The sequence below is a fragment of the Gossypium hirsutum genome, chromosome A08 (genome assembly GCF_007990345.1).
Source record: "Gossypium hirsutum isolate 1008001.06 chromosome A08, Gossypium_hirsutum_v2.1, whole genome shotgun sequence".
Taxonomy (NCBI): Eukaryota; Viridiplantae; Streptophyta; class Magnoliopsida; order Malvales; family Malvaceae; genus Gossypium; species Gossypium hirsutum.
This window is the reverse complement of record NC_053431.1, coordinates 100,444,200-100,516,288: the sequence shown is the minus strand read 5'-3', so window position 1 is coordinate 100,516,288 and position 72,089 is coordinate 100,444,200. Positions and strand designations below refer to the sequence as shown.

The 72,089-nt window shown below is 33.6% G+C and overlaps 1 protein-coding gene across 36 annotated transcripts; it reads left to right on the top strand.

Annotated features, from left to right (window-relative positions):
* The first annotated feature begins 52,211 nt into the window (after positions 1–52,211).
* LOC107920713 (uncharacterized) lies at positions 52,212–64,139 on the top strand. 36 transcript variants are annotated; one of them, XR_005899496.1, is made up of 9 exons: positions 52,213–52,518; positions 53,277–54,080; positions 54,168–54,222; positions 54,336–54,367; positions 54,567–54,635; positions 54,725–54,768; positions 54,840–55,048; positions 58,809–58,861; positions 59,644–59,812. XR_005899496.1 is itself a non-coding variant. In XM_041074470.1 (6 exons), exons 1-4 carry the CDS (start codon positions 54,234–54,236, stop codon positions 55,004–55,006), a joined length of 414 nt encoding a protein of 137 aa, XP_040930404.1. In that variant the 5' UTR covers positions 54,230–54,233; the 3' UTR covers positions 55,007–55,048; positions 58,809–58,861; positions 63,959–64,139. The 36 variants fall into 36 exon arrangements, 2 of the variants coding, with proteins under 2 accessions (XP_040930404.1, XP_016706030.1); XR_005899500.1 differs by having other exon boundaries at positions 54,824–55,048; XR_005899508.1 differs by lacking the exon at positions 54,336–54,367 and having other exon boundaries at positions 52,214–52,518; positions 53,277–53,439; positions 53,695–53,790; positions 54,026–54,080; positions 54,725–55,048.
* The last annotated feature ends 7,950 nt before the right edge of the window (positions 64,140–72,089 follow it).

Genomic DNA, 72,089 nt, shown 5'->3' with positions numbered 1-72,089 from the left:
GGAACTTATATATCAGAAAATTATTAACAACCCTTTACAATATCTAATAAAGATACATGCATATACGACATTACATGGAAAGATATAATGTCTTGTTCCAATATGAACCAGTTTACTCTTCTGGTCAAGTATTGTGACAGAACACGCAGTTATTGAAGTCTCGTAGAAGCTTACCGCAACAATGAAATTAGTTCAAAACAATAAATGCGAAGGGCCCAAATTGATTAAACTACTAAACCAACATCATCTATTATAAAATTTACAAGTGGAAGGAAGGTTGAGTGCTGAGCATTAACAACAGAAAGCATTAACAATAGAAATATGCATTCCCTGGGTTTCTATTAAAATAAACAACAGAAACTGTCGAAAGAGGAGAGACATTTACCGATTGACTGCAACAGTAGAGACCGACGACGACGACGCAGCAGAGGGTTAGTCGAGGGCGATGAAGCAGTGGTAGGGTCAGATTCTTCACCAGCGGGCCGGTTGGGATTTAGACTTAAGGAAAATTTAGGGATTTGGGGGGAATAGCCTGAATTGGGGAAATTTTGCTAAGGGAAAAAATAAGAAGTATAAGGGGAGTGAATTGGAGTTAAACGAATGAAACCAAAATGAAACAGTTTTGGATATCAAGAAATTGACATTTGTGGCGTTTATAAAGAAGCACCAGTAACTCAGTTTCTTTGTGGTGTTTTTAGGATAGCGCCACTAATTCCTAAACCGTGCCACATAAAACGACGTAGTTTTCATTCGGTTTCTCATATTCTTAGTGGCGCTTATAAGATAACGCCACTAATACCTAAACCGCGCCACATAAAACGACGTAGTTTTCATTCGATTTTTCATATTATTAGTGGCGTTTATAAGATAGCGCCACTAAATCCACTACCCGCGAAATAAAACGACGACATTTCAATACAATTTCTTATACCTTTAGTGGTGTTTATGACCTAGCGCCACTAACTCCACTGTCCCTCCAAGTAGAACGACGCCATTTTCATTCTTTTAATCATATTTTTGTGGCATTTTTTAATAAGCGTCACTAACTGTGCCACTTAAAACGGCTGCGTTTTTATTCAATTTCCCATATGTAAAACCAATATGGCACCATTTTGTTTAAATTTAAATGCTTTTTGCGTCTAAAACGCCGCTAATGCCTTTGATTTAAACACAATTTTTAATAAGTATAATTAATCCCAAAACCAATACACTAAACCCTAATACCCTAAACCCTATAGACTAAACCCTAAACCAAATACACAATACCCTAAACCCTAAACCCTATAGACCAAACTCTAAACCCAATACCCAATACCTTAAACCTTATAAACTAAATTCTAAACCCAATACCCTAAACCTTGAACTTAAATTTTAAACCTTAACCCCTAAATCCATGCACCCTAAATTCGTAACCATAAACGTCAAGATTCTTATTGCTTGTTTAAACCTTAAAATCATTTGATTTTTTCTCATTTTTATCAATACTCCTAATTGTACCTTAAAACCATAATACTCTAATAGTCCCTAATCACTAAACCCACTAATAGTAAAAAAGAACATCACTATTTTTCAACTTTTTGCTAACCATAATTTAAGTGAGATAATTATTAATTTCGAAAAGATAATTTTCATAAACATAAACGTAATCTTCAAATATATGTTGGATTGATATTCCATTTGCCAAATGCATCATTTTGCCATTTCACTTTTTTTCCTTCTTTCATTATTTGTGTTTTGTTTTTTGCTTTTATATATATTAATATCTATATACACATTAATATTATATTAAAATTTATTTTTAAGATTTTAGGGTTTATGATTTAAGAGTTTAGGATTTATAGTTTAAGGTTTGAGATTTAAGGCCTATAGTTTATGGGTTTAAGGGTTAGGGGTTAGGAGTCAGGGTCAATGAGTTAGGATTTATGGGTTACGGGTCTAGTGTTTAGAGTTTTAAGGGTTTAAAGGTTTAGTGATTTAAGGTTTTAGTGCGTTAGGGTTTAGAAAAAATCATAACATTGATTTTAATTAACAGCTTGGTAACTTAAGTTATCAAATTGTAATTTTTCATAATTAAGTAACTAAAATGAAATTAACTTTCCCATAACTAAGTGAATGGTGTAGTTAATTTATATTGTTAATTTATAAATTAGTCGGTTTCAGTTATGATCAAATTAAATAAAAGCGAAATCAAAATAAAAATAAGACCTTATTTAATTTATTATAATTTGTCCTATCTAAAATAGATAGTTACCTATCCTTATCAATCTGTTACTTTTTTTATTTAGATAAAATAGATAGTTACCTAAACCACATGTAATACCCTGAAAATTTTTACAGTAAGATATTATCCTTGATATAGTAAAATAAGGAAATAAAGTGACAAAAAGGGAAATTTTGAGTTATGTCAATATTGAGAAGTATATTATGATATATTAATTCAAGAAAGGACTAAATTTTAAAAGTGAGAAAAGTTATGTTGCACAAGAGTAAATATTCAAAATTTGAGAGGTTAAAGTGTAAATACGAAAAAGTTGAAGGACCAATAGTGTAAATAATTTAAGAGTGGAATGATCTAGAAACTAAGGAAAATGGATGAATTAGGACCAAATTGAATAGATGAAGAAATATGAGGGACTAAATTACAATTTTACCAAATTAAATGATGACTCAAGGATGGAATTTTAAAAGATAATGAAGGGCAAAATGGTCAATTGGAAGAGAGAGAAATCTAGAAAGTAATAATGATGCTAGAGATATTTTGATATTTTATAATTATTTAATTAGATAAATATTATTTTATTAATATTTTAATAAGATATTTTATTATTATTTTATTAGTATATAAAGAAAGAAAGATGAGAAATTCTCATCCATATTTTCCCATGCACTAACTGAGAGAAAGAGAGGAAGAAAGAAAGTTTTGCTTTCTTTACAATTTGGTCCTTTTACCAAAAATTCACCATTTTCACCCAAAAATCAAATGAATTTCCATAGCTACCAAGAGACAAAAATGTTAAGGAGAGCATGGGGAGTTAGAATATCAAGTTGGATTCAAGAAATAGAAGCTGGAGGAGAGAGAAAATCAAGTTAAAGATTAGTATCAATAGAACAAGGTAAGTACATCAAGATTTCAATATGTTTTTAAGTTTGTTATTATTGACAAAGCATGGAAATAATGTTATAGTAGAGTTTTATTACATAAGGTCCTATGTTTTTGATATGTTAGTGAAGAGAAAATAAGAGAATGTGATGAGAAATGGTGTAGAAAAAGAAAATAAGGGTGTTATAACATGGTAATTAATAGCTTGCACAAAAACAGTTTGGACAGCAGTAGTAGACTAACTTTGAAAAATCACCATAAATTTTAGAAATCGAATTAGAAGATGAAAAAAATATGTAATTAAATATTATTGAGTATAGTTTCTCATAGAAGAAATAGTGTAAGCAATGGATTTTTAAATTTTTAGATATAATGAATTTTGTGAGACAAGGTCAGAATCAACTCGGGTTCCCCTGTTCTGACTTTGAAAACTCATAAAACATTGAATAAAAATAATTATGGGCTTAAATTTATATTTATAAAATCCTGAATGAGTCTATTTTTAATAGAAACAAACAATAACATCATTTGAATCCTGTATGAGGAGATAATTAATTTTTGGTAAAGAAGGGTCAGAACTGTCAGACAGCAGAATAGGGGTAACTTTAAAGAATAAACTGTACTTATTGGCTAAACCAAAAATTATGAAATTTTTATGGTAAAAATATATATGAGTCTAGATTCAGGGAAAATTATTGGATATTAATTTTGAGTTCTATAGATCCATATATAAATAATTTAGTGACTATGATGCAGATAAACAACTTGATTATTCATAAAAGTAAATAATAAAAATTATGGATAATGTTACTTACAAGTGTGTTATCTACATTAAGGATGTGGAATGTAGAGGAGGAGGAGGAAAAATATGTATGAATATTCATCTAGCATGGCTAATTTGCATATTTTAGGCTCAAGGACTAAATTGAATAAAAGTAAAACTTTATGGGCAATTTTGTAAACATGTCAGAAATGACCAAATTGCATGAAATGGATTATTTTATTATTTAAATTATAAAGTTGAATGAAATTATTAATTTAGTTCAAGATCGGGGGAAAACATGTTTTAGGGATTAAATTGAAAGTGTTGAAATTATGAAAAATTCTGATATTTTATAGAATTCATGGATTGTTATCAATATATATGAGAATAATAGCTGGAAATAAGGATTAAATTGCAAGAATTTTATTTTCCTGACCTTAAGGATGAAATTGTCATTAATTAAAAGTTTAGGGGCAAAATGGTAATTTTGCCTAGAGTATTAATTAAATGCATTAGAATATGAAATGAATGAAAATGATGATCAAATTTATTTATAAAGATCCGGACGACTCAAATATGAGACTTGATCGTGGAAAAGAAAAGATATCAGATTAATGAAATTATAAACACAAACAAGTAATGAGGTAAGTTCGTGTAACTTGAATTATATTCTTAAATGCTTGAGATTGTATGTTATTGATGTGAATATGATTTGAATGTTCATTGTATGAAAATTAATGAAATATTGATATATTTGATAAAATGGGAAAAATCCTGGTTGAATGAAAGGAAAATTCGATAGATCTTTAAAAAGGAATTGATGGTAAAAAAGATCTAGCCCGGACGGGTGATCCTATCCTGATATAGCCCTCTCGAAGAATACGTGTAAAATGGATTTAGCCCGGACGGGTAATCCGAATTAGGGTCTGAATTTAGCCTGGACTGGTAATTTAGATCCAAGCTCATTAGAGCAATTGACGTTGTAGGGGATTTAGCCTGGACTGGTAATCCCGACAATACTCTATTAGTTTATATTACAGGGGATTTAGCCTGGACTGGTAATCCCACTGTAAGGATGAGGTTCGCGAGAGTGTGCTCTTTGATATGAAATATGTAAGACCATGGTTGAAAGATACCATGGCAACCTGTGTGTAAGACCATGGTTGAAAGATACCATGGCAACCTGATATGAAATGTGTAAGACCATGGTTGAAAGATACCATGGCAACTGATATGAAATGTGTAAGACCATGGTTGAAAGATACCATGGCAACCTGATATGAGATGTGTAAGACCATGGTTAAAAGATACCATGGCAACGTGACATGAAAAGAATAAGACCATGGTTGAAAGATACCATGGCAACATGACAGAAAATGAGTAAGACCATAGTTGAAAGACACTATGGCATCACTTCAAAGATAAATAAAACCGTGAATGGGAGACGCTATAACATCTGTTGAACAATTGATATTCAGGTAAAATGTATCAGATGACGAATGGTTATATGAAATGGTTGTGTGAAATGTTTACAAGAATTGGTCATATGGAAATATATGTACAAAAGCGTTGTATGAAATAATTATGAAAATTGATAAACGAAATAAGTATAAGTACATGGAATATAATTTATATTACGTTTGATATAAGCTATTACCAGAATAAACATACATAAAATATATGGAAATGATGGAGCATAAAATATTGATATAATGAAATGAATGATATATGCTTGTGAAGAAACGATAAGAGCATGATATGTTTCATGACATGTACATATATGATTATCTTTGATATGTTGATACAAGGAAATTATGTAAGTTGAGACTATTATTAAACTCAAGTGCGACATGTCGAGAAAATAGATATATCAATGTTGAATTTATATGAGACATGTGCAAGTATACTAACAATGTTGTTGTTTAATGCTTATACAAGTGCCAAACTGTTGATTGAATGGTAATATATTTATTTTATATGATGCATTGAATAAGTAAGTATTTTAATTTTTTTTAAGTGATCTGCAAATGGTAGTAATGCTCTGAAACCCTGTTCTGACAGCGGATACGGGTTAAGGGTGTTACACCACAACCATTAAACCCATATCAATCCCTAAAACTTAAAATAGTTATCGAGCTTTAACGGCGTTTATCAAAAAGCGCCGCTAATACTCAATCTATTGCGGCGTTTTTCAAAAAGTGCCGCTAATAATGCCACTAAATCTCAAAGTAAAATGACGTCGTTTGGCTTAATCTTTTAGCGGCGCTTAATCAAAAATGCCGCAAAAATATTGAGTTTTAGCGGCGTTTCTGATCAAGCGCCGCTAATGCCACTAAAGCTTAATTTAAACGACGTCATTCAGATTAATATTTTAGTGGCGTTTGAGAAAAAAAGCCGCTAATACTCTATCTATTCACTTTTTAGTGGCGTTTTCTACTAAAGCACCACGAAAAACGTTGCTAAAAACCTGTTTTCTTGTAGTGTAAAATGAGATCCTGCATATGTTGCAGTAAGGATTTAGCCTGGACGGGTAATCTGAGATCTCAAGTATGAAAAGGAATCTAGCCGGGACAGGTGTTCCTTGAATGATCAAGCCTCCCAAAAAATATGAGTGCATGATGGATTTAGCCCCGACGGGTAATCCGATTAGGGTCTAAATTTAGCCTGGATTGGTAATTCATATCCGAGCTCATTAAGGGTGTTTGTTGCTATAAGAGATTTAGCCTGGACTGGCAATCCCGACATCACCTTATGAGTTCATATAATGGGGGATTTAGCCTGGATTGGTAATCCTGCCATATGATGTGAGGTTCGCGGGAGTGCATAGATGGAATAATCATTCGTATGAATTGATGGATATTGGGTACTCCATCGAGGTTTCTTAGAAACTCAACGAGATTAACATGGGATATACATATATGAATGAAATGTTGAATGATGAGCTCATCTAGTTAAATTACATAATACACGATTATATGACTAACTCATTGATTGAGTGCATGTGATAGGAAATCATTTCATAATGGATGATTTCATGAAATAAGTATGGATGTTAGCTAATTACTCGGTAAGTTTCCTTTCTGGTTATTCGAGCTTACTAAGCATGAAAATGCTTACCCCTCTCTTTTTCCCTGTCTCACAGAGCTCAAGGACTCATACGGATTGGAAGACAATTGGGGAGTGAACACACTATCAACTAAACAAGCTTTGGTATAAAGACTTAGTTTATTTTGTTCAATGGCATGTATAGTATTTTTGAGTATTTTGTTATATGTGTCATTTGATTTTCCCAGTAAAGGCATGTAAAAATATGTTTATCTCTTTGTATATGGCCATGAAAATTGGCTTAATTTAAGTAGGCTATGACTTACGATTTTATGCATGGTTTTAATTACGAAGGATGGGTTGCTATTAATTGACAATGAATCACATGAATGAGCCAATTTCAGATGGATTAAAGTAATATGGGAACCCATGACACTAAATAAGAAATAACCATTTACGTATGAAACCAATGATATGAGGTTTCCATACAACTATTTTCATTAAGATTATTTATAAGTATATAATCATGCTTCTTCTCAAACTTGGTAACCATTAGGCATAAGTAGTATAAATGGGCGACTAAAGGCTTGGAAAATAGCCTAATAAAGTCCACATGGTTGGACACACGGGCGTGTGTCTAGGCCGTGTGTGACACACGATTCCCTCCCATGGGCGTGTGCTATGGCCGTGTGTCCCCTGCACTTAAAACCTTAGCTCAAAGTTGTACACAGGTAGGCCACACGGGCGTGCGCCATGGCCATGTTAAAATGACAGTTTCGTCCACGGGCAGGTAGCACGGGCGTGTTCCATGGCCATGTTGATAAGTCAGTGTTGCCCACGGTTGAAGGGCATGGGCGTGCCCGTATTTGTCCCGCATTGCCTTCGGATATGTTATAGGTCTCGAAGGCCTATACAAGGGACGAGATGTTCATGATTGAAAAGTTTTAAATTCAAATGAAATTTTGTGACCTGAGTTACTATACTGAAAGTGTAAAGTTCCGGTAATGCCTCGAGCCCTGTCCCGGTGTTGGATACGAGTTAGGGGTGTTACACTAGAAGCCTAGTGTGTACCTCAACCCACAAGCAAAATTTTTATTTAACAAGCACATATGTAAATGTCATCACAAAATTTTACTTATAATGTACAAATATCATATCAGAATACTGTATTACTAGAAACATATATTAGATCATAAGTCATATTTACCGGCATATTTCGGATCAAAGTATCATATTTTCATAAACATATATCATATCAAAATGTCATTTTTTCAAAAGCATATATATCATATCAGAATGTCATATCAGACCAGAACAAATACAGACACAGGTCCTACCCCTATCCGCTACACACCAACTCCGTTCAACCAATCACACCAATTAGGATTACAAAAGTTCATCCATCCAATCATATCGGGTCATGGTGGTATGCCACTCAGATAAGTGCAACTGAGCTGCCAAACAAATATATTGTGGTAATTTGCCAGGATCAAATATATGTGGTCAAGCCACTACAATTGCAGTTAAGTTGCCATAACTAATATTACAGATACATCGCCAAAAGATACAGTAATACTGTCAGAATCACACTTCTTTTGGAAAATATGGACATCACATATATAATAAGAGTAATTACATGTTATTATTTACTATCATTGTAACGCCCCAATTTTCGGGAATTCTGTGAATGTTGGCATAGGTTTAATTATGTTAGTGGGCCTCTAGAAGACCCAAGCTTAAGATAGAACCCGGCAATTTTAGTTAATTTTTTTTGTTCCATAAGAAAAAGGGGGTGAATTATGAAATAAGACCTATGTGAAAATGTTTGAAAATGTTATAGGCTAAATTGAAGTGGCCAAATAAATAGGAGTGCAAAATAGGAGGATTTGCATGACAAACCTCCCATTTTACATGAAGTGGCCAGCCATCATGTTGTTGTAGACAAAATGTGCACTTGATATCCATAATTTATGGTACAAATTGATACAAATTGATAATGGGTTAGGTAAATGTTCCATGATAATGGTTAGGTAAATGTTCCATGATGGGAATTTCATGTCTTTTGTATTAAAGAATTAAATGGATGAAATAAGAAATTTTATTAAAAAAAAAGGGGTGAAAAGAACAAAGTTTTGTCCATCTTTGTTCATCATAGCCTAAAGTTAGAGAAGAGAAAGGAGAGGAGAAAGCTCTTGAATGTTTGGTCACTTGGGGAAGAAAATTGAAGGTAAGTTCATGGTAGTTTGCTTCTATCTTGATGTTCATGAGTTCTTCTTGATTCTACCTTAACTCTTGAAGCATATTTTGGTTTTTAGTTGTGCTGTGAGCATTTGGTCATGAATTAAAATGAAGGAAATGGTTGTTGTTTCATGTTCTTTTGATGAAAAATGGAAGATAGGTGAAGTTGAGCCAAACAAATGAACATGCATGTGCCTTAGATGCTAAAGGGAAAAATCGGCTAACATGTTGTGCTTTAAAATGATGAAAAGGAGATTATACTTAAGTAAAATCATAGATATGTGATGATTGATTGGTGATATACATGTTTAAATAACATGCATGCAAGTTCTGTGTGAAAGAGTGATTTGGTAATAAATCTGCTTGAGATAACAGCAGTAATGTGACTTTGGAAAATCACCATAAATTGTGACAGATGAGTTAGAAGGTGAATAAATTATGTAATTAAAGCTTAATGAGTCTAGTTTCAAATGAAATAAACGAGAACATATTTTGAATTCTGTACAATGAGAAATTTGATTTGTAATGAAGAGTGGTCAGATTAGTCAAACAGTGAAACATGGGAAACTTTAAGAAAAATCTGGTATTTATTGGCCAAACCAAAAATTCTGAAAATTTTATGGATAGAAGATATATGAGTCTATTTTCAGGGAAAATTAACGGAACTTGATTTGGAGTTTCGTAGATCCAGTTATAAATGATTTAGTGACTGTTGCTCAGGAAGACAGCTTGCAGTGAAATTATGATTATGTGGTAAACATTGACAAAAATTTGTTAATGAGTTGCTTATTGATTTCTTATAAGCTTACTATGATCTGTAGGTGTGGTTGGCCGAATATTGTAAGGGGTTAATACGTAGTTCGTATTTGAATAGTTAGATTAATGTGTTAGTAATCCAATTGTAGGCAGTTCGTGTGTGGATCTCGTCAGCATATCGTCGCAAACAGGTGTGTAACTAACACCCTCTTTCTTAGTCTGGATCGGCAAAAGTCGAAAAGCCGAAATGCCGAAAACCGGTATTTTGTAGATTTGCGAGTGTGCGAATGCTCGTGAGGTAAATTGATTAATGTTTTTGGTAAGCTGCAAAATTTGGACTGTAAAGTGCATGATTTCTGTGCCCTCGATATTTTTGGGCTTAATGGGCCAAAATTGGAATGATGGGCCAACGGGCCCAATTCGGTAAGAACCCTCGGTACGTGATTCTGTTAGTACGTGAAAAGTAGGAATATGCATGAAAAACGCTAAAATAGATAAATTACTGAAATACCTTTAAAAGTGGAAAATTTACAGTTTTACCCCTAGTAGATAAATTACCGAAATACCCCTAGGGTTAAATTGACCTAAATGCATGTTTGACTGTTGTTATTTACTGCATGCCATGTTGTTATTATCTGATGCATGGGCTTGGGATATTGACGGAGGAAGTACTGAAAGTGGCTTGTCCACGTACTGGAGGCTTTGCCTCAATTTACAGTTAACTGAGTAGCAAGGCTGCAACTGTGGAGTGTTAGGCTGGGTGGGTTGAGCTATTCCCCACATGGAGTGTAGGGCTGGTACGGGTGGAGTGTAGTGGTTGGTGGGTTGAGTAGTCTCCCCAAATAGGCTTGCATATGTTATTGATGTTGCATGTTTTTTGAAATGGGCCTATGGGCCATACTGTTATCTGAATAAGAGGCTAAGGCCCAGTTTATTGTAATCTGAAAAGGGCTCTGGTCCAGTACCACTGTTACCTGAATGGGCTTAGGCCTAATAGGCTTGAGCTGACTTGGGCTTTGAATGGGTTTTCCTTACACACTGAGTTTTCCCAAACTCACCCCTTTTATTTTTATCCACGGGAAATCCCCAACCATAGTGGGCTTGGAGCTGTGAGGGAATTCGGAGTGGCCACCCGTTCTGAAAGTTTGGTTTTCTTTTGGTGAACTGGACATCCTATTATTTACGTTGAGGTTTGGGTTTATAAATGTAATAAGGCCGCTTAATTATTTTTGATGGTTTTTAATATGTATTACTAAGATAGGTATTACTTATTTTAACTATTGAAATTGGATAGCTTTAGGGCGCGTAAAAAAAAATAGCAATTGATTTCAAAATAACACGACAACAAGCAAAGCTTCCGCAATTAAAGTATTTTCCAAAATTAATCACTTTTCCTAAAAAAGACTTAATCAAATCGGTTTCCTAGAAATATACATGACGTTAAGGTGTGGCAATGGCGGTGAGCATGTCTAGGATTGGATCCGAAGGGAGCTTGGTACTTAAGTAGTCCGATAGACTCACCTCCTCTTTTCCGGTTTCCTACCTGGTGCACAGCTTCCATTCACTTTAACCTATAATGAAATTATCTTTTAAAACACTAAGTAGGTTTTTCTGGATCAACAATATAAAATGTTTTGAACGCTTCGATATGGCATGTCGGATCTGGCCATAACGTCTGGGCCGGGTTTGGGGTGCTACAATCGTAATAGGTTAGCCCAAATTAAAAGTGTTCTAATTTGGTTAAAGTTTATTATGTAAATACTCTAGTAACTAATTTATAATTGATGATGGACTGATTAAAAATTAGGACTAATGTGCCAAAGTTATATATTAGGGTTATAGTCCCTAAATTACACAATAAGATAATTTTTCTACTATCCCATCTTTAAAAAAGAGAAAATCACCTTCTCTAAATTTCTTGTGTGTTAATTTGAAAGATCAAAACCCTAATGTCCGTAAATTTCAAGAAATCGATGAATTCAGTTACGCTTCTGCATCTAATTTTGTTCTTGATTTATTCTTGATGATTTGACATGATAGATCTTGATTTATGGTTTATTAAGTTTTATATCATATATTATTTTACGGTTCTTACAAGTGGCATTCGAGCTTTGACATGTTGAATCATTGAGAACAAATTGATTCTTTATTATTTTTGGATAGATTTGTTTTTCAAATTTTTTGGATTTGATATTTTGATTATATACTATGTTGAATCTTTGAGATTCTTTATAATTTTTTTAAGTTTTGACTCTTTAAATTTAAATTTTAGGATTTTATAAATATAAATTAATTTAATATTTGTATATGTTATTTGAAGGATGGAAGTTTATACTTTATGCTGTTTTTTATTTAGCTATGGAGGTTTATTTATTTTTTATTTTTTATTTTTTTTTGCATAAACCCATCGTAGGGGCTGCATTTAGAAAAAAAGCAATTCAATTTGAAAGGTTATATATATTATTTTGGAACATAATGGGTTTTGTAAATGTATTGTTTCGAAAGTGAATCCAGTTGGTAAATAGGTAAATGCATGCTGTCAAGATATATGCATCTATAATATTAATCTACTATTCTTTTTAAGATATCGCAGATATATATATATATATAAAATTTTGATTCATTTCATAAGTCTATATTTTGGGGTTTACTTATGTTTCAATTTCTATTTGATTATTTAGTAATTTAAATGTATTGGTTTGAGAAGAAAGTCTTTTAGTAAATAATGTGATTATTCACATTATTTTCGTTCTCACTATATCCGCTTCCAAAATACTTATGTGCATAAAAAGAATTTTCAAAAGGTATATTTGCAAGTCTTCTTGGAATTGGTTTTACGGATTAGTTACTGGAGTTATTATTATTATTTTTATTATGGACATATATTTAATTTTGTGGGTGCTTTGAAGTGAACTTCCGTTAATTATAATATATGTTTAAAGAGTTTGGTTTTATAGTATAGGTTTTAACATATTATGGTTTCAAATATTTGGTTAAATTATGATGATATGGTTTATTGTATGAATTGTGGGATATGGCAAGTATTATAATTTTATTTTTGATATTTATTGGTTTGAAAATATTTTTCAAGTATTCATGCAAATATTTGTTTAATCGTAAATACAATTTTGGATTTACATGGTATATGCAAGGTAAATTTTTCTATTTGATTTTGAGTACACGATATGCGTGAATTACTTTGGTGTTTTGTCTATGCCAAAATTATGAATACATGTACTTATTAATTATTTGGCCTTAAATTACTTCATTATTTCGGTTTAAATTTGACATATATGGTTTTAGACCAAAGAAAAAAAAAGTCAAAGATTAAGGTTTTCAGTTTTTTATTGCATTATTAAGACAATCTTATTTTGGGTTATTTCAGAATATATTAGGCAATAAAAAAATTAATTTTGACCTTTAACTGTTATGGAAATTTTAAATATGAATATTGGTATATTTATATATTTTTAACATAACTTAATTGAAGTAATAAGTCGCCAAAGTGATCTTTTTGTATAAATTATTTTGTTTTAAAATATAAAAGGTTGTGCGTATGTAACTTAAGTTATATTAACATTGATCGGCCCAAATTAATGTTAATAATATTACATGTGCAACTATAGTAATAAATATGTGACAATTATTCGGTTTTACATGTGAGCAATAAATTGGCCCAAAGGAAAATTTATGATTTGACATGTTCTTATTGTCAATGTTTGATTACTACACCAAGATATCACTTACAAGTTAACATTTTTGTCCAAAGATGAAATATTAATGGAGTGTCAGATATCTTGAGATGAGATTTACTTTTATTCAAATTATTTTAGTTTAAATTTGAAATATTTTGAAATAAATAAATTCAAAATTTGGCTTTGGGATTTAATTAAGGATGTTTAGTATTTTAAGTAGATTAGTTGAAACAAAAATGCCGCCAAAAGTGACCTATTTTGTATATATTAGTTTTGTAACACTCCATACCCAGAACCCACACCGGACCAGAGTACGAGGCATTACCTAACTCGATCTCATGCACACAAACATTTCCCTATGTCACCAAAACTTGGTCCAATTTAGAACTTTTTCAATTCCTACTTTAAACTTCTTATTATGGGCCTACGAGCCCCAAATTGACCATTGAAAACTATTCAAGATCAACCCGAGTCCTTAAACCATCTATAGAAAATTTGACTTTGAAATAGGGCACACGCCCGTGTAGAAGGGCAACACGCCCGTGTGGCTATTTCAACATGGTTGTGTTGATGGACTGTGTGGCTCACATGGCCTAAGCAAATAGGGACACGCTCGTGTCCTCCATCCGTGTGGAATTAATTCTAAATACACACCTACAGGGGTCTTCACACGGCCAGGCACACGCCCGTGTCCCTAGCCCGTGTCCTTCACATGGCCATGACACGCCTGTGTCCTAGCCTATGTGCAAAAACTTAGACATTTTGTTTCTGACGTCAGCATCCCCAAAATGTCACACGGTTAAGACACACGCCCGTGTGCTAGGCCGTGTCCATCACACGGCTGAGACGCATGGCCGTGTCTCTGCCCATGTGTTTACTACCATGCATACTGACTTGAAAATTTCATGTGCAAGGAACACACGGCCGGACCACACGCCCATAGGGTAGACCGTGTGTCACACACGGCCTAGACATACGCCCGTGTGCCTACTTGTATAGACAATTTGAGGCTATTTACCAAGCCTCTTTGCCACCCTTACTTACACAACCTACCCAGTGGCAATCAAAACCAATTCAAGGCTATCTCATGCAACCAAATCAGCCACAAGAAACAGCATTCCATTAGAGCATTTTACTCATCCATGAAAATCACATCTTTGCATATAAATCAAAATGAATATTAGCCATCATTCAAGGCTTAATACAAAATGAGGGATTTATCCCAGGCCAACACATTTGGCCAAATTAACAATAACACAAAACACAAGTCTAATTCCCTATACATGCCATATTCAAAAATATAAATCAAACTATACCGAAAGCTTCAATTGACAGTCTGATCGATATCTCTGACTTCCGTTGATCCTTGAGCTAGATAGGCGGCACTATAAGAAAATGAAAAAGAAGAAAGAGTAAGCATGAAGCTTAGTAAGTTGCACACAAATGAGTATTACCATTCATCAACAAGCTCATAATATACAATTGGGATAAGCTAGACTTACTCATCAATATTCAGTACACATCGTATAGCATAAAATATGCTCATATTCTATATATACCAAACAAGTACCTGTACCGCTCACAACACAATTATACTTTCCTTGATAACTTGAAATCATAACTTTCACCGTTGAACCGTTTGGAACACTATCAGATATTCATTAAGCCTCAAACATGGGGTAAGGTGCCGATGCCATGTCCCGGACATGGTCTTACACTGACACGTCTCGTAGCCGATGCATGTCCCAGACATGTCTTATACTAACTTACGTCTCGAGGCCGATGTATGTTCCAGACATGTCTTACACTAGCACTCGTCTCAATGCCGATGCCATGTCCCAGACATGGTTTTACATTGGCTCTCATAATGTGGCCCAAACATCATGGCATGAATATCCGATTTATTTCCTATAGTTCAATCGAGAATTCCACTATCTCTATTCTTATCACATTTTCTCATTTCCACAATCAAGCAATTTATGCTATAATAATTTAAATACAATTCAAACACATATATTATCAATGTAGTTGTATTATTTACATGCAACTTACCTCGGATTACAAAATGTGGCGACTAGTCGATTTAGTCGATTTGCTTGGCTTTCCCCCGGTTTAGGTTCGGATTCAGTATTTCTTGATCTATAATAACAAAATGTACTTATTTAGTCACTTTATCAATCTAGACACTCTACAATTCATAATTGGGCAAAATAACCAATTTGCCCTTAGACTTTTGTAAAATGACCATTTCACCCCTAAGCCCGAAAATCGATTTTTATTGAATTTCTTCGCATCTTAAGCCTAGTTGAACCCTTTTTACTCTTATAACAACTCCAAATTCCCACTATATCACATATTTATAATCTATTTTACAACTTATGCAAAATGGTCCTTTTAGGTGTTTTCATGCTAACACCCTTCACAAAAGTTGTTTATAACAAACCCAAGACTTATTTTCTTCCATAAAAACTCAGCAAACATTACAAATCCTTTCATGGAAAAACCCTACACTCTTAATCATTTTGCAAAATAGTACCCTCATTTGAAAGCTCATGCTTCAAGGTCTCAAAAATGCAAAAATCATCAACAAAGGGTAGGAAAATCACTTACTTGTGAGTCAAATAAGTAGCTGAAATTTCAAGCTCCCTGTTATAGCCCAATTTTGTCCCATTTACAACTTAAACCTGAATGGCCCATTTACATTTTACAAAACCCATTTACATTTGAAAACCAATTAAAACAAAATCCAAAACTAATTACCCTTAACCCGTAACCCATCACACTTAAACCCATAACCCAATACCTAAACTAACCCAAACAATAAACCCAACAGAAACCCAAAATCACCCTAGCCCAAAATCGAAAAACCCTAATCTTCCTAAACCTAGCTGCTGCCGACTCAGCCTCTACCACCACACCTCTGTCACGTCACTGTGGCTACCGTCCTCAAGTTGCATCTACAAGAATTAAAAGGAAAGGACAGCAAACATAAAATAATAAAGGGAAAGCATTTGTAAAAGGCTAAAAAAGCCATAAAAAGACAGTGTAATACGGGGGGAGGGGGGTCACTTTTTTAATACAAACAATAGATTCAAAACACAAAAAAAATCAGTCCAAACACAAGCAAAACAGCAGGTAAGTCCGATCAAGGTAGCAAGTATCCATTTTTATTTTTGTTCTTTTTTATCCTAATTTATACACATATATATAAGGTTTTTTATTTATTTTTGTTACATGTATATATGTAGATAAAATACATAAAAAAATCCTATATAAAAAAAATTAAAAAGCTTACCTTTTGGAATTCTAGCCACTACGTGCGGTGGCCGGCGTCGGTGGCCGGCGATGGACCTGCGGTGAAGCTCCTCGGTCCCCTGACTGAGATCTGGGTCGACCCAGAGAGAAGAGGAGAGCTCTCTCTCTTGTTTTTTCCTAAACTTGATGGAAATGACTTTTTTGGAAATTTTTAGGCTTTTATAGCCTACCAAAACAGCACCGTTTTCGTGCCCAGGCCCAAACCCAAAAACGACGCCATTTGGCATTAAGACCCGATCCATCCGACCCGACCCAAGGAGGATCCGCGTGTTTTCTATGGAAGGGCTAATTTCACTTTTAGCCCTTCCGCATTTTTATGATTTTACAATTAAGTTTGTTGTTATTTTCAATTTGGCCCGATAGTTTACTTCGGTTTCTGATTTAGTCCCTTTGATACTGCGCGTTTTGGGGCAAATGGGCTTATTGTGCTTTTGGTCCCTCCTCTATTTTTCACGCGTTTAAATTGGTCCCCTTCTCTTCTTTTTATTTCAATTTTGCCCCAAGCCTTTTTGTTTTTAATTCGATTCGATCCTTTTTTAATTACTTTATTATTAAAATTAATTATTTTAGTATTATTATTATTATTAGTACTATTCATATACATATATATTATCATTATTGTTACTATTACTATTATTAATCTTCGTATTATTACTATTATTTCTTTATTTTCATTTTATTTTATATTATATTATTAGTTTTTACTATTATTAGTATTAGTTTTAGCTTCAATTAATATTTTTAACATGCATATATATTATGTGTATATTCTTTTAATAGATATCATGTATATATTTTTATATATTATTTTTAACTTTATATTATGTATATATTTTTAATATTATATTTTTATATATATTATGTACATATTTTCAATACTATTAATGCACCTTTAATACCTATTATTATATATATATTAATATATGTATATATATATGTAGCATTATTAGTATTTTTAATATTATGTTTTTCGTCACCTTACGTACTATTATATGTTTATATATATATATATTCATGATTTTATTTCGTGTTTAATATTATTATTATCATGTTTAATATCATGTGCATTGGTAGTATTTTATAATTATTATGTTTATCATCTGTTCATATATTCGTAATTTTTTTACACATTTCAAATTTAATATATATTCAGATCGCGTTTTATTACAAAATTGTTATAAGTTTTTATTACTTTCAAAAATATTTTCATTCATGTTTTTAATTAAGTTTAATAAATAAGGAAACGTACCGATTTTAACATTAAGTCATCGATTCCATCGCTATGTTGGGTGAAATTAGTCGGCTCGTGTTAAAAAATGGGACGCCCTTCTAAAAAACCAAAAACTTGAAACTTCTCATTTCCTTCAATCGGATCACGCTTAAATGTCAAATTGAATTCGTATTTTTGAAAATCAAGACAACACGTGTTTAATAAGATACCAATTTTGGGCGTTGCGAGGGTGCTAATACCTTCCTTGCGCATAACTGACTCCCGAACCCAACTTTACTCAGGCTTTTGATGTAGACCTAAACTCGGCCTTCTTTTTGTTTAAAAAATAAATTTTCTTTTAAAAAAGAGGATTTATTAGGTGCCCGGAAAAAGGATTGGTGGCGACTTCCTTTTTTAATAAAATCGAAAGTTGGTTTTCAAATTTTCAATAAATTGCCTCAATTAGCGACCAAAAGCAAAATTTTTACGTCGCTACACTCCCAAAAGCCCTATTTTTCTGGTAAAATTGGTGAAGAAGGAGAGGTGAAAGAGATGATGTAGCACCCCAAACTCGGCCCAGACGTTATGGCCAGATCTGACATGCCACATCAAAGCGTTCAAAACATTTTTTATTGTTGATCCAGAAAAACTTACTTAGTGTTTTAAAAGATGATTATAGGTTAAAGGGGATGGAAGCTGTGCACCAGGTAGGAAACCGGAAAAGAAGAGGTGAGTCCATCAGACTGCTTAAGTACCAAGCACCCTTCAGATTCAATCCTAGACATGCACACCGCCATTGCCACACCTTAACGTCATGTATATTTCTAGGAAACCGATTTGATTAAGTCCTTTTTAGGAAAAGTGATTAATTTTGGAAAATACTTTCATTGCGGAAGCTTTGCTTGTCATCGTGGTATTTTGAAATCAATTGTTGTTTTTGAAAACGCGCCTTAAAGCTTTCCAACTTCAACAGTTAAAATATGTAATACTTATCTTAGTAATACATATTAAAACCATCAAAAATAATTAAGCGGCCTTATTACATTTAAAAACCCAAAACTTCAAACGTAAATAAAAGGATGTCCAGTTCACCAGAAGAAAATCAAACTTTCAGAACGGGTGGCCACTCCGAATTCCCTCACAGCTCCAAGCCCACTATGGTTGGGGATTACCTGCGTGGATGAAAATAAAAAGGGTGAGTTTGGGGGAACTCAGTGTGTAAGGAAAACCCATTCAAAGCCCAAGTCAGCTCAAGCCTATTGGGCCTAAGTCCATTCAGGTAACAATGGTACTGGACCAGAGCCCTTTTTAGATTACAATAAACTGGTCCTTAGCCCCTTATTCAGATAAGAGTATGGCCCATAGGCCCATTTCAAAATACATGCAACATCAATAACATATGCAAGCCCATTTGGGGAGACTACTCAACCCACCAACCACTACACTCCACCCGTACCAGCCCTACACTCCATGTGGGGAATAGCTCAACCCACCCAGCCCAACACTCCACAGTTGCAGCCTTGCTGCTCAGTTAACAGTAAATTGAGGCAAAGCCTCCAGTACGTGGACAAGCCACTTTCAGTACTTCCTCCATCAATATCCCAATTCCATGCATCAGATAATAACAACATGACATGCAGTAAATAACAACAGTCAAACATGCATTTAAGTCAATTTAACCCTAGGGGTATTTCGGTAATTTATCTCCTAGGGGTAAAACTATAAATTTTCCACTTTTAAAGGTATTTCAGTAATTTATCTATTTTAGGGTTTTTCATGCATATTCCTACCTTTCACGTACTACAGAATCACGTACCGAGGGTTCTTACCGAATTGGGCTCGTTGGCCCATCATTCCAAATTTGGCCCATTAAGCCCAAAAATATCGAGGGCACAGAAATCATGCACTTTACAGTCCAAACATTACAGCTTACCAAAAACATTAATCGATTTACCTCACGAGCATTCGCACACTCGCAAATCTACAAAATACCGGTTTTCGGCATTTCGAATTTTCGACTTTTGCCGATCTAGACTAAGAAAGAGGGTGTTAGTTACACACCTGTTTGCGACGATATGCTAACGAGATCCACACACAAACTGCCTACAATTGGATTACTAACACATTAATCTAACTATTCAAATACGAACTACGTATTAACCCCTTACAATATTCGGCCAACCACACCTACAGATCATAGTAAGCTTATAAGAAAACAATAAGCAACTCATTAACAAATTTTTGTCAATGTTTACCACATAATCATAATTTCACTGCAAGCTATCTTCCTGAGCAATAGTCACTAAATTATTTATAACTGGAGGTACGAAACTCCAAATCAAGTGCCGTTAATTTTCCCTGAAAATAGACTCATATATCTTTTATCCATAAAATTTTCAGAATTATTGGTATGACCAATCAATACCAGATTTTTCTTAAAGTTTCCCATGTTTCACTGTTTGACTAATCTGACCACTCTTCATTACGAATCAAATTTCTCATTGTACAGAATTCAAAATATGTTCTCGTTTATTTCATTTGAAACTAGACTCAACAAGATTTAATTACATAATTTATTCAGCTTCTAATTCATCTCCCACAATTTATGGTGATTTTCCAAAGTCACGTTATTACTGCTGTCCTAAGCAGATTTATTACCAAATTCAGTCTTTCACACATAACTTGCATGCATGTTATTTAAACATGTATATCACCAATCAATCATCACATATCTACGATTTTACTTAAGTATAATCTCCTTTTCATCATTTTAAAGCACAACATGTTAGCCGATTTTTCCCTTTAGCATCTAAGGCACATGCATGTTCATTTGTTTGGCTCAACTTCACCTATCTTCCATTTTTCATCAAAAGAACATGAAACAACAACCATTTCCTTCATTTTAATTCATGACCAAATGCTCACAACACAACTAAAAACCAAAATATGCTTCAAGAGTTAAGGTAGAATCAAGAAGAACTCATGAACATCAAGATAGAAGCAAACTACCATGAACTTACCTTCAATTTTCTTCCCCAAGTGACCAAACATTCAAGAGCTTTCTCCTCTCCTTTCTCTTCTCTAACTTTAGGCTATGATGAACAAAGATGGACAAAATTTTGTTCTTTTCACCCCTTTTTCTTTTAATAAAATTTCATATTTCATCCATTTAATTCTTTAATACAAAAGACATGAAATGCCCATCATGGAACATTTACCTAAACCATTATCATGGAACTTTTACCTAACCCATTATCATGGAATATTTACCTAATCCATTATCATGGAACATTTACCTAACCCATTATCAATGTACCATGAATTATGGATATCAAGTGCTCATATTGTCTACAACAACATGATGGCTGGCCACTTCATGTAAAATGGGAGGTTTGTCATGCAAATCCTCCTATTTTGCACTCCTATTTATTTGGCCACTTCAATTTAGCCTATAGCATTTTCAAACATTTTCACATAAGTCCTATTACATAATTTCACCCCATTTTTCTTATGGAACAAAAAATAACTAAAATTGTCGGGTTCTATCTTAAGCTTGGGCCTTCTAGAGGCCCACTAACATAATTAAACCTATGCCAACATTCACAGAATTCCCAAAAATTGGGGCGTTACAGATGATATCATCCTTTGATTATTTTATTTTTACTTTATTCAAAATTAAAAAAATCAATTACCTAACATTGAAAATTTTCAATTCATTGTCCCCTATGGCCGGCCACCCTATTTCTAAGGGTCTAATTGCCCTTTAAAGGCCCCCAATATTTATTCCCTAGATATTTGACACCTTTAGCTATCAATTCAAGACTTTTGGACTTTATGCGATTTAGTCCTTTTTCGCAATTAGGCTCTCAAACGTAAAAATTACTTCACCAAAATTTCTATGCATTCATATAATCATGCTATAATATCAAAATAATAATGGAATAATTTATTCGACTCCATATTTGTGGTCCCGAGACCACTATTCCAACTAGGCCCTAAATCAGGTTGTTACAAGTTTATTTAAAATATCAAGATGATTATATGTTTTGTGATTCACACGTTTATTAATTGACCCAAAGGTAAGTTAATATTTGGCAGAATTTCAATGACATCTGTGGTGATAAATGTGTGACAATTATAAGGTACTTTATGTGAGCAATAAGTTAGTCCAAAGATTAATTCATTATTTGACATAATTTATTGTCAATGTTTGATTGCTACAACAAGAGTACTGCTTACTGTTAATATTACTGTCCAAAGACTTAATATTAATGTTGTGTTTGGTACCTTGAGATGGGATTAGCCACTATTTTAAATTTATTGTTTACTTATGAATATTCATGTGAGCTTGTTTTTATCTATTTTGTTCTATATTTAGCTAGTTCATACTCTGCTGCCACAATATCTACTAATATAAATTCTATAACCATGCTTAATGGGACTAATTTCAAGGATTGAAAAAAAACACTTACTTATAGTGCTTGGCAATATTGGACATAGACCTTGCATTAAGGGAAGAACAATTTGCACCTTTTATTGCTGAATGCACCATTGGTGTTAAAGGGGATTATGAGAGATGGGATCGTTCAAATCGCCTGAGTCTAATGATCATTAAGCGTAGCATTCTAGAAGACTTTAGGGGCACAAAACATAAAGAGATTACTCAGGCCAAGTGTTTTCTTGACAAAATTGAAAAACATTTTTTCTAAAAACGATAAGGTTGAGATGACATCACATTTGACTTCTTTGATGTCTATGAAGTGTAGGGGTCAAGAAAACGTGAAGGAGTACATTATGCAGATGTTTCATATTGCTTCAAGGCTTAAGGCACTTAAGATCAACCTTTTTGAGGAATTGATTGGTCTTATCGTTTTGGTATCGGTTTCTACACTTTTTAACCAATTTAACATTAGTTACAACTATCAAAAAGGAGAAATGGACTCTGAATGAGCTCATTTATCATTGTGTGCAAAAGGAAGAAAGGTTAAAATATGAGAAGTCTGAAAGTGCTCATTTGGTCAGTGCCTCTAAAGTCAACAACTTACATTCTAAATAGAATATTCATTAAAGTAGTTGCAAAAAAAAAACACCTTATGAGTTTTGGACAAGTCAAAAGCCTAGTCAAAAGCACTTTCACATTTGGGGATGTCTAGCTAAAGCAAGGTCCTATTGGCTACATGAAAAGAAATTAGACTCCAAAATAGTAAGAAACTATTTTATTGGTTATTTTGAGCAATCTAGGAGCTATAAGTTTTATGATCCCACTATTAGGAATATTTTTAAGATGAGAACTGTAACATTTTTGAGGATGTTGAGTTTGGAGAGGGAAATAAGGTTAGAGACATTATTTTTTAGGAGGAATTGGATTCTAGCTCAGTTTCTACTATCACTTTTGACGATGTTCAAGTTCTCATACCTATCATTGATCAAGAAGTGAATCTAGAACCTTAATAAGACAATATTGAACAACTCCTTATATAAGATGAGGTAATTGTTCCAAAATAACAAACTCAACAACCTCAAGAATGAATGTCATTAAAAAGGTCCACAAGAGAAAGAGTTATAATGACTTTAGTGGAATATTTTAACCGTAAACTGCATTAGATGAATGTTAAGTTAATAGCTTCTTAATGGTAACATTGATCATACATTTATATGGTGCAACTAGAAAAATTTGTGTCTGATGATGCAAAGTTAATGATTTGCAAATTAAAGAACTCTATTTATGAGTTTAAGCAGACTTCTCGTCAATAGTATTGCAAATTTTATCAAATGATTATCTTATTTGGTTTAGAGATAAATTTGGTCGATAATTGTATATACCACAAGTTTAGTAGGAGTAAGCTTCTATATTTGGTTTTATATACTAGTGACATACTGTTTGTTAATAATAAGTATAATCTCAATCAATCCCAAGAATGATTATGAGATTAAGGAAATGCATAAGATTCCTTACGTCTCAGGAGTGGGGAGTTTAACGTATGCTCAAGTATATATGCATCTAGACATTTTGTATATTGTTGGGATGTTAGGTAAACATTTAAGCAACCCTGGTTTGGACCATTGGATAATAGCCAAGAGGGTTATAAGGTATTTTCAGAGAACAAAAACTTACATGCTCACATATCGGAAGTATGATAAGTTAGAGATGATCATGTGTACAAACTTCGATTTTGATGGAATATTGATGTAAAATTTTGTCACTAGGGTGCAGATTATGACAATAATTAGTAGTCCTTTATTTCAATAACAACAGGAGAACGTTAAGTTCTTGGTTTTTAAAGTAAAAGTTTAGAGTTGTTAGGTGCCTATAAAGCATATTGAGAAAAACTCCATTATTGTGAATTTGCTTACTAAGGGACTACCACCCAAGGTTTTTCATGAGCACACTGCTCATGTGGTTGTAATGTCATCTTAGGATATTTGGTTTTAGTGGGAGTTTGTACTTTTAAATGATTTTATATTATAGACACATTTTCAGTTATTTTAGCTTACGGATATTAAGTTTATTTTTTGTAGAAATAAATTTTATTTGGTTTATTCACACTCTGATTTTGGTAAAGTTTGATCTCACTAAGGTTAAGGAGGACCAGTTGGAAATAGACATGTTTAGATCATATTACATGTATTTTCCACGCTACACATCCATACTTGATCTATGTCATTTGGTTGTGTTAATATATGTGATCAGAGATGGATTTAGTTATGATATATGTAACAAAAGTCACCTTGGCTCTTTGTTCACATAATTAATAGACGAGATTGTTTAGGATACCTTTTGGATATGATAGTAAAGTTTTGAGCTCATAAGGTTATATAATGACATGTAATTATAAAGTATATATGGTCCAAGTGGGAGATTGTTGGAAAATATGGATATCACATATATAATAAGGGTAATTACATGTTATTATTTACTATCATAATAGGTTAGCCCAAATTAAAAGTGATCTAATTTGGTTAAAGTTTATTAGCCTTTAATTATTAAATAAAGTATGAGTCAAATATGTGTAGATTCTCTAGTACTAATTTATAATTGATGGAGGGCTGAATATAAATAAGGGCTAATGTGCCAAAGTTATATATTAGCGTCATGGTCCTCAAACTAAACAATAAGATAACTTTTCTAATATCCCATCTTTAGAAAAGAGAGAGTCACCTTATTTAAATTTATTGTATGCTAATTTGGAAGATCAAAACCCCAATATCCATAGATTTCAAGAAATTGATGAATTTAGGTATGCTTTTTCATATAGTTTTGTTCTTTATTTATTCTTGATGATTTGACATGATAGATCCTGGTTTATGGTTTGTTAAGTTTTATATCAGATATTATTTTACGGTTCTAACAACTTCTTCCATCACGTATCATATCCCACCCCAATGCTCATGCAAATACTAACAGACATCATATGTACATATGCCATACATGCTTTTAACATCTCCTCATTAATATTCCAAAGCAGTTTCATACTAAAAACTTCTAGAATACAAGTTTTGCAAATTATTCGATTTAGTCCCTAATTTCAACTTAAGCACTTTATGCATAGAATTTCGTCACGAAATTTTCACACAATCATGCAATCATATCATAAACCTCAAAATAATTATAAAATAATTATTTCTATCTCGAATTTGTGGTCACAAAACTACTATTCCGATTAGGCCCTAATTCGGGATATTACAACAATGATCAGTGAAAGTTGAAATCTGAAACTGACAACGCTACACGATCGTGTGACAAATTGTTGAGCCACACGATCTGGACCAATTAGATCATATGGGCCCAAAAATATGAGATTTTCCCCAGGGTCGTAAAAGTCATTCGGGTCAAACGTAAGCGTTTCATAAGGTCAGTATGTTGTAAATTAAGCTATAAAACATGATTTTTGATGATTCGTTGAGTAATATTAGATATATGTATGCATGGTTGATATGATATATGATAAGCATAATTTGTAATACGTTATGTATAATCTGAAATATGTTATGTATGATCTGCTATTCATTAAGCATGACCTAAATCTGATCTTATATATGTATGACATATACATTTCTGACATCTGATGATTTTGCATGTGCATTTGGTATGGGATCAGTGTTATGGAAGAAGTGTAGGCAGTTTAATGATCTATCGTATTTGGTAATACACCACACATATATTCGTACTTGGTGTTGAATTGTCAATTGATCTAACAGTTAGGTTGCAAATATTCTGAAAGGTGTCATATCGACACTAAAAGTTGTGTAGGGTTGGATGGGTATTTAATACCCTATATGGTGTGTAGGGTTGGATATGTATTTAATGACCTATATGGTGTGTAGGGATAGTCGGACATGGTGTGTAGAGGAGAGGGATTAAGATTGTAATCTGCATTTGATATGTTCTGGTTTTGTTTCTATATATGATATATGTCTGGTTGACTTCTGAAAGCATGTCTAAAAATTTTGTTTCATATTTTTACTCTTATAAGTTACACACTGAGCTTGTAAGCTCACTCTCGATTTGTCTAATTATTAGGTAACACTCAAACTTAGGGCGGGTGGTGCGGCTGGAGGGCGGGTGGTGCGGCTAGAGCTCGGTTAAAGTTTTTAGTTAAATATGCTATTTTTCTAATTTACAATGTTTTGGTTTTGTTGAACTGTTTGGACTTTTTTTTGTGGGACTGTTTTAACTTTTGGATTTAATTTTTTTAATTCGATTTAGCTGTTTAAACGTTATTGGTTGGTTTAAATTTCATCTAAAAAACGATGGACTTTTCAAAATAAACTGCATTTTCCAAAATCGAACTTAAATAAGCAATCCGCTGCAACCTAAATGCTTTATAAGTAAATAATCCATAAGTTTTCCAAATTGGTTAAGAAAGATATTTTTCACAAATAAACTTAGATTTTATTTCATAAGAGCTAGCACTGTTTTATAAGTCGAACGGATTCTGGGTTTTCAAATAAAACGTAGTAACATCTCAAGATTTGGTCATAACGTCTAGGACAAGTTTGGGATGTTACATAAATAGAGATTTCTTATGAAATTAAATTTGATATTGGAAATGAAAATAAAAAAAAAAGAAAAATGGATACAAAAATGTGGCATAAAGGACTAAATTGAAAATTTTAAAAAGTTAGAGGACTAAAATGCAATTTTGATTAAAGAGAGAAAAAAATGAGTTATTGTTAAGTATCTTTCACGGGAATGACTTGGAATGTGTATTCGCATGATAAAAATCACTTTTGGACCAAATTGGAGATGATGTGAAAGTACAAACATTAAATTGTAAATTTCTCATTTTTTATTGAGGAAAGGGCGTAGGTGTATTTTTTACCACCGAAGGACCATTATTAAGAATTGAAAGTGAATTTTAAAATTTTAGTTTGATCGGTACCTATTTCTACTTAGACAGTTTTTGCAAGTATACAGGTCAGGTTGTAATATATATTTTACAATGAAGTATGGAAGTACTTTGAGGATCGTACCTAGTGGAAGCGAATACTAAATTAATAATAATTTCAGCGCTAATAGATCTAATTAGAATTTTAATTAATTTATATTACGATAAAACATAGAGTGTAGAGAAATTATTTAATAAGAAAAACAAATAAATGACATAAAATAATAAAAACGGAAAACTAATTTGTTGAATTAATCAAATCTAAGCATGGAAGACTAACTTGTTTCGGTGGTCATTACTAATTCCTATGTTGGGTTCTACTCAATCAACTAGTCGCTAACCTAGCAGGATCTCTCGATCTTCCACTAAACTAACGAGTCGGCAAGAACTACTTTTTCTTAACCTCACAATCTAGACTAGATTGGGGTAAGGGTTCACGGATAGGCAATCTCAATTTTGTGTCCATTCCCACCTAGATGACTTCCTAGGGTTTAAGTTCTTCCTATCCCAACCAACTAATCCATTGAGAAATCTTACAAAGAAATTAATTACTCCCACATCCACTCACTAATCCCCCATAAAGGATTCATTCCTTATGGATCTCATAAACAATATAAACTTGATAAAGAAGATAAAGATGAAGAATAAATCAAGAGTAAAAGTTTAAGAGAAATCTTAAATTATATTGATTATTCGATAGTGTAGAAATCCACAAGAGTTTTATGAATCAATAAGTCAGATTCTCCATTGAACAAAAGTGAAACTAAAATTGAAAAGAAATCCTAATTACAAAAGAAACTAAAAACACAATAAAAGTTGCAACGTAAAATAGAATCAAAGTTTAAAGATACAGAAAAGATGTCTAAGAAGTTTTCATTGAAGCCTATTTATAGATATAGGGTTGGCCATCGTCCACAGCCCTAGTTTAGCTAACATTTTTACGTTAAAGTTTTTTATGTGGACGAAAGTGCTCTCAGCTCATTAATTCTTCATGTCAAGGCGATGTTGCGACATCTTCTAGCTATGTCGTGACACTGAAGGCAGTCTTGCTATTTTTGGTGTCTTGCTCACTGTGTTGCAACGTTGAACCTCCGTGTTGCAACATGGTGACTAGTCTTGTGTTCTTATGCCTCTGAATGATGTCTTGCACACTCACCAAACATAATAGTCTTCCTTTAGGCCTAGTTTGGCCTAAAGTCATATAAATGACTCAAATTACAATTTTTATTATTTGAGAACTAAAAGTGAAAAACTAAATAAAACATGATGGAATTGTTTTTATTCAAGCTCCTTAAGTACAAAAAATGACTTAATCTGCTACAATGAATTTTGACAAATCAAACTCCTCCACACTTACGTCATAGCTTGTCTTCAAGCAAGAAAACAGGAAAAATAAAATAAAAGACGACTCATAAGAAAATATGATACAAGGACCAGTTTTGAAACACATAACTAGGAATAATCATACATACATGTAATTTTGGCATAGTATATAAATAACTTACCATTCTCATCTTCAAACACCAAAGTTCAGTGTATTACAAAGTATATAAACAACAAGGTCCTCGAATATATTAATACATCAATAAATAATACAAGTAATTTGATTATCCTAGCAGAATACAAATAATCATTATTGCAATTACTTAATACAATGTCCATTAATGAATAGATTTACCTAGGTCACATAAGACTTTTCGTCTTGTAACATTCTGAGGCTTAGGGTTGTGACACATATATAAGTGTCTTGTTGTGTATCTTAATGTATAAAAATCTTGATTAATTGAAGATTGGCAATGAATATGACATTTGATGATGATTTTGAATGTTTGTTATAGTATGAAACTTACCTAATGCATGATTTGGTAATGGTTGATGCCTAGTTGAAAATGATACATTTGTTGTTATTCTTTGAACATAAGTTGGTCTATGGATGATTTGATTCACTTATAAGGTCATAAAGGTTTTGATGGTTGAATTGTATATGTGTATGCAAATGTTGAGTTTGAGTAAACATAGTTGACATAGTTGGATGGATATTTGAGATCAAATAAGCTTAATTGGTTAATGGTTGAGAGATGTGACATGTTCTTGATTATTGATGTTCATATTAAAGTTTTATAGCCATTAAGGTTTGTAATGTACATATGTGCATGAAATTTGAGTGAAATGACATGTTTCTATGTGGTATGGAATAAGTAAAGATTGGTATATGAATGGTCTGGATTTTAAGTTCTAACGACATTGAAAAGTTCAAGTTTAATTGATTTTTAAGTAGTGAATGTCTTGATGAGAGGTTGAACATGAATGTTGAGCTTGTATGGTATGTTTTTGGCATGTGTTGAATCAAGTGAAGTTATTGCTCAATCCATATAATAAATGGTTGGTTAGAAACTTTTGAAATAGGTTCCAAAATGGTACATCTTTGCCAAAACTAGGGTCCATGTTTCGATAACCATCCTCCCTCATTGCAAAGTTAGCTGACAGTAACTGATGTCATGACGTCGAGTAGCCGGAGGTCACGATGTCGATCCAAAATTTAAAACTTTACAATTTGGACCTGTTTCGTGCTCGGCCTAACAACAGAGCTTTCGTAAGCTCTTATATGACCCAAATGATTGTTTAAAATAATTTGATGTGATTAAACTTGATGTTAAAATAATTTGATGTGATTAAACTTGATTACATGTGTGAATGTTGTGTACTGCAAAATTGATTGTAGTTACTTTGGCAACAAATTAGTATCATGTAGCTGGGACCCCACGATCAGGTTAGGTGAGGGGTGTTACACCCATGGCTCATTTTCAACTAATCCATACATATATTTATGCTCAATTGATTCCATAGTAGTATACTGTTTCATTTGATATTATATATTAAGTCACAATCTCAAACCAATTTTGTAACACCCCTAACCCGTATCCGTCGCCAGACTAGGATTAAGAGGCATTATCAGACATATCGGAATATTTCGCATTCATTTTACAATCATCATAGTATCATAGTCACACATCATTATAGAGTCTTTTATATAGGTTAACGAGACCTTAAACATGCTTTAAAAAGTGGTCGAGACTAAGCCAAGTAGATACAAAATTTTTCAAAACTTAAACATTTCTCCAAGTTACAAAGGTCACACGCCTGTGTGAACAGGCCGTGTGCCTCACGCGGCATTAGACACACCTGTGTGTCTAGGCCGTGGCAAAATAGGGCATACATACTGACTTGTCCACACGACCACAAGACACTCCCGTGTGCCGGGCTGTGTAAAAATTAGGGAGGCTACTGACTTGAGTCATACGGTCAATCACATGCCCGTGTGTCTAGCCCGTGCTCGGAACTGAATTAGCCACACGGCTTGGTACACGCCCGTGTGTGCGACCGTGTGGGCTGTTCAGGCTCATTTCGAAATGACCCTCGAGCAACATGGTTGTGACACACGCCTGTGCCCCTACCCGTGTGAGTAAAAATAGGCCATTTACAAGGCCAACATGCCACCCATTAAGGGTCCTCCCTACAAGCATCAAAACCAAATCATTTTATACCAAATTTTCAACCAATTCACAACCAAATCACACACCAAGCATGCCATATTATAATCAACCAATTTCATGCTATTAATCTATAACAAATCCTACCAAAAATCATACTAAAACATATGTTTCATAACTACAATTCATTTCAATCATTTCATACCAAAACCTTACCAAATTCCAAAATAAGCACATACCAAAGACTTACCAAATTGACCAATTCTCTTGGCCATCCATGAACACATCATAACATATCATTTCTTAATACAACTTAATCTAGCCATATCACATGGCATGAAATATACATCACAAAACATATCAAAACAGTCCTGGCCTATACATGCCATACTTATATATATACATTTCAAATGTACATGAGTCGATACACAACCACATAGTTACTCATTTCTCAGAATGCCCGTTAAACCGTACGGAATCAAGTAGGATACACGGATAACTCAGAAAGCTCGTAAAATGCCAACGTCTTAGACGTGGTCTTATATGTAATCAAGTATCGATACCACTTTCCCAGACAGGATCTTATACAAAATCAAATGCAATGCCGATGTCCCAGACATGGTCTTACACGTAAATCTCAAATTGAGCACACAAACGATCAAATTTTCATACGAAACTTTCACACATGCTTAATCACATACTGTAAACACGGAAAATAATATTAAAATATTTTTTGGACTTAGATTCATAGTCCCGAAACTACTCTTCTGACTAGGGTCTAAACTAGGCTGTTACAACTCTCCCCCCTTAGGGATTTTCATCCCCGAAAATCTTACCATTAAATATATTCAGATATTGATGTTTCATAATATCTTAGGGCTCCCACTTAGTCTCTTCAACACCGTGTTGATGCCACATTATTTTTACTAACGGAATTTTCTTATTTCACAGTTCTTAAACCTCGCGAGCCAAAATACTGATCGGTTTTTCTTCATAAGTTATATCAGATTGAATTTTGATCTCAAACGGAGAAATCACATGCGAGGGATCGGAGCTGTATCGTCGAAGCATTGATACGTGAAATACAATGTGAATCTTTTCCAATTTTGGTGGCAACAATAATCTATAAGCAATTGGCTACACTCTACGATTTCATACAGCCCGATGAACCTTGGACTCAATTTGCCTTTTCTACCGAATCGGAGTACTTTCTTCCACACAGATACTTTCAGAAATACTTTGTCACCGATCTCAAATTCAATATCTTTTCTTTTCAAATCTGCATATGATTTCTGAAGATCGGAAGCTACTTTCAAACTATCTCGGATTGTTTTTACTTTCTGCTCAGTCTCTTTTATCAAATCAACCCCATGAATCTTATTCTCATTGAGCTCTGACCAATACAATGGTGTACAACATTTTCTACGATATAAGGCTTCGTACGGTGCCATTCTGATGCTCGATTGAAAACTATTATTGTATGCAAATTCAATCAATGGCAAATACTGTTCCCACGTACCTTCAAACTCAAGAATGCAACATCTCAACATATCCTTGAGATTCTGAATAATCCGCTCGGATTGACCATCTGTTTGCGGATGAAAAGAAGTACTGAAATGCAATTTTGTACCTAAAGCCTCTTGCAGTTTCTTCCAAAATCGCGCAGTGAATCTCGAGTGTCTATCTGACACAATAGACAATGGCACCCCGTATAATCTCACAATATCATAAATGTATAACTTAGCTAATTTATCAAGCGAGTAGTTAGATCTCACCGGAATAAAATGAGTTGATTTCGTCAATCTATCAAGCACAACCCAAATCGCATCTTTCTTTTTTAGAGATAAGGTTAAATCCGAAACAAAATCTATCGTCACTCTATCACATTTCCACTCAGGAATCATAATCGGTTGTCACAAACCAGATGACACCTGATGCTCAGCTTTAACTTGCTGACAAATAAAACATTTTGAAACAAAGTCAAAAATACCTCTTTTCATTCCAGGCCACTAGTAATGTTGTTTCAAATCATTATACATTTTCGTACTTCCCGGATGAACATATAGACGACTATTGTGAGCTTCTTTCAAAATCAACTGAATCAACTCTAGATTTCTTGGAATACAAATTCTATCTCGAAATCTCAAACAATCATCATTATTAATTTGATATTCTGAATCATAATTCAAATCACACTGAGCTCGTTTCGTTATTATCTCATTATCAACTTTCTGTGCATCATGAATCTGCTGTAAGAACAAAGGTCTCACTTTCAAATAGGCTAAAACTGAACCATCATCAGATATACACAACTGAACATTCATAGCACGTAATGCAAATAATGATTTCTGACTCAAAGCATCAGCAATAACATTTGCTTTTCCCGGATGATAATCAAGCACTAATTCATAGTCTTTAAGCAGTTCTAACCATCTTCTCTTACGCAGTTCAAATCTTTCTGAGTCATCAGATATTTCAAACTTTTATGATCAGAATAAACATGACATTTCTTACCAAACAGATAGTGGCGCCAAATCTTCTAAGCAAACACAATAGCTGCCAATTCCAGATCGTGTGTCAGATAGTTCTTTTCGTATGGTTTTAACTGTCTGAGGTATAGAGCATGACTTTTTCTTCCTGCATCAAAACGCAGGCTAGATCGTTCAATGAAGCATCACTGTAGATCACAAATTCTTTACTCGATTCTGGTTGTTCTAACACCAGAGCTTCAGTCAATAGCGCTTTCAACTGATCAAAAATTTTCTAACACTTTTCAGACCATTCAAATTTCACATCTTTCTGAAGTAGTTTCATCAATGGAGTTGCAATCATAGAAAAGCCTTTTACGAATCTTCGGTAATAACCAGCAAGTCCTAGAAAATTGCAGACTTCAAAAACATTTCTCGGAGGCTTCCAATCCAGAATAGCTGAAATCTTGCTCGGATCAACTCGGATACCTAATGCTGATACTATATGACCCAGAAAACCAACTTCGCATAACCAGAACTCACATTTATTAACCTTTGCAAATAATTGCTTATCACGCAGAGTCTGTAACACTATTCTCAAATGCTTGGCATGTTTAGTTTCATCACGTGAATAAATCAAAATGTCATCAATGAATATGATAACAAATCGATCTAAATATGGTCTGAAAATTTTGTTCATCAAATCCATAAAGATAGCAAGTGCATTCATTAATCCGAAAGCCATAACTAAAAACTCATAGTGGCCATACCTCGTTCGAAAAGAAGTTTTTGGAATGTCTGAATCTTTTACTCTCAACTGATAATAGTCCGATCTCAAATTTATCTTTGAAAACATAGTAGTTCCTTTCAACTGATCAAACAAATCATCATTCAAGGCAGAGGATATTTATTCTTGATAGTTACTTTGTTCAAGTAACGATAATCAATGCACATTCTCATCGTGCCATCTTTCTTTTTCACAAACAGAACAGGAGCACCCCAAGGTGAAAAACTCAGTCTTCCGAATCCTCTAGCTGTCAACTCTTGTAACTGAGACTTTAATTCTTTTAACTCGGTCGGAGCCATTCTTTACGGAGCTATCGAAATCGGAGTAGTTCCTGGTACTAACTCTATACCAAATTCAACTTCTCAGATCGGAGGTAATCCTGGATGTTCTTCAGGAGATACATCAGGGAATTCACAGACAACAGGCATTGATTCACCTTTCTTTTCTGTTACTTTCGAATCAATAACATAGGAAAAATAAGCTTCACAACCCTTTCTCACAATACTCAGAGCTTTCATCGAAGATATCACAACTGACAACCCATTTAAATCCCTAGATTCAATTCGGACTATTTTATCATTCTTGTATCTTAAATCAATATTTTTCCGTTTGCAATTCATAATAGCATCATGCAAAGTTAGCCAATCCATACCCAAAATTATATCAAACTCATCAAAGGGTAATAACATCAGATCTGCCGGAAAGCAAATGTCTCGAAACATTAGTGGACAATTCTTGCACACTTTGTCAACTAAGACACTTTTACCTAAGGGGTTCTATACTCTAATCACAAATTCAGTAAACTCTACAGGAAAAGTCTTATTGGATAATAAATTCATGCATATATACGAATGCATTGATCCTGGATCTACCAATGCAATCACAAAAGTATCATAAAGAGTAAAAGTACCAGTAATAACATCTGGAGACGAAGCTTCCTCACGAGCTCGAATGGCATAGGCTCTGGTAGGTGCTTTAACCTTAGATTATATAGTAGTATCTTTAGTTATTCTCTGACTGCCATTCACATTACCCGCATTTTTGGGAGGTCTATCACGAGCTGTACTGCCACTTGGCCTAGAATTTTGCACAATTTCTTGTTCAACAAACTCAGGACAATCATGGATTAAATGATCTAAAGATCCACATTTGAAACAAGTCTGATCATACAGTCTACAATTGCTAGGATGTCTTTTACCACAGTGTTTACACTCGGGTCTATCGAATCAGACATTTCCAACACTTGCAACAGAAGTAGCTAGAGCTCCAAAGCTCGAATGCGATCTAGCACGCTCTTTGCTCGAATGCCCCACATTAGCCTTTGACCGGTTATAATCATCTCAAAATTTCTTTGACACAATCTAAAATGATTTACTTGCGGATCTCTTTCTCACTTCTCTAGCTTTTGAATAAGCTTTTCTTTTCTCTTTCCCGAGTTCTTCATGTTTACATGCTCGTTCAACAAGCACAACAAACTCTTTTATCTCCAGAATCCTGACTAACAATTTAATGTCTTCATTTAAGCCACCTTCAAACCTTTTACACATTATTTCTTCGGTTGAGACACATTCTCATGCATACTGACTTCATCTCACAAATTCTCGCTTATATTCTATAATAGACATACGGCCTTGTTTCAAGTCAATAAACTCTTTGTGTTTCTAATCGATGAATCTCTGTCTGATGTATTTCTTCTGGAATTCAGCTTGGAAGAAATCCCAGGTGACTCGTTCTCTCGGAACCACAGATATTAGTGTCTTCCACCAATGATACGTTGTATTTCTTAGAAGCAAAATGACACACTTAAGGCATTCGTCCGGAGTCAATGACAATTCATCGAACACTCTTATTGTATTCTCAAGCCAGAATTCAACTCTCTCAGCATCATCATTAGTAGTAGCACAAAAATATTCGGCCCTATATTTTCTAATTTTGTCAACCGGAGGCTTATTCAACTGAATCAGATTATCTTGTGGCATGACAAGGACTTGTAGAGGATTGAGCGGGGGTGAAGGTTGGGACACAGCCGGATTAGTTCTCATATATTGCGTGAGCCAATAGATCATCATTTGGTAAAAGGTTTGCTTAGCCTCTCCCTCATGACTACTCGTAGCAAGTCTAGAATCAGATGGGGCTGTCCCTTGAGCGGGAGCAGGCGCATTACTCTCGACATCGTCAGCTACGGCTCGTTCGGGATCCATTTACTATATAAAAGCACATTTTTATTATCAGGATGCATCACACTATCGCAGTTCATAAATATGGCATGTGTAGCTAGATTCACATACGCTACGTTAGTCCTAGAATTGACTAAACTGTAGCTCTGATACCAACCAAATGTAAAACCCCTAACCCGTATCCGTGTCAGACTAGGGCTAAGAGGCATTACTGGATATATCAGAATATTTCGCATTCATTTCACAAACATCATAGTATCATAGTCACACATCATTACAAAGTCCATTATATAGGTCAACGATACCTTAAACATGCTTTAAAAAGTGGTCAAGACTAAGTCGAATAGATACAAAATTTTTCAAAACTTAAACATTTCTCTAAGTTATAAATGTCACACGCCCGTGTGAATAGGCCATATGCCTCAGACGGTATCAGACATGCCCGTGTGTCTAGGCCATGGCAAAACAGGGCATACATACTGACTTGTCCATACAGTCACAAGACACGTCCGTGCGAAAATTAAGGAGGCTATTAACTTGAGTCACACGGTCAGTCACATGTCCGTGTGTCTAGCCCGTGCTCGAAACCGACTTGGCCACACTGCTTGTCACACGCCCGTGTGTGCGACCATGTGGTCTGTTCAAGCTCATTTCGAAATGGCCCTCAAGCAACACGGTTGAGACACACGCCCGTGTCCCTACCCGTGTGGGTAAAAATAGGCCATTTATAAGGCCAACATGCCACCCATTAAGGGTCCTCCCTACAAGCATCAAAACCAAATCATTTTATACCAAATTTTCAACCAATTCACAACCAAATCACACACTAATCATGCCGTATTATAATCAACCAATTTCATGCTATTAATCCATACCAAATCATACCAAAAATCATACTAAAACATACGTTTCATAACTACAATTCATTTCATTCATTCTCATACCAAAACCTTACCAAATTCCAAAATAAGCACATACCAAAGACTTACCAAATTGGCCAATTCTCTTGACCATCCATGAACACATCATAACATATCATTTCTTAACACAACTTAATCTAGCCATATCACATGGCATGAAATATACATCACAAAACATATCAAAATAGTCCTAGCGTATACATGCCATACTTATATATATACATTTCAAATGTACATGAGTCGATACACAACCACATAGTTACTTGTTTCTTAGAATGCCCGTTAAACTGTACAGAATCAATTAGGATACACGGATAACTCAGAAAGCTCGTAAAATGCCAACGTCTCAGACGTGGTCTTACATGTAATCAAGTATCGATGCCACTGTCCCAGACAGGGTCTTATACGAAATCAAATGCAATGCCGATGTCCTAGACATGGTCTTACACGTAAATTTCAAATTGATGCCAACGTCCTAAACGTGGTCTTACACGTAAATCTCAAATTGATGCCAACGTCCCAGACGTGGTCTTACACGAAATCACATATAAAAAATCCTACATCATGACATATGTATCCTAGCTATTCATATGGTTCATACGGGACTTTTCGGATGTCGTCACATTATCGGAACTTTCTCGGATTTCATATATTCAACTCTCATATCCATTTACCATAATTCAAATATCATATAAGCAATAGTAATCCAGTTTAACACATTTATTTGTATATCAACTTACCTCGTACGGAAATGAACAGAAACGAACGGCTATTCAACTACTTTCGTTTTCCTTTGATCTAAATCCACTTTCTTTGGTTCTTGATCTAAACACATTCAAATTTAACTCTTTTATTCACCAAATCATTCAATTCAATCCAAAAACACATATTTTGGGCATTTTACAAATTATCCCTCACATTTTCACATTTTCACACTTTAGTCCTTAATTCACAAAATCACAAAATACACATAATTTCTTTATACACATTCTTGGCCGAATATTTCACATTTTAGTCCCTTAAAAATTCATTTTCACAATTTAGCTTAAATTACTCAATTTCATCAAAAATTCAAATACGAAACATATTAACCCATCACATATCTTTCATTTTCCATCAACTAACATTTCAAAGCTCACAAAATCAACAATTTCATAACTCAAAATCATCATCAAAATCAAAAATTGAGACATGGGCTTGATAGATTTCTAAGCAACAATCACAAAAACGTAAAGATTATCAAAAACCGAGCAAAACACATACCTCAATCAAATAAAATGAGTGTTGAACCCTAAGCTTGAGTTTTCTTTCTTTTATCTTTGTATTTTTGGCAAACATGGATGATATTTAGTTTGATGTTTTGTTTTAATTAATAAACATTAATAAGCCATTTACTAATTTAACCTTATTATTTTCATTATAATTCCACTATCTCATGTCCATTAATGTCCATGCATTAATTCAGTGGTATAATTGCATCATAAAGACCCCACATATATAAAGACATATCAATCTGGCACCTTAGCAAATAGAACACATCTTTTGCATTTTCTACGATTAGGTCCTTCTATCAAATTGAGCATACAAAAAAATCAAATTTTCATGCGAAACTTTCACACATGCTTAATCCCATATTGTAAACACAAAAAATAATATTAAAATATGTTTTTGACTCAAATTCGTGGTCTCGAAACCACTATTCCGACTAGGATCTAAACCAGGCTGTTACAAATTCAACATAACCCATTTCAATACCATATTCTATCATCAATCTATAGATTACCCCAATGATATAGTATTCATTTCAATACACTTTCAAGTTTTTAACTTTCAATTAAAATTATATATTTCTTGATGGAACTATAGTAAAATAGACTTGGATACACAAGTAAACTATGTTTCTCACACAAGATGAAATTACATTAGAGTTGCTCACACAAGCTGACTTATATTAGGTTACCTGTCCGAGCTAATCCTAAGTTACATATAACCTGAGTATCTGCAACAAATGCTAGACCTCATTATAACATGAAAAATCTCTTATTAAATGCGTGTATAACCCTATTAACATGTCAATCATATCCTAATCTTTTACTAAGTTCACAGAAGTAGCATTTAAACTCATATATACATTGTCATATATGTAGTCATTCTTATTCACTTGCCATACCTTGTATTCACACACATTTGCACTTTCGTACCATAAACACTATTCTATCGCATGACAAACATTTATCTCATTTCATTCAATTTAATCCAATTCTTATATATATATATATATAATTTCACAATCAATCTCATTTTTCTATATAGTACATATATATCATTTCTCGAACCTATTCACAAGCATATTTCACTTCATCATCAAATCACATGTATTACATGCTATACAACATATACCTATCCATTTACCATATCAAATAACATGATTCAAGTAATTCATGCCATTTTTCATTTTATTCAGTTTAATTCTTTCATTCAATATCCCACATCAAACTCAATCAGAACAATTCATACTAACACCATATACTCACCTCAATGATCAATCAAATAATTAACATTTATATGCAAGTAATAAATCTATCTCAAATTATAAAAGTACAAATAGATATCTCGCGTCACTCGTCGACGTCTCTTGCTTTTCCTTTCCCCCTCGATGGCCCAATGTCATTTTTTGCTATATTCGATAGTTCAATAAATAAATAAATATCATATTTCATTTAACCCATATCCAAATACAGACCAACACATATTTTGTACTTTATATAATTTAGTCCCTAAACTAGGGATATACACAACTTTTGGTTCCTAGCTTCGGATTAAAATCTGATTTCACATATTTTCATTAGGGACCTTATACTTTCTATTTATTTTATAATTTCATAATAGATTTTACATTTATTCAATTTGGTACATAATATAACAAATTTAACAAACAAGCTAAATTAACTTTACAATATAGTCATTTTCATAATCTAAGCTTAAAATCTATCAATTTCAAGCCTAATTCTTCAAGAAATCAACAATGACAACTTTCTAAAACTTTAACATTTTTACAAATTGGCATATGGGCTACCTAAATCAAGCTCCCATGACCATAAATCTATAAAAATTACATGAATTTAGATTAGTTACCTTACAAAATTTAATGACTGAATGTTGCAACCATTGAAGAATTTTTTCTTATTTCTTTTGAAAGTTAGATGTTGAAGAAATGGGAAAGATGATGATATCTCATCTTTTCCAACTTAGTTTACCATATATATCTTAACTATAATTAATTTAATTGTTAATTAATCATGTTTATAACTTAACTAAACCTATTTTTAATTCTTTAACCTTAATTAGCTTAATTTAAATGCCCAACATCATTATTTCCCACTAAAAGAAAAAGAAAAATGGTTTAATAACCATTTGGGTCCTTTGGATAATTGCTATTTATGTAACACCACTTACTCGACCTGATCGTCGTGTCCAAGCAATGAAATGTCATATTCGTTGTTGGAGCAACTACAATCAAACATATAGTAAAATGATCATTCAAAGATACATTTAAATGTTAAACACATCTATATTATTCCATACGATCGAATTCGAGCCTCAATCAAAATTATGAAAGCTCTTTTGTTGACTCGAGCATGAAATAGAACTATAAGGTATCAATACCCCTACCTGGTACCGATAGTAATTTGAGCTTCAAAATTTTAGAAAAGTTGAATTAAAATCAAAAGTATTGATACTTACCATAAGGTGTTAGTCTTTTTTCAAAGTATCAATACTTTAACCTTGTATCGATACCATTTTAAGGTTTGATGTTTTGAAAATTTAAAAAAAAAATTGCTAAAGGTATCGATACCTCAGAGAAAAGTCAACATTTTGGTGCCTATTTCACGTCACTTTCCAATCTTACCGTTTAGTGAAATTCTCACAACATTTTTCCTACACAAAATATTTCTAAACATATACCATCATTTCACCATATCATCACAGTTCAACTAATTCAAGATACCTTCAATTGAACATCGAACATACCAATTTAGCTTATTCAATTCAACTTCATCTTTTATATCTTTCACCATTCATTACCATCATCTTAATTATGATAATTCAAACTCAAACACGCTATTTTAAGCTACCAAACATAATTCAAGTTCAATTGTTAAAGCCAACCAATTAAATAAGGCATTTATATTGCCAATTCAAGCATATGATATATTTGAACCATTCTAACATTCAAGGTTGATCAAAAGCATATCACCTATATAAATGCCACAAAAACTAAGCTTCAAAACAGTTAAAAGACTACCAAACTAATAACAAGATAGTGTGAGCTTCTCGATGATCCGCTTGACACATTTCGCAAGTTGGCAATATATAGGGAAAGGGAAAACAACAGGGTAAGCATATTGAATGTTTATTAAGTTCACAAATATTTAAATAACATCTTACCTCATTTTACGATTTAACACTACAAGCTATTCAACTTGACCAATTTGCTTAAACATGGTAATCACACACCAACAAGGTGAGTTCATCATATAACAAATTAACATAGTAATTCAAACATTTAAAATTTCAATTTGGTTCAGTACCATTCACATAGAACTAGCAATTCAATACAAATTTCATAATTCAATCAACATTTTAATTTACATATGCAACTAGAAATCCAATTTGTACCACACGAATCAATCTAAAGAATATACCATTTTAAGATATTGGTATCATTGGTATCAAATTTCTATTCAATTCATATCATACGGTCATATCATCATATCATTTCCAAATCAAATCATTTGATTTGTCATGATTTCATATCGGCCCTTCGAGCTTGTATATTTGGTTCGTATGATTTTTCACATGATATCGATATTTATATATCGCAAATCATCTTTGTATTACCAAATCACATTATCAATCCTATTTATATATCATTTATCAAATTTCACATTTATATCCCTATTAACCTGGCTTGGACTTGAATGGATACACGGATTCAACCAACACACTAGATTTGGGACCTAGTGCTTCATCAGACAATTCCAAAGTAAATAGATTGTATCCAACACTCATCAGTATAATTGAAGTAAAATTTGTGAACAAAACTCATCGAGAAATAGTCAAAGTAACCTGTACTCGATCTATCCTATGACATATCAACTATATCTGACTCTGCCCAAACAATTAATAGGGTAACCAATAATCCAGTTTCATTATAAGTTTGATTCCCATTCTGTCAATCTCAATACCATCAATTCATCAATCAAGATATCATTTCATACATAACATAGTATAATTCATCTAAATTCTAAGCTAATTTCGCAATTTCACCAAGTTATACTATTTTCAATTTTATTCAATTTAAATCTCTATCTCAATAATCAATCAAATTCATACCAACAAAATTCGACTAGTTATAATCAACTATCAATTCATTAAATAGTTCAGATTGTAATTCATTATATTCAATCTACCAATCAATTTATCATTTATTTACGATTTAGTCCATAACATACCTTTTGTATCAAATTGCAAATAATTTCAATTATTATCAAACATACACAAATTCATAATTCTAGTATATTAAAATTTAAATAAAATCACACCATATGAACTTGGTCAAAACAACATACAAGTTGAATTCAAAGGACTAATTGATATTTTTGCCTTTTTTCCCGATTATCCTCAGTTTGGTTCAATTTCTTATCTAGGTAATAATTCAATCCAATTTACCAATTCCAAATATCTTATATCTTCCTATTATAAGCATATGTTAGTTCAATTTTATTATCCGAGTGCCCCTAAAGTTTTTCATTTTATTTAATTTAGTCCTTAAAACTAGAATTGTGATATCTTTCAAATTTGATCATCGATTTTGAAATCGATCTCAATTTCATCTTTTTAAGACCCTTTGTTTTCTATAATTATAGAAATTTCAAACCAATTTTGAAATATTCACACTTTCTCTATGTTCAAAACTAACAATTTCACTTTACAAACTAGTTTTTTTTTTTCATATCTAAGTTTTAAATCTAATCATTTAACACCAATTTCATCAAGAACTCATCAATGAAAACTTTTATGAATTTTAACAGTTTTAGAAATTGGTACTCATGTTAGCTAAATCAAGCTCCGAGGACATCATAAACATAAAAATTACTAGAAAATGACTAAATCAAACTAACCGAGTTATAGTCAAAACTTTAAATTTCAAATAGGTTTTTTTTTCTTCCCACAACATGAATAGAAGAAGACGAAAAGAAATGCTTTGTTTTTCTCCTTTATTTTAACTTTTATACTAATATTATAACTTAATTAATTACTAATTATTCTAATCAAACTTAATTAACTTATCCTTAAACCAATTTAACAAAAGTGAGTGGATTTCCTAATCATCCTCCACCGTTAGGTCAATTATGATTGGGCTAATTGCTCAATTGGTCATTTGATCATTTAAAAATAAATAGAGGTTGACTTTTTACTATTTTTTCAATTTAGTCCTTATACCTTAATTAACAATCTTTTTGATAAAATTAAGGAATCAAACTTTAATTAACATTTATACTGATCTCGTAAATATTAAATAATAATATTTACAGACTTGAGCATCAGAAATGGGGTTCCAAAATCGTATTTTCTAACACCACTAACTTTTGGGTCATTATAATCTAAGCTCCCAATCCTTTTCTTAATTAAAATTCTATAGGGATTGGACTTTTACAATTTAGTCCCTGAGCTTTAATTAACTACTCTTTCGGCTAAATTACTTAACTGAACTTTAATGCATTTTCATAATAACTCTATAAATATTTTTATTTAATATTTACAGACTCGATTTAAGGAAATGGGGTTCTGAAACCACATTTTCTGACACTACTACATTTTAGGTTGTTACAAAATGAAAGCCCTTCAAGATTAACATTTCAATGGGAGGTTTTTTTTTCCACCTTTAAGTTGGAGTTAGGGATAAGGAATACGAGCAATATGCTTTTTTGGATTCTTATTTATGTACCAAAAATCCCCTCCAAATGTTTTAGCTTGTGATGGGAGGAAAAAGATGTTCTAAAGTATTGGTGCAAAAATGGTTTATGGAGCCATAAACACACTTTTTTTATATGGTATCTCTACATGTGAAAACAAATAGGGTTATTCATTAGAAAGATATGGTCTCAAGAGGGGTAAAATACAACTCTTACTAAATAAGGAAGTTCGCCCCACCAAGTTGAAACATAGAAGGGGTAGCTGCAATTATGGGCTAGGAGCAAGTTCCCAAGAGAAAAGGTGTTGAAATATTTCAAAATTAGCTAAAATCTCTTGAGAATGGTATGATGTTAGATTTTTAGGGTAGCCAACATTGAAATAGAAAAGGTGACGATGGATTTTTGAAAAAGGCAACATACAAAAAGATCACACAGGTATGAAGGGGTAGAGATAGTGTCGTATGAATAGTATTACCAAAATCTTCCTCATCCATGCAATGCTTTCCACCAAACATATCATTCAACTTCTACAAAAGGTCACCCTTATAACAATAATTGCAAGATGACAAAGTTCTACTTGTAAAACAATCAGATAGTTAAGCAACCTTAAAACTTCATTCTCTCATGATGTTAGGAATAATTAAATATGGAAAAGCAAAGGAACCATAAGATGGACCAATCATTGGGAAAAGGCGAAGCATCTATCATCAATGAAGCACAAGACAAAAGCTTCAATCCCAAGATAAAAATAGGTAGACAAACATCTATGAGAAACAGATCCTAAGGTCTCGACTAAAAAAGGTGACTTATAGAAAGTCGAGCCAAGTGACTAGGGGATCACCTTCGCCCACCCTTTCATTCAGCTTCTGTAATGCCCCAAATTTCTTATGTCTACTTCTATAAAATTTTGACACAACTATGTATCTGCTTCAGTGGTTAAGTTTTCTGGGTGTGTGTGTGAAGTCTTGTAACACCCCGCAACCGTGCCCTACGTCGGGTCGAAATATGAGGCATTACCTGACTTAAACTTATGCATATAGACATTTTCATAATACCAAAACATGGTCAAATTAAAAAATTTTCAATTCTACTTATAAACTCCTTAATGAGAGCTTACAAGGCTTAAAACATCCATTGGAACCCATTCGGAATCAATCCAAGTCCTTAAATAAACTCTGAAAAATAACACTTAACCCAGGGCACACGCCCGTGTGACATTTCGACACGGTCGTGCTATTAGCACGTATGGATCACACGGCCTAAGCAAAATAGGGACACGCCCGTGTCCCTTATACGTGTGGAATTACTTCTAAATACATACCTATAGGGGTTTTCACAAGGCCTGGCACACGCTCGTGTCCCTGGCCTGTATCCTTCACACGGCCATGACATGCCCGTGTCCTAGCCCGTGTGCAAAAACCTGAATATTTTGTTTCTGACGTCAGCAATCCTTAAGGCCACACTGCCAAGGCACATGCTCGTGTGCTAGGTCGTGCCTTTCACACGGCTGAGACACACGGTCGTGTCTCTACCCGTGTGTTTACTACCATGCATACTGACTCGAAATATTTACGTGCAGGGGACACACGACTGGACCACACGCCCATAGGGCAGACCGTGTGTCACACACGACCTAGACACATGCCCGTGTGCCTGCCCGTGTAAACAAAATAAAGTTATTTGCCAAACCTCTTTGCCACCCTTACAAACACCTATTTAAATAAGATCAATCCAAATTTAAAACCAACATAATGAGCATAACCAACACAGCCATAACCATTAGAAATTTGCATCATTTCATTTAATATTAATTAGCATTAGTCAACATTCATGGCCTATACAAAATGACTATCAAATCACATATGAGCCAATACATTATGGTGACTTGACAAAACGCTAAACAAAAGAATCGAGTCCGTATACATGCACTACAGGAAAATAGGGTTTTAGCGGCGTTTTTAGCGGGGTTTTATCAAAAAAACGCCGCAAAAATTGTAAAACACAGAGCAATAGCGGCGTTTTAGTTAACACGCCGCTAAAAACAGAGCAATAGAGGCGTTTTTTGTTAAAACGCCGCTAAAAACAGATCAATAGCGGCGCTTTTGGTAAAACGCCGCTAAAAGTCGGAGCAATAGCGGCGCTTTTAGTAAAACGCCGCTAAAAGTCGGAGCAATAGCGGCGCTTTTGGTAAAACGCCGCTAAAAGTCATATAACCCCTAAAACCCCTAAACCCTAAAAAAATCATGAACACTAATCTATAACCCCTAAAATACTAAACCCTTAAACCCTAAAAACCCTAAACACTAAAGTATAACTTCTAAAACCCTAAACCCCAAAAAACATCACATGGATGTTGATGTGTATATACATATATATTAATGTAAAAGCTTATGTTCATAATAAATTATGGAAGCAATACTTAATATTGATTAAATTTATTTTTTGGCTTACGGTTTAATATTTAAGGTTTAAGGTCTATAGTTTAGGGTTTTATGGTTTAAGGTTTAATGGCCATGGATATATAGTATGTTAATCTCAAGTGAATCATATTCAATAATTAAATCCTAAACCCTATAATTAATTATTGTTATCAATAATAGATATCTTGATTTTGATAAAAAAATATTTTTTATATATTAATAAGGTGTTATATTGTTTAATGGATTGAAGAGATATTTTGTGGAAAATGTTTTAAATGATAAATTTAACTTTAAATTTTATTAATAGTTTTTTGTTTATACTATTTTAATATTTATCTATATTGATTAATTAAAATATATATTTATTTATATGAACGAAAATTCTCTGCACTCATTTGTGTCTCCACGTTTTTTAATTGTAACTCATTTTCTTTTTAAAATATATATTTGTGTCTCCACGTTTTTTCATTTTCTTTTACACAATTATTGATATAACATCATTTTATATTTATATATTGCATGGATACATAAATATTTATATTTATTCAATATAAAAATATATTGATGTATTTATTTTTTAAATGTGTATGATTAAATCAAAATTAAAGTTTCAACTATACATTTAAACCACAATTAGAATTTCACGTCTACAATTACACATTAAACCGAAATAAAAAATAAACTCAAAAAATAAAAATAAAAAAAATTAAAATTTAAAATTTAAAAATAAAAAATAAAAAATAAAAACTTAAAAATTTAATATTTAATATTTTAGTCCATATTTCAATTAAAAAGTTCAATATTCAAAATTAAAAAAATTCCAAAAGAGAAAAATAAAAAATATATTAAAAATAAAAAAATTTAAAATTAATCAATAGTGGCGTTTTATCTTAAAACGCCACAAAAAATTGAATTATAATGGCGTTTTTAGTGAAAATGCCGCAAAAAAATTCACCAATTTTTGATTACCCGCTCGTTAGTCCCTAAATCCCCCAAATAACTCTCAAAATTTGCCCCCAAATTTCCCATTTCCAGCAACACCAAGTCAATACACCTACACTGTAACACCCCGTACCCGAGACCGTTGCCGGAGTCGGACACGAGGGGTTCACAGACTAAATTCGCTTACTATCGCAGTCCATTTTAAAATTTTCCAGGCAGTTGGCTAACTGCGACACTGTCACCTTAAAAATCATATCTTTAGTTTCACAACTCGAAAATCAGTTTCGTAATTTTCCCTGAAACTAGACTCATATACCCATCTACATATTTTTTTCTAGAATTTTTGGTCGGGCCAATTAGTACATTTTATTAGTCAAAGTCTCCCATGTTACAGGGATCGACTACACTGACCTTTGCGCATTACGACTTGGATATCTCCCTGCACAGAGCTTCAATACTGATGCCGTTTGTTTCTATAGAAACTAGACTCAGAGAAGAATCTACACATATATGGCATGACTCCTAATTATCTCTGGTTAATTTATAATGAATTTCCAAATTCGGAACAGGGAATCCAGAAACCGTTCCGGCCCTGTCTCACGAGAACCTGAATATCTCTTAACATACTGTCCATATGATCGTTTCGTTACTTTCCTATGAAAATAGATTCATCAAGGTTCGTTTATATAATTTATTCATTATTTAATTCCAGTCCTACTATTTTTAGTGATTTTCCAAATCTACATCACTGCTGCTGCCAGCATCTGCCTTTAAGGTAGACTTTACCTATTTCATAGTTTCCATGATTCAACTAGCCCTTTTAGCATAAATAGCACAAATTATGATAGTGATTAACCATTCCATACCAAATGATTATAACATTATGCTCAAACATATATAAGCCATTTTCGCATGGCTACATACATTAACCAAAATATTCTTCCGCCACTTGTCTATTTTATACATGCCATAAGATAATCCAAAACATAGCAGTACCAAACAGTGGATAGTGATAGTGTGGCTAGTTGCTGACGATCCCTGAGCCTGTAGCTTCGCAATGAGATCTATAAAATAGAGGAAACAGAGTAAACGGAGTAAGCATTACAATGCTTAGTAAGTTTTAAGCAGTGTCAATAGATAACAATCAAATTATAACATAGTTGTTCGTATTTTTATTTCACTTTTCCTTCGGGCACACCATCCCTTTACCGAATATGCACATCTCATCATATACAATAGGCAGATAAACTTTCACATAAAAGTGAGCTCATGTGACATAGATATATCGTATGATTTCACATCACCTCTCACACTGATCCGATGTCACATAATCATAGGAATAGTCTCATAGATTGCTCTCGTATGCATCACATAACTACCTTATGATTTAGTGCAAATCAAGCTCACATATAACTTGGAGTACATACCTGTTTAACCTTTCACATTGAATATATTTATAAGCAATTCTTATTACGAAGTCTTACCCGGACATAATCTCCACACGAAGTTATCGGGTCTTACCCGGACAAAATTCCCACACGTAGTCATCGGGTCTTTAGAGCTCGGATATAGTACGAGCACGAAGCTTACGGACATTAATCAGTGATAATATTCTCGCATAAAGCCTGCGGGGTTTTAACCCGGATATAGTACTGACACAAATGCCCTTCGGGACTTATCACATTTATGCACTTTCACATCCATCACGTTGGCCACTCGGCCCTATCACATATATACACTTTCACATTCATCACATCGGCCATTAGGCCTTATCACATATATACACTTTCACATTCATCACATCGGCCATTAGGCCTTATTACATATATACACTTTCACATTCATCACATCGGCTATTAGGCCTTATCACATATATACACTTTCACATTCATCACATCGGCTATTAGGCCTTATCACATATATACACTTTCACATTCATCACATCGGCTATTAGGCCTTATCACACATATACACTTTCACATTCATCACATCGGCCATTAGGCCTTATCACATATATATACACTTTCACATTCATCACATCGGCCATTAGGCCTTATCACATATATACACTTTCACATTCATCACATCGGCTATTAGGCCTTATCACATATATATACACTTTCACATTCATCACATCGGCTATTAGGCCTTATCACATATATACACTTTCACATTCATCACATCGGCTATTAGGCCTTATCACACATATACACTTTCACATTCATCACATCGGCCATTAGGCCTTATCACATATATACACTGTCTTGGCTGAATCTACATCTATCATTTTCCAATATCAAAATTTAGAATTCACGCATGGGTTTAATCAATAGCTTATGAGCAACTAGAACAAGTTTATCAAGGTTTACAACACAATCTCAAATTCAGCACAAGCTGTTTTTCCTGAGCAATAGTCACTAAATCATTTATAACTGGAGCTACAAAACTCCAAATCACTTTCCGTTAATTTTTCCTGAATATAGACTCGTATATCTTCCATCCATAAAATTTCCAGAATTTTAGGTTTGGCCAATCAATACCAGATTTTTCTTAAAGTTTCCCCTGTTTCACTGTTTGACTAATCTGACCACTCTTCACTACGAATCAGATTTCTCATTTTACAGAATTCAAAATGTGTTGTATTTGATTTCATTTGAAACGAGACTCATTAAGGAGTCTAAGCATATAAATTTTATCTTATAACCATTTTTGTACAATTTATAATGATTTTCTAAATACAGAACAGGGGATTTCGGATTCTGACACCGTCTCACACAACTTTAAATATTTCATTACCGGAAATTCCTTTGCTTACACGGTTTCTTTTATAAGAAACTAGACTCATTAAGCTTTAATTTCATGTCTCATTCAGCCTCTAATCAAGTCCATAAATTTATGGTGATTTTCTAAAGTCACGTTACTGCTGCTGTCCAAAGCAGACTATTTCAAATTACCCTTAAATTCCCAAGCTCAAACACTTAAGAACTTACCATTTGAGCTTAGAACATATCATGGCCACATCATATCTTATTAAATCAACTCATCATGTCCTATTATAATTGAATTTACTCAACGTTTAAACACTTAAAACTTACAAAGGAATCAAACTCAAATACTTAAGAACTTACCTTGAATTTGATCGACTTAGTACAAATCGGCTATTCAACTACTTTCTCTTTTCCCCTATCCGAAGTTGGTGTCCTTTGTTCTTGAGCTAGATTTAAACAAATTCAAATCATTACTAATCCATAATTCATGCACCTTATTTCGGGTATATCAAAATCATTCAACCAAGTATTCAAATATAGCTTAACACCAAATTCACATTCGGCACTCTATTAACGCAACATAACCATTTTCACCTTGTTAACACATAATCGGCAAGGTTAAATCCCATATACACAACTTAAGTCCATCCTTTAACAATCATAATTCACTATAAGGCCGAAAGCTACCTAAACATCACTCTCAAGTCTCTTTTTACCATTTAACAACCTTAAAGCTTACTTAATAGTCAATTTAAAATTAAAAAAACAACATCCAAAATTTAACACAATGCCACATAGCCGAATACCACTTTTAGTAATGAAATTCATCTTTAACACAAAATTACTAAGCCTCACTTAATAATTAACTATTTAGAACTCTCAAACATCAAATACTTCAAATTTTATGCAATCCACACCATAGGCGAAATGCTTAATATAAGAAATTGAGTTAAATTTGAGCTAAATTTAAGCTCCCAATCATAAACTAAACTTATAACTTTACACACTCAATAATTTTAACATTATCAAGTCCATCCAACACTTATCCAGCAACTTTTAACTTTAAAAACAAATCCCTAGCTCAAAAACACATGAACCGAACTTAATACGCCACTTAGACCAAAATTAGCAAATGGGTTTCGGCTAGATAAAGAAGTGAAGCTCGTATTCATCAAAATTTAACAAAATTACAATGAAATTACCTTAGAAATTGGCCTCCAAAAGACCGAACATTCCCAAAACACTTTCCCCTTTTTCTTTCTTTAGTTTCGGCTAGAACCCAAAAACAATGAAGTCTCCCCTCCTTCCCTAGCTTACGGCACTTCAAGAAAAGAAAGAAGATGAAGACTTTCTCTTGCTTCTTATTTTATTCCCCCTTTCTTTTAATTATTCTTTCTTCCATAATATAAAGCCATTAACTATTATCATGCTAAAATAAAATGCATATAATATCTATCAACTATCATTATGGCCGGCCACTAATTAAAAGTGGTCCATTTGACATGCAAGTCCCTCATGTCAATAACTCATGCATTATTTGGCCACTTTAAATTTCACCTATCACATTTTCAAGACTTATCACATGGGTCCTTTCTTATAAATTAACACCGCCTTGATAAAAATCAAGGCACGAAATATTCGCACATACAAATTCCACATTCAATAAGCACAGAATATAACATCTGATTATTTTTGTGACTCGGTTTTGGGGTTCCAAAACCACTTTCGACTAGGGTCAAATTAGGGGTGTCACATACACTAATTGTCGGAAGTCCGTAGCTTGGAGCTTGTCCTGACTGCTTCCTCCACTAATTGCCAGAAGAAGCCGGCCGTAAAAGAAAGATCTTCTACTTCAACCTGGCTTCGGTTGACCCCCTTTCGGTGGTAGTAAGAGCAGAATCTTGGGTTGGTGCTTGAAGTAAGGGTCATCAAAGAGACGGATCAGTTTCCTTTTAATTTTACCGGTGATTTCTATGGCGATGGAAACCCTAGATGACGAGAAACCGGAGGAAGAGGAGGTGATAGATAAAGAAAATAAAGAGGGAAGTGAAAAGGTATGCTTTCTTTTCTTTATTCACATCAAAAACATCAAAAGCTTGCTTCACTTCTTCCAAGCTTGGCTCTTGTTCAAACAACCTTGAAATCTCCTCACAATCGTATGATTCATTCAACTATTCTTTACTTTCTTGGCTACAAAAAATCCTCAGGTTCCCCATCAAAATCTCCACTTCTTTTCTGCATAATCTCTCACCACCAGATAAAACTTCCTTGCTTGAAAACCCAGATTTCTGGTTCTTCAGGTCCCAATCTGAAGTCTGGTTCTCCATTTCTCTGCTTTGTTTCTTAGAACCTACTGCCTTTTCTCTTGTTTAACTGCAATTTCTGAATTTGACTTTTTGTTGTTTGTACAATGAAGTTTCTTGGATGTTCATAGGCGGCTGTTTTATTTATTTCTTGAATTTGATCCTTATTTTTCTCTACACGATTTTTCTAAAAATGACAAATTTCATAATTCGATCATTTAAATTTGGATTCTATGTCGTGCATATAATTTTTGATTGGCTCAACTATTTACTTCAAAAACTGAAATAAAAAATTTGTCAAATTCAGAGTGCAAATGATACTTTATTTTTTATCCTCTACATTTTCCATGGTTAATTCTGTTTTCCATGGTCTTAGGGTTAGGAGAGCTGCAATTTGAATTCTAGAGTAGACTCTTTGATTACACAGATTGAGACAAAGCTTGAGTTCGATGGTTTTTTTATTAATATCGTTGTTCTTCAATTTCTTTTCTTTTTCTTTTGGTTTGCAGTTGAATCGTTCAAGTGCCGTATCTGCAAATACACCCTCCAAAATTTGTCATACTTTTCTTGGAAATGGAAGATGTTAGAGGTTAAGTTTCAAGACCAAAGCTGGGGGTTCAGTTGAAGGAAATGTACTTGACAAAGAATCGGCTAGTATTAGTGACAAGATAGGTAACTGCTTGCTGTCTCATTAGATATCTGATTTCAGGGAAAACAATCTTGGAAGCCATGGTTTCTCTTAAGCTATTCAGAGCTAAAATATGGAGAATGAAACTGGCATCAGTTCTAACCTTGTTATAGTTTATCTGGCTTTTGAAGCATCTTTGAATTTTTTATTTAAAATCATCAAAGGAAATTAACATGCCATCTGTATTTCATTCCTAATTTGTTTATAACAAAAGATGAATGCAAAATCTCTCTCTGTAGGTCATTTTGATGAGAATTGAATCCAAAACACAGTTGCCTTGGTGCCATAGTTCATAGTTTGCCACATTATGGTGGACTTTACAAGCAAAATAAAGTGTATATTATATTTGTTGCTTTCTCCTACATCTGATGCTTCTTCAATTTTGGATGGAATTACATTTAAGTACTGTCATTGATGTAGATTATGGAGTTGTTGGTATTCACCATGTTGGAATTCTATGTGAAAACCTTGAAAGATCTTTTCAGAGATGCTGCGAGTTTAAATTTAAACGTAGAAGAATGTAGAAGAAGGAGTTATCTTATGACTGGATTTTTTTTCAATTAAAATCAGCAAACACATCAGAAGAATCAGGTAAAGGACACTATTGATGTGGATGAACCTAAAGGTATTTTACTTTTGCCATATAATCTGTTTCTTTATGATACACAATCTTCTTTAGGCCTATTTTACTAAATCTCGTGTATTTTGAAAGGGGAGACCCGTTAACTGCTGAAGAGTTGGAAGAAAAGGAGCGACTATTAGAAGAGGTGAGTGCAACATGTTACATGTTATATTTTTATTTGTTTGTTTGTTTGAGCGTGGTGATAAGATAATTGTCTGTGCTGACAATCTTTTTGCACTGGTTGAGTATGCAATGAAGCTATGCAAGCCTATGATCTATGGTGCTACCAGGTTATTTGTGAACATCAATTGCTCTGTCCTTTTTGTATTGTTTTTATATTGTTGTGTCAATTTTCCCTTGTAATGTGCAGCCATCTTGAGAGGACTAAAATTCTAGTCATGATGTGAACACTATTTTATTCAATTTGGGTTAATTATATCCACTAAGCTGAAGCTTTCTGTTATACTAATAACTATTTCCCTATTACAGGAGCACGCTACTGCTGCCCTCCAGTATTTCCTTGGAATCAGAAGTAAAACAGCATTGCATTCTCTTTTGGTATGGTCTCTGTATAAATGTCTGAACTATTATTCAATTTTTTGCAGCTATTTCGTGCTAATGATGTACGTATGCATTTCCTTTTGTAGCACTGAATATGAAGCTACCAAATTTTATTCACCAAAGTTTGCAAGTATGGTTTGCTTTCTCTTTCATTTTTTTTCTCATTCTCTAATAATTCTCCTTAGCTTGTATTCTTCTCAGGTAATAAAACGATGAACCCTTTGGTACAACAAATGCGGACGGCTATTGGCAATGGACAGGCAATCAGCTTTAATCTTACCTCCAGTACATCGTCCTTATCGAACTCTTTCTGTTTCAAAACAATCATCGACTCAATCTATTTCCTCAACATTAGATCAAGGTTCTAATGCCCCTGAAGCTTATCATATCGGTTGCTTCTCGGATAACACGTAAGTTCACTCTACTTTCTGTTAACCAAGGTATATGTAACGCCCCCACGCCCGAGACCGTCGCTGGAGTCGAGTATGAGGTGTTACTAAGCTTAATTTAACATATTTAGAACTTTGGATTATTTATTTCTACATTCACAGCTTTTAAGCTACTTGCATCACAGTCACAAAAAAAATCATATCTCGAGTTACGAAACTCGAAATCAAGATCTGTAAATTTTCCCTGAATCTAGGCTCATATACCTATCTACTAATTTTTTTTCTAGAATTTTTGGTTGGACCAATTAGTACAGTTTATTAGTTAAAGTTACCCCTGTTTCAGGACTTGACTGGTCTGACCTCTGTTTACTACGAACCACATTTCTCTTTGTAAAACATCCATATGACTATGAGGTTTATTTCTACTAAAACTAGACTCAATAAGGATTCTGAGGATATAAAATATACCACCTAATTATATCTTTATAATTTATGATGAATTTCTAAAGTTGGAATAGGGGATTCAAAAACTGCTATGACCCTATTTCACTAAAATTCAAATATCTTCTAACATATAATTCCTTTACCTGTTTCATTTGTTTCATGTGAAACTAGACATAATAAGCTTCAATTTGATATGTAGTACATCACCAAATTCAATTTCTATGATTTTTAGTAAATTTTCAAACTCGCATCAGTGTTGCTGCAGTATTCTGTTTATGGCAAATTTCATCATTTTTATGAGTTTTTATGCAATAAGTATCTTAATAGTTTTCCTTAACATCAAACATAATCTACACTAACCATTTTCATAATTTATCATTATCAAGAATTTCCTCAACCATTCCATCACCATACCATAAGATCATTTACACAAAAAAGGTATATTGCTATACATGCCATACTTAAATTTACAAGCCATTTACCAAAAGTCTTCCGGATAGTGTGACTGAGCCTTTGACCTATCCCGACTTCTGAGCTGGCTTGTCCAAAACTACAATGAGTAAGAAGGAGGGAGTAAGCATAAATGTTTAGTAAGTTCATATGCAAATAATAAGTAACATAACAAACAGTTATACCAATCAACATTAGCATACATCACTAAAACACATATCACATTTCTAAACATCATTCCTCATCATCTTATTACCTTATAGTGGTTGTATCAATACTCAACCCGAGGGTTAAATACATACCTGTCCAAAATAACCATTTCACATCACTCACCAATACTTCTCTTTACATCTCGAATATTCCTCCATTGAGTAGAACTTTACCCGTTGAACACATCGGAATATAATTCGGATACATGGATAATTTGCATATAAGTGCCACATATTCAATCAAGCAATCATGTAACCCGCCCATAAGTGAACTCGGACTCAACTCAACAAGCTCGGGCGTTCGCATCCATAAGTGAACTCGGACTCAACTCAATGAGTTCGGATGCCTAGTTACATCTCACGAACTCGGACTCAACTCAACGAGTTCAGACATTCGCATCCATAAGTGAACTCGGACTCAACTCAACGAGTTCGGATGCTCAACCATCCTAGTGACATGTCACTTGTATCCTAATCTATTCCTAAGGTTCAAACGGGCTTTTTCCTCGAACACTTATCCTTGCCGTCTTTCGTAGAATGCCGAAATCAACACTCGGTAACTATTATATTTAACAAGTAGTTCACATAATTTACATATTATTTGAAATTAACCACAAATCATACATTTCATAATAAAATTTAGCATAACATATAATTAACATCAATAACTTAAAAATAACCATTATGCTACATTATTTACACATGAACTTACCTTGGTACCAAAATACAAAGATTTTGCAATTTAGTCCACAATCTTTTCTTTTCCTCGATTGAGGTCGATTCCACGTCTTTCTTGATCTAAAATAACACATTTAGCTTATTTAATACTCACATTATCAAATTAATCCTTAACTCAAATTTTGGCAAAATTACATTTTTACCCCTAAACTTTTGCATATTTACATTTTTTCCCTAGGCTCGGGATTAAACTTTATTCCTTATTCTTATGTTTTACAACATGCTGATCACTTTTCTCTTCTATGGCAACATCAAATTCTCACTCTAACATGTACTTGTGACTATTAGGTATTTTTACCGATTAAGCCCTTTTACTCGTTTTTGCTTAAAATCGAGTAGTACAAGTTGTCTAACATAATTTAAAACTTCATATTCTATCATAAAACATCAAAATACACAAATTTCACCTATGGGTATTTTTCCAAATATAAACCCTAGGTTAAATTATTGCTAACATAAGCTTTATCGAGTTACCGGGATCTCAAAAACGTAAAAATCATTAAAAACGGGGCTTGGAATCACTTACTATGGAGCTTGGAAGCTTGAAACAAACCCTAGCTGTGGAGAACCCTTGAAATTTCGGCCTAATGAAGAAGATGGACAAAAATTGGCTTTTAATTTTGTTTTTAATTCATTTTAATAACTAAATGACCAAAATACCCTTACTACTAAACTTTCCAAAAATTCCTTCCATGTCCTAATTTTGTCCATGAACTTAAAATTGGTCAAATTGCTATTTAAGACCTCCTCATTAATATTCCAAAACAATTTCATACTAAAAACTTCTAGAATGCAAGTTTTGCAACTTATTCGATTTAGTCCCTACTTTCAATTTAAGCACTTTAGGCATAGAATTTCATCACAAAATTTTCACACAATCATGCAATCATATCATAATCATCAAAATAATTATAAAATAATTATTTCTATCTCGGATTTATGGTCACGAAACCACTATTCCGATTAGGCCCTAATTCGGGATATTACAGTATATTAGCTAAAGCTAGGAAATAGAAAGATCAAATTGATACTAGTGAGTGATGAAAACAAGGTTTCTATATTTACTTACTTTAGGTGATCGAATGAGAATGTTTTAGGACATGTGTATTACATGATGTGATATGCAAATATGCATATTTGTATGTACGCATGCTAAAAAAAGACATGGATTTAATTATGTTCTGGTGTTGATTTTATTTATGCATGCTTAATTTAGTAAAAATAGTATTGAGCTATGCTTAATGGATTAATATTAAATAAGAAAAAAATATTTTTTTAAACTCCAAATTAAAAGAAATTCATTATTTTCAAATAATAAAATAAATAAATAAATAAATAAAACTATAAAATAAAAAAAATATCATATCATCTATCATATTTTGGTCACACATTGATTATTTTTGCTACTATAATATAATTAATGAGACTAAACATTTGGTTTAGTTATTTTAGTTGTCCTCAAATCGGTTTAGAAAATGCTGTCCTTTCACGCTTCCACCTCTCTTACTGGGGTATTTGGTTTCCTGTAACTAGGAGAAATATACAAAAGGTGAAACAAGGAAAGCTCTTTACTGGCATAACTAGATAATGCCGTTGTGCAACTCGTAGAACTACAGTCTTTATATGTGACATGTATATATTTTTTGGTTAAATCTTTTCAATTTATAACTTCATATGATTTTCCTGTGATGTAAATTAAATATAATTTGTAATTGATATTTTTATTTTCATATTTTTATGTTACCTTTAAATTTAAAAATTAAAAAAACACAACCTGAATAAATTTAGAAAAAGAAACTATATACTTAAATCTAAAATATTAAAATCTTGAAGTTTTTTATTTTAGCTAAAATTTTATTAGCTTTTTATATAATTTTTACAGTTTCTTTTTTGTATAAAGTTTGGTCTTCTAAAAATCTTTCCTGTCTCAAACTCAACAGGTAGTCAATAAGCACTAAAACTGATTTTTCACAGTTTTCTTCTTCTATTTCAGGTATGTTAAGCTTCTCTTTTACCCTTTTTTTTTATTTTCTGTAATCTTTTGCTACTTTGGGTCTCCTGTAATATAAATTTCTTCTATCTTTATTCATTTTCTTAAACAAAAAACTATTAATTTAAGCATTGAAGAGTGATTGAAATGCAAACTTTGCTTGTTGTCCCTAGTTGCATCGGCAAACCATATGTGCCTTAATTGAGTATGCTATCAACAGTAGTTTATATCCCCACTGGTAGAGTCTTTCCAAATCAAGTAATTTGGATTAGAATTGAGACTACAAAGTATGCATGAATTCTGTCCATTGGTTCAACTCCCATTAAAATAAATGGATGCCCATGTTCCAACTCCACTGCTTTCCCATCTTAAAGCCAAGCAGAGTAAAAGACTCGAAATTAAATCTAGACATCTCCATCTTGTATGTGCTTCAGAGAATTGGTAAAGGTCGATAGAAACTTCAAATCAACAGAAAGATATCGGGTTAATTCTATTATTAGTTCCTATACTTTGCGAAAGTTATGCATTTAGTTCTTATATTTTAATTTGACCAATACTTTTCGAATTAGTTAATTTTAGGCCCTGTACTATTTTAAAATTTAAAATTTTAGTTATTTTCTTCTTATCGCCTGCGTAGTTTGACTTTGCTACTTGTTTTTAGCTTTGCTGCCATTTATCATCTTTTTTTTATTTTTTAAATTCTTGTATTTGCTCTAGTTTTGCTGCGTGATTGTTTGTCTATTTTGTGTTTTTTTGTTGTTAGTTTCACTAAGTTATATATGCAGGCATTGCAATACTTTGGCTTCATCTAAAGCTTGAACCAGCCCTCTGTTGTATATTGTTTCTTCTTCTTTTCTGATCTTTTTCCTTTGATTAATGAGATGTGATGATGATTTGGCATTATTTTCTCACCAGGATGAATTATGTTTTAGAAATTCTAATACTTTGTGTGTCTGTGTGTTTTTTTTATGTATTAAATTACATATTGAATCAATGTTTATGTATTAAATTTAAATTCATTAATTTTTATATTTAGTTTTGAAGTTTAAATTTTAATGGAAAATTTAATTTAATTAATATTTTTTATTTATCCTTAAATGTATATAGTTTAAAGTTCAAATTTCAAAAATTAAACATAATATAATATTTAACATAGAAATAAATATTATTTAATTAAAATAAAATAATTTTTTTAATACCATTATTTTTAGCGGCGTTTGTGAGAAAAGTGCAGCTAAAGGTTATGATCTTTAGCGGCGTTTGTAAAAAAAGCGCCGCTAAAGGTCATGGCTTTTAGCGGCGTTTGCGAAAAAAGCGCCGCTAAAGGTCATGGTCTTTAGCGGCGTTTTTTTCAAAAAAACGCCACTAATTTTTGCGGCGTTGCATATAGCGACGTTTTTTACCTAAGCGCCGCTAAAAGTATTAGGGGCGCTTAAAAACGCCGCTAAAGGTAAAAAAAACGCCGCTAAAAATCTATTTTCCTGTAGTGATGCCAGTAAATAAAATAATTAAACCAGCTATACCAAGGTCTTGAGTGATAATGTGATCGAAGCTTCTGACGTCACTAGATCCTTGATGTTAGCTTGGTGGCACTATAAGGGAAGAAAAGAAATGAGGGTAAGAATAGAAGCTTAGTAAGTACATATATGTAAATAAAAGGCAATTAAAAGAAAGCCATATTCGGCAAATGGTAACTCATCATGCGTAAAAGATATAAATGATTTAGCATCCCAATCTTATTCTTCCTTTCATTCATGTATTCTTGATGCATCTCATCTTTCCTCAAGTCCAATTCATGAGTTCGGTATACATACCTCACCAAATTTTTCACCAACTAAATCTGTGAATTACCCGTTGAACTCTCGGAAGACATGTGCATACAGGGGAAATTTGTATCTAAGTTCCATCGAAGTAGTCGAAGCTACCTCGTGCTATGAAACGCTCACATTTGAGCTACTCACGGGCCTCTTTATCAAATCCAGACTCAGACACCATAGCTATCATGTAACGTTCGCTCATTGAGCCGCTCACGGGTCTGTACACAAAATCAGTACTTGGACCCACGTTACATATAACATTCATCTCATGAACTCAGACTCAACTCATGAGTTCAGACACATAACTTTTTATGGCATACCCCCTTTTTTTATCCTATGTTAATTCTAATATCCAACAGAATTTCATAACTAACCGAATAGCATCGTACTTGCTCACAACATACTTTACTCACACTTTATGTCATTCATTCATTCATATCAACAAATAGACTTTAGATACATAGCACAATAAGTCAATTTACGCATGTATAGTATCAATATATTTCAAAGAAAGCTTCAATAACACATTATTTACATGTGTACTTACCTCGATACAAAATGATGAAGACGAGCTTAATCCTCGTAAACTTTGTTCTTACCCCGATCAAGACCCGAATCACGTTTCTCTTGATCTAAATAAATAAAATTCATTTATTTCATCAACACATCGATTTATACATTCAAAATTTCATAATTAGGCAAAATGACTCTTTTGCCCCTAGACTTTCATAAAATGACCATTTTACCCCTATGCTCGAAAATTAATTTTTATCGAATTTCTTCGTATCCTAAGCCTAGCCGAACCCTTTTTACTCTTATAGAAACTCTAAATTCCCACTATTTCACACATTTATCAACAAACTTCCAATTTATGCAAGGTAGTCCTTATTTGGGTTTTCATGAGAAAACTCTTCACAAAAGTTGTTTATTACACATCTACTACTCATATTTCCCCATAAAATTTCAGAAAACTACACATATTTTTTCATGGAAAAACCCTAAACTTTCCACTATTATGCAAGATAGTCCCCTCATTTGAAAGCTTATGTTTCAAGGGTCTCAAAAATGTAAAAATCATTAACAAAGAACATAAAAAATCACTTACTTGCAAGAGGATAACCTAGCTGAAATTTCAAAGCTTCAAAAAATCTTCCTTTTCTAGTATTTTCGGTCAAGAAGGAGGGAAGAAAATGAAAAAGATGAAGCTAAGCTCTTAGAGTATTATTTTATCACCTAATATGACATCAGTTTACCAAATCTTGACTTTTCAACATCCATATCTCCTATGGCCGGCCAAGCTTGCATTTTAGGGTCTATTTGCCCTTTAAAGACCCCAAATTCTTATTCTCTATCTATTTGACACCTTTAGCTATCAATTTAAGACTTTTGCACTTTATGTGATTTAGTCCTTTTTCACAATTAAGCTCACAAATGATAAAATTACTCCACCAAACTTTTCATGCACTCATAAAATCATGCATTCACAACAAAATAATAATAAAATAATTTATTTGACACTGAATTTGTGGTCCAGATGCCACTATTCCGACTAGCCCCAAGATCGAGCTATTACAGGTCCCAAGTTCAATGCTTACCTTTAGCAATTTTTGTTATTTTTGGAATTAAGCCGTATCTCTGTTCAGTGGGCTTATATTAAATTTTCTGAACATCCATATCAGAATGAGCCTAGTGATTTGGGTGGTAAGGAGTCAGGGTGTTGGAGGTCTTGTGTTCGAATCCCTACGGTAGCGAGGATGTTTTATTTTTACACTGCTTTTTGAGAGTGTTCTGGTTGAGTAGAAATTCTGAATGAGCTATCTGTAGTGGGGTGGTGGAGTGAATTAAGGGATTTTGGAAATATCTTATTAGTTTTTGTTTCTTTCTCTCGTTTCCAGAAGTTAACGTTGTTTTCTTTGTGCTTCTTCTTCTTTTCTTTTCCTTATTCCCTTCCAACGTCTCGATTCTTTCTTTGGCCGTGGTAATTTTGAGGTGCATTGTTTCATTGTCATTGTGCGTTTTGGTAAGTGAGTTTTCATTGACTGTTAGTTTCAGTTTGGTTTAAGTTTATTCGAACGGAAGAGTTTCTTCTTAATGGGGTTTTCAAAAGAATAGTAATTCATTAAGAATGCTGACGGGGAGCCTTTCGTTAGAGCTCCGACGATTTAGAACGTGTTAGTAGTGGTTGTCGTTGGCGGTAGGTGAGTTTTTTATTGATTTCCCTGTTATCAAATTCGTCAATAAATCCGCTAAATTGTTTATGGGTGCTCTATTTTTAAGCTTTTGGAGGCTCGGAAGTATTTTCGTTGCGAAACAGTACCAGGTGTGTACCTGAAATGTAGAAAAATGAGATTCAAAAAAAAGAAAAAATATAATTTGTAGACGCCACACGGGCGTGTGGTAGCCTATGTGGTAGGCCGTGTGCGACAACACGGTTGTGTGGTCGACAAAGACAAGGCCGTGCACAGCACATGGCCGTGTGGTAGCCTGAGTGTGGCCGTGTGGGCCTCACGAGCTTAACCAAATTAGGCGCATGGGCTACACGGGTAGTCCACACGGGTGTGTGGGTTCCTAAGCCAGACCGTGTAATCCACATGGATAAGGCCAATATGGGCACGTGGGCCACACGGGCGTATGGGCCCATTTATCTGAGTTTTTCCCTAGGGTTGCACGGTTGTCCCAAACGACTGTGGGCCTACTGTAAGGTCAGTAAGGGTTAAATAAACCCTAAATTGTATGATCTGATTGTTTGACATTCTGATATGATTAGGTTATTGATGCATGCCTACTTGCACTATTATCTGCATATCTGTTATCTATATACGCTTATATGTAAGCATCTGAGCATGTTAGTCTGTTTGTCTGTATTTGTATATTTTTGTATCCAATATTGGGGATGGGATGATGTTTATCGGAGGAAGTGTTCTGAAAGGCAAATGTCTATTGTTTGGCAGCATGGCTACATTATATCTATTGTGTGTCACATCAATACTATATGGTGTGTAGGGCTGGGTGGGTGTTTTTAACCCCACATGGTGTGTAGGGATGGTCAGAGATAGTGTGTAGAGGATGGGGGTAGGATTTTTTATTTTTGATTCTAATTTGCAGATCTATATCTGTATCTAAGATGGGCTTAGGTCCAAATCTGTATCTGTATCTGAAATGGGTGTGGGCCCTAATTTGTATCTGTCTGGTGTTTGATAATTTGTATGTTTGCATGTCTAATTCTACTAGGTTACACATTGAGTTTACGTAAACTCACCCCTTTTCTGTTTGTTCTATATAGGTAATCCACAGAGTTAGGAGGATCAGTGTAGCGGAGGACTCAACGACGACCACTTGCTATTATTGTTTTATTTTGTTTTATGGTTTTATTTATGTTTTGGCATTGAGGTTTGAGAGGTTGTATTTTTTTTTTGAGACTCTCTAGACTCTTTTAAATTGTTTGGCTTTGGTTTTGGTTTTAACTTGCTTATTACTATAATGGTTTTACCTAAAACATGAATTTCTAAAAACGTGAACTGGTTTTCTTAAACACAATGATTTTCCTAAGCTTCCACTAAAATGATACGTTTAAGGCAAGCCGACTAATGAAATATATGTTCTGAAATAAATGAAAGCAATTAAGGGTTTATAAGCTTAAGGTTTTTATCGAGATAGCTCTGTTTTCAAAATCCCTACCATGTGACATCACCAGATTTGGCCATAACATCTTGGCCGGGTTTGGGGTGTTACAGTTTCTTTAGAACACAAGCATCATAGTAGCAATAAGAAGAGCAATCACTAGATCTTCAAGATGAAGGCTTTAGTAGAAAACGAACAAGGAAACTGACAAAGAAAAATGTTAGTGGAAATGGTTACAAAAAATCCTACCCACTTAGAAGGCATGCCATAGCACCAACAATGACATCTCATTTGGACTCTTTGAATATCTTGGACATCTGATTCAACTTAATAAAGAGCAAATAAGAAAGAAAAGAACTTAACTCAACATGTTGAAAAGAAGGCCAATGAATGAATTGGTTAAGGTGAGAGATCTTGTCTCACTTGGAAAAATCTACTGAAGACCAAAAGGAAGGGCTTTGTCCCTCTTGATGATAATAGGTACAATGAAGGGACTTATGCCTATTTCAAATTAGAGCAAGATCAAGGCAAGAGGGTTGATCATCCTCTCCATAACAAAGCTACCTTTTTAGGCCTAAGAAGGTTGTATAACCAAACATTGTCACTTATTTAAGTAAAAGAAAAAATGCTTACTTAAGAGAAAAAGAATGTATATTCTTTCAAATCAATGCAATATTCCCATAAAACAAATATCAAAGTACGATCATGCATATGTAAAAACCAAAAAAAAGAACAAAGAACTAAAGTTCGAATACAATCTTAATTATAAAAAAAAAAGAAGGATCAATCATCTTCAAATAAGACATCTTTTAGGATAAATGATGACTCACCAACTACATTCTTCCCTTTGGTAGTGGCACGTATATCCAAACATCAAATTTCTAACTCAGGGCCTGAAGGACCAAAGATGTCAAGAGCATCGAGGATACTTCACACAAAAAAGAAAAGAAAAGAAAAATAGACACATAAAAGAAAAAGAAGTAACTTTCCAGAGAAAGGAAATGTTTGAGGACAAAAGAAGAAATGAAAAGGATCACAATTCTTCAAGCCCATAAAAAAAACTATATATAAGTGCTTGGGCAGGAAAACAAAGACATCCCAAAAAAAAGAAACAACACATTCTGAAAAACCTCTAATCATGGGCAAACACTTTCAATTCAAAGACGCGATGATTGGGACTATAATGATAATTTTTTAAAAACCCTCTACAAGGTACATCAAGATTCCCCAATAAGCCTCACGAACAAGTAGGCTCAAGTTAGTCTACTTTATTACACGCCTTTCATCTAAGGGAAATTTTTATACCCTTGCCTTAAATTACTTTGCTAGATCATTAAACAACTACAGAAACTTGACAAAGTGCAACCTTGTACAAGGTGAAGCTCAACCTTTTGGTCTCACTAGGAAATCGATACTGTTTGCCTAAACATTGTATCACATTGAATGAGCCTTACACAATCCTTAGAAGATATATAGGGATTGAGTTCTTGACAACATCCTTCAATCTATCGCATCTAGACCTAATGAGTAATCTTATCCAATCCGTTCAAGTTGACTCGAATAATAACCTATGCTGACACTTGTCACCTTACTAGGACACTTAAAGGTAAGGACTTCAATGGTTGGGACCTGTCGCCAACCACCCTCATTTTGAAAATTACCTCCTCAACATTGAGGGTAAGGGTGAGGCCATTGACATAGTCTATACTCTAAAAGTCAACCCCAAAACCTTTCAAATTATCAGTTTAGCAGCTATCTGCACCACTCACGATATGAAACACCCTTATTTTAGCATCTCTTACATTTTGTTTGATGCGAAACGCATTCATTCTACCATTCAATATCTTGTACAATCTAAATGATACAACAAAAAAAAAGTATTAACACAATTATACATCAAATTTTATAAATTTATTCAATTGATCTTTGGTAAAATGAGTTAAATAATAACAAAAATCTATAAAAACATGTAGGGCCAATCAATTAAAAAAAAGAAAGTACGATAAAATAAACATTGTCGTTCAACAGTGTCGAAACCATTTTTAAATCGAGTTTTGGAAAATGGGAATCGACTTTAAGAAAAACGAAAATGGGAGTCGCCACCAATCTTTTTAGGTGTGATTGGATCACCTTATAAAATGTTTTGTTTTAAAACATTAATTTTGGTCTATGAAAGTCGAGAAAACGGATTCAGGAGTCGGTTACGTACGAGGAAGGGTTAGCATCCTCGTAACGCCCAAAAATTGGTACCTAATTGATTATCAAGTGTCTTTAATGTCGGAAATTTGAAAGTTTTAAGATGCAAACCTCTTTTAATTAGAATGTCTCAGTTTTGAAAATTAAGGCTCACTTATTTCAAACGAGTTAAAACATCACATCCAGTAAGTTAGGATGCAACATTTTAAAACCTTCGAAACTAAGCTCGTCTTTCGAAAATTTCTATCTCGAAACAACAAAACGCCATATCCAGTAAGTTAGGACACTATGTTTTGAAATCTCGAAATAATTGTTTAAATTTTGAAAACTCAAAATCACTTAGAAGGGTGCTTGACTATTCGAATTCAACGAGAAAAGTCGCAACCCAGTAAGTTAGGGCACTACCTTTCTCGAAGTTTCCAAACATCAAGCACTGCCTTTTTTTAAAAAAAAAACCTTGGAATATTATTTTTAAATGACGTTTTAGGATGACATATTAATGCATCATGAAGCATAGATGTACAAAATATTCTAACATTTCCATACAAACATAAATAATATAATTAAGACAAAACTAAATAACATGAACATACGTTTAATGAAAAAAATCATACTAGGGTAAATATAAGATAATAAACAAATAAAAACATGAGTAAACTAAAAGAAAAACATAATACATGCAAAAATTATACAACAACATATATCATAAAATAGCACATAAAAGAAATAATTAAACATAGCATATAAAAAAATGAAACTATGCACAAATAAGATAAATGACATACACTAAAAAAATGAATAAATAGAACATTTATAAATTATAAAAATATAATGCAATAGTTCAAAATACATGAAATGATAATATAATATATATACATCATAGAAAATATATATTTGAAAATAAACTATATAAAAAGGTTAAATATTATAATATATAAAATACATAATCAAATGTATAAAAGATAGAAAAAATATACATATTTGAAAAATTAAGAAATTAAAATAAAAAAAAGGGTTGAAAAACTAAGATAGACGAAGAATAAAATAAGAACAAACCACAGAGAGTAAGAACGTAAGAGGGAGAGAAATTTGAGTGAATGCTCTCAAGAATTCTTATTGCTTCCCAAAACTCCTTAAATCCTTTCAAGTAATGGGCCATTCAGATTGGGCCAAATTATATGTTTGTAATTTTGTACTGGACTTGGACTTTGTTTTATTTTTATTTTTTTGGGGTTTATTATTTTAAATACTGAAATGGGCCGGGCAAAATTGGGCTATTACAGCTGGCCCTCTTTGCTCATTGTCGTGTAACGAGAATAGAGCAAAGACTATAAAAGGACCCATTTTTCCCGGTCTCATCAGCTTCAGACTTTATGGTCCTCAATTTGCTCCTTGCAAGCTCAGGATTGTCATGTTGATATCTTCGATCTGCTCTCCGTCGAACACAAAGACGCCAAATCTGCTTCTTCGATTTGTTTTCTGGCAATACAGAGATGCCAAATCATCTTAGATCTACTTCAGCGTAAACACGTGAAAGCCAAATCTGCTGTGTCTTTGATTTGCTCCTTGTAAACACAAGGATGCCAAATCATCTTGGATCTGCTTCAATAAAATCATCTGAAGGTTAGATTTGCTATGTATCTGCTCTCCGTCGAAATGGAGATGTCAGATCTGTTATCTTCAATTTGTTCCCTATAAACATAGGGATGCCAAATCTGTTATCTTCAACTTGTTCCCTATAAGCACAGGAATGCCATGCTGAAATCTTCGATCTTTTTTGCTATAAGCATAGGAATGTCAAATCTGCTATCTTCGATTTGTTCCCTATAAACACAGGGATGCCAAATCTGCTATCTTCAACTTGTTCCCTATAAACATAGGGATGCCATGCTGAAATCTTCGATCTGCTTCACTATAATCACAAGAATGTCAGATCTGCTATCTTCAATTTGTTCCCTATAAACACAGGGATGCCATGCTGAAATCTTCGATCTGCTTCGCTGTAAGCACAGGAGTGTCAGATCTGCTATCTTCGATCTGTTCCCTATAAACACAGGGATGCCAAATCTGCTGTCTTCAACTTGTTCCCTATAAACACAGGGATGCCATGCTGAAATCTTCGATCTGCTTCGCTATAAGCACAGGAGTGTCACATCTGCTATCTTCGATCTGTTCCCTATAAACACAGGGATGCCAAATCTGCTATCTTCAACTTGTTCCCTATAAACACAGGGATGCGATGCTGAAATCTTCGATCTGCTTTGTTGTAAGCACAGGAGTGTCAGATCTGCTATCTTCGATCTGTTCCCTATAAACACAGGGATGCCAAATCTTGTTTCTCTGATCTACATTGTCCCATAAAAGACATAACCTGTAGAATGCGTATGAGTTCATGCCTAATAATTAGGATGCTATGATCAAAGTGAGTCAAATTCTCCTAATTAGACATGTTATAATGCAAAATGTTATGAATATGACCCCTATTTCGGACGTCATCACTTATTCCCTCATCGAAGTTTTCCTTACTTCTCTCGAAGTCTCATTCCTACTCAGCTTGTGGGTTTGTACCATTCTTCAAATGCTATGACCTACTAAAAATGTTTGTAAGATGATCCTCTCTTAGGATCGAATTGTTTGATTTGTTCAATCATCATTTAGACTGAAGAAGAAATTTCAGTTTCCCCGAGTACATCCGACCCTCACATATGGGAATTCCTTAAACAATTGTCCTGTTTCAGTTTCTTGTATTATCTAGAAATTTCCAGAGTAATACGCAAAACTTCATTTGTAAAGATATTTAGTTCATCAATCATTGTTTCTATGCAAAATACTTTATGAATAATAGAGGACGAATAAATTGATCTTGAGGATAATTTGAATGATTTATCAAAAAACAAAGGAGGTTAATCTATCTTTGAGAAGAAAGAGGATCCAAAGATAGTAAACAGGACAAAAAAAATCAGATGCCCCGGATATCACAGCTTAGGCTTCTGTATGCGAACTCCGTGAAGACTACTTTGAGTTTAACATGTGTTTAAAAGATCCAAAGTAATTTGTTGATGCCCCGGTATGTAACATATTTCACTTCTTGTTGAATCTAGTATAGCAAGATCACTTGCACGCCTTTCAAAATTTGAGCTGCCCTTTCGGGTTTTCAACTCAAAACCCCTTTGGTCTCAAGGTGCCCTTTGCGGGTTTTCACCTTCGCCTCTCCATTTTTTCTTTTTTTTTCTTTTTATTATTTTTTTCTTTTTCTTTTTCTTTTTCTTTTTTTTTGAGATAGAAGTCCCAAAGTGCCATTTGCGGGTTTTCACCTTGGCTTCTCTTCTCCTTCAAACAAAGTACTCCTTGACTGAGTCCAAATTCACTGAATCAGATAAATTCTTCCTATCCATTTCTTGTCAAAATCAGTGCACCTCTAGAGAAAGCCCTCTTCGCAACATATGGCTCTTCCTAATTCAGCATCCTTTTACATGGGAAGGATCTCTTTTAGCACAAAGTTTCCTTTATGAAATTCTTTTAGACGAACATTCTTTGTCATAAGCCTGTGTCATCCATTCTTGGTACATTTGCTTAGGATGAATACTTTCAAGTTAAGTTTACTAGAGGTATTCAATTCTTGACTCCATCAAAGCTTGGAGGAAAAATCTTGATTCATAAACCTATGAGAAAGGGATTGCCCCAGCAGCAGTCCTGGCTGTTGTTTGTCAAACCCTACAAAAAGATGGTTCAATGATTCTCAGTAGACAAGAATGAAGTTGCTGACTTTATCCTTCAACCTGGAAAGCTGAGGTACAGAGATTACTCCCGGAGCATACATCCCACCATGACTCGATAATGTTTCTGAAGCATCCCTAATCTTCATAAATTGCCCCCAACTGTGAAGCTACCAAATGAGCGTAGCAAATAGGAGCCACAACAAATATGGCTGTGGTGCTCCTTTGATACATATAGGATAGATAATGAACAAACTCTTGCAGATCATCAGCCGAAAACCCAGCCTGGTCTAAGAGAACATGATAGTGGATCTGCCTCGTGATTCCAATCATTCCAGCATGGGCACCAAGGTAAAAAACCATTGTTCTTTGGATGGCATACTTTGTTGCCAATAATAGTACCATGTAGCACATTGTCAGGAGATCCCTGCTGAAAAAACTTGGTATGATGCTTTTTCGTACAACAATAACCACAATCTTTAGGGTTCCACTTCTCGTCAAGGAACTTGCAAGCCTCAATAACTTGATCAAAACTTAATTGAATTGAGACTCGCTAACCTCATCCCTGAAAATAATGATTTGATCAGGTTTCCTCTTCCCTGAACTTGTATAGAAGTCTAAGAGAGATTCCTTCATGATACCGTCATCCATTTTGTCAGAAACTGGTTTTGAAGAAAGAATCTATTATTTTAAGCTTCAGGGACTGTGTACGGCCTGATGCCCCATAGCTGGAAATCAATGGCCACCGCCTAGAGCTAACCATCGCAACTGTTGACGGCACATCAGACTGCTCAGGAAAGCTAAACAATGCACATATTCCAAGGATGATGGTTGGAACCTTTGAAACAACTGGAATTCAAGGTGTTTGCCCCAGCGTAAGCATAGAGAGTGGGCGGTAGTTTCTTATGCCAATTTTTACCAGTCTCGGTCATCTTCTGTAATTTGTTTTTTTCTTCTTTTTCTTTTCTTTTAGCAACCTTTGTTGTACTGTGGTATGGCGCATTATCTTTGAAAAGACTGCAAACTTTTGGCATTGTGCAGTTATATATAATCTTCTTATTTTTCTTCTTTTTTTTTTGGAAATGGATGACTTTTGACTTTGTAATATTGGCATATGAAGCTATCTCCCCCTCTTAATGGAGTAGTTGACGTCCACAAAGATGAGTCATTGTCAGTTTGAAACTTTTGACGAGCTCAAGCCCATAACACACATGCCCCATAAGTCTTGACTCCTTTAAATTTGGCATTCATTGTACAACTGATGCGATTCCTTTCCATGGTGGACCAACAGTGCCCCAAAACCTCATGTTTATCCTGGCAATTGCAAATCCTCCTGCATGCGTCTTTGGACCACATTTTTGAATTCCCATAATAGTCTCAACAAGGTCTTATTTTGTCTCCTCAGCTAATTCCAATTTCGCAATCTTTCCTTCCTCTAAGGCTATATTTCTTACCACCACTTCATGGGGTAAAAACCATTTTCAACAAATTCAGAAACAAGTCACAATTTCTGTCACCTTTAAAGTACTGAGATTCCTCTAAACACATATCGCACTCAAAAGGAACTCTGAATCTGTAGTATCGTTGCCCGTGTCATTGATATCTAGGGATCTATGATAGGCACAGAAAAGAATATACAATGAATAAATGAATTCAAGAATGACTATTTACATGAAATGAAAATTTATAAAGAATGTTAAAGGTCAAAAGAATCAGAATGAAAGAATATTTACTCGGATAAATAATAAAAGTATGTTTTATTGAAAATAAAAATGTCTGAACATGAGCCCACTTCTCAAAAGAAATCTCATTACTCCTAGGCTTTAGAGCAACAAGAGTGTTCTGAATATTACTCCGTAAAATTCCTAAAGATTACAAGAA

What these genes read in the sequence shown, in the direction of transcription:
- LOC107920713 (XM_041074470.1), top strand. Translation starts at nt 54,234, where the DNA reads ATGTTACATGTTATATTTTTATTTGTTTGTTTGTTTGAGCGTGGTGAT. An exon ending in ATGATCTATGGTGCTACCAG is followed by an intron (nt 54,368 to 54,566) that starts GTTATTTGTGAA and finishes TCCCTATTACAG; the next exon opens with GAGCACGCTACTGCTGCCCT. An exon ending in TTATTCACCAAAGTTTGCAA is followed by an intron (nt 54,769 to 54,839) that starts GTATGGTTTGCT and finishes TATTCTTCTCAG; the next exon opens with GTAATAAAACGATGAACCCT.